The following is a 72089-nucleotide window of genomic DNA, read 5'->3' on the forward strand; positions in this document are numbered from 1 at the left end:
ATATGATAGTATTTGTGTTTTTACAAAGAAATTATATGTTTAAAAATCATGTAAAATGCACTTATCAATGTTTTCATAAAGGACGAGGTAACCAAATTCCTTAAAATATGATCTATTCGGGAGGCAAAGTACACCGAGTGGCTAGCCAACGTAGTTGTAGTTCCTAAAAAAGGGAACAAACTTAGAATTTGTGTAGATTATAAGGACTTGAACAAAGCATGTCCAAAGATTCTTTCCCACTACCCAACATCGATCGTATGATCGATGCCACGGCTGGCCACGAGAGCCTAACTTTTCTCGACGCCTACTCCGGGTACAATCAGATTCAGATGAACCCAGGGGGACCATGAAAAGACTTCGTTCATTAATAAATTTGGGACTTATTATTATAATGTAATGCCCTTCGGTCTAAAAAATGTAGGAGCTACATACCAATGAGTAGTTAACAAAATATTTGAATAACAAATAGGTAAAACAATGGAAGTTTACATTGATGATATGTTGGTTAAGTACCTGTGCGCAGAGGACCATTTGATTCATTTGTAGGAAACATTCAAAATCTTGAGAAAATACAACATGAAGCTCAACCCGGAGAAATGTGCCTTCGGGGTCGGCTCGGGCAAGTTCCTTGGATTCATGGTGTCAAATAGGGGCATTGAAATTAACCCCGATAAGATCAAGGCCATCGAGAACATCACGATCGTGGATAGTGTGAAGGTCTTGCAAAGGTTAACAGGTCGAATAGTTGCTCTGAGTCGATTCATTTCAAGGTCATCAGATCGGAGTCACCGGTTCTTTTCCTTGCTCAAAAAGAAATAGTATTTCACATGGACCCCGGAATGTCAGCAAGCCTTAGAAGAATTAAAGCGATATCTGTCGAGCCCACCTCTGCTTCACACCCCGAAGGTAGATGAAAAACTTTATTTATACTTGGCAGTGTCCAAAATAGCAGTAAGTGGGGTACTAGTTCGAGAAGATCAAGATATGCAATTTCCTGTTTATTACGTAAGTCAAACTCTAGGAGATGCTGAAACTAGGTACCTTCACATAGAAAAATTAGCACTTGCATTGATAAGCGCATCTCGAAAGCTAAAACCATATTTTCAATGCCATCCTATATGTGTACTAACCACCTACCCCCTTCGAAATGTTTTGCATAAGCCCGAGCTATCGGGCCGATTGGCCAAATGGGCCGTCGAACTTAGCTAGTACGATATCGAATATCAACCCCGAACGACCATCAAGTCTCAAATCCTAGCTGACTTCATGGTAGATTTTACGCCGACCCTCATACTTGAAGTGGAGAAAGAACTCCTGCTAAGCTCGGGTACAACATCGGGGGTATGGACCCTTTTCACGGAAGGCGCCTCGAATGTGAAGGGGTCCCAGCTCGGCATTGTTTTAAAGCCACCCACGGGTGATACCATTAGGCAATCTATCAAAACTCCTAGATTAACTAACAATGAGACCGAGTGTGAGGACATGATTGTAGGTCTCGAGCTAGCCAAAAGCTTGGGAGCAGAAGTCATCGAGGCTGTCACGACCCGGATTACCCACCCTCGGGAGTAGTGATGGCACCTACTAAAGAAAGCTAGGCAAGCCGACTTTTTGAACAAATTACCTTTTTCCATTTTTAATTCTTTAACAATTATGAAGCAATAACTTATAGATAGCAAAATTTGTAACAAGCGGACGAAAAACAATAAAATTATTTGAGTATATCCAATACAACTATTTGAACAATGACTACCCAGAACTGGTGTCACAGCTACACACACGGTCTAAGATTACTATAAACAAATTCTGAAAGATAAGATACAATCTGTCTCTGAAGTAAATGAAAACAGGATATAAAGATAGAAGAGAACGCCGGGGCCTACGGACGCTTGCAGGACTACCTCGGGATCTCTGACTGGACTGAAGGCAGCCACCCAAAGCTATGGTCCAAAAGCTGCTACTCCGGGATCTGCACATAGTGCAGAGTGTAGTATCAGCACAACCGACCCTATGTGCTGGTAAGTGCCTAGCCTAACCTCGGCGAAGTAGTGACGAGGCTAGAACCAGACTACCAAATAAACCTGTGCAGTTAAATCACATACAATGGAAATAGAAGCAGATAATTACAACAAAAGCTGGGCAGGGGAAACATGCTGCGGGGAGTAGCAGGTAACACCAGAATAATAGTAGAGAAATGTAAGGATGCCACAAATCAAATACCAGCAGAAGATAAGGAGATAGGAAACAAGTACACATGTAATACTGTTGTAGGCGTGCAACCCGATCCCATTTCATATGATACTGTTGCAGGCGTGAAACCTGCTCCCATTTCATATAATACTGTTGCAGGCATGCAACCCGCTCCCATTTCATATATTACCGTTGCAAGCGTGCAACTCGCTCCCATTTCATATATTACCGTTGCAGGCGTGCAACCCGCTCCCATTTCATTTATCAACACCAATCATAAAATAATCTCGGCAAGGGAACAATAGCAATGTAACAATATCCCGGCAAGGGAACAATAATATTTCAACAACCTCCCGGCAAGGGAACAATAATATCACAACAAACATCCCGGCAAGGGAACAATAATATCACAACAAACATCCCGGCAAGGGAACAATAATATGACAATAACATTTGGCAAGGGAACAATATGATAATCCTCATATGAAGCACAATAAACGACAATGGAGTCATGACAATTACAATACAAGACTCACGGGCATGCTTGACACCGACATATAGATACTCGTCACCATGACTATACGTCGTACTCCACAGTTAACACATAGCAAATATGACACGACTCCTAATCCCTCAAGCTAAGGTTAGACCAAACACTTACCTCGATGCCACGAACATAAGTCAAGTCTCAACTATCGCTTACATCTTGATTCCACCACCAATTCGCTCGTATCTAGCCACAAATTACTTAATTACATTAATAAATGCTAAATGAATCAATTCTAATGCATGAAAATAAGTTTTCCAAAGTTTTACCCAAAAAGTCAAATATTGCCCCCAGGCCCACATGGTCAAAACCCGAGGTTCCAACCAAAACCCGATTACCCATTCCATCACGAACCCAAATATATAATTTGTTTTGAAATAGGACCTCAAATCGAGGTCCAAATTTCCAAAATTTGAAAACCTAGGTTCTACCCAAAATACCCAATTTTCCCCATGAAAACCATTGATTTTGAGTTGAAATCATGTGAAAAAATGTTAAGGATTGAAGAAAACTAGTTAGAAATGACTTACAATTTATTTGGAGAAGAAATTTTCTTTGGAAAATCGCCCAAGAGAGTTTATTTTGAAAAATGGTTGAAAATACATTTAAGTGTGAATTATAGGTTGCAGGTATCGCAATTGCGAACCCAGACTCTGCAAAGCTCGCATTTGCGAAGTGACCTTCGCATTTGGGAAGTCGCTTTTGCGAACATCCTGTCGCATTTGCGACGACTGGACAAGATGGGGAATATCGCATTTGCGATGGATAGCTCGCATTTGTGAGGAAGGGCTAGCTAGGGCTATTTCGTATTTGCGACTCCGCTGCGAAGCCTGCAGGCCTGCAACACCCCAGGTCAAATCTGCAACACTCTAAGTCCAAATTTCACTCTGTGGCTTATCCAAAATTCACCCGAGCCCTTGGGGCTCCAAACCAAACATGCACACCAACCTAAAAACATCATAAGGACTTGTCTGTGCATTCAAATCACCAAAATAACAGCAACAACTATGAATTTAGCATCAAAATCAGGAAATTACTTAAGAACTTCAAATTTTCAAATTTTCTCAAATAAGGTTCGTTTCACGTCATTTCAAGTTCGTTTCTTACCAAATTTCATAGACTCAACTTAAATCATATATAAGACCTGTACCGGGCTCCGGAACTAAAATACAGTCCCGATACCATCAAATTTTAAACACATTTCATTTTCAAAAACTCATAAATATTTCAGAAAATAATTTTCTTTAAAAATTCATTTCTCGGGCTTGGGACCTCGAAATTTGATTCCAGGAATACGCCCAAGTCCCATATTTTCCTATGGACCCTCCGGGACCATCAAATCATGTGTTCGGGTACGTTTACCCATAATATTGACCGAAGTCAACTTAAATTTATTTTAAAGTCAAAATTCATCATGTTTCACAGATTTTCACATATTGGCTTTCCGGCTACACGCCCGGACTGCGTACGCAAATTGAGGTGAGACAGAAAGAGATTTTTAAGGCCTCGGAACGCAGAATTTATTTTTAAAACAGGTGATGACCTAAAGTCATCACATTCTCCACCTCTAAAACAACCGTTCGTTCTCGAACGGATAGAAGAAGGAAGTACCTGAGTCGGTGAAAAGATGGGGATAACGGCTCCGCATATCGGATTCGAACTCCCAGGTCGATGCCTCAGTAGGCTAACCTCTCCACTGAACACGAACAGAAGGAAAACTCTTCTATATCAACTGACGAACCTGCCGGTCTAGAATAGGTACCGGCTCCTCCTCATAAGACAAGTCCTTGTCCAACTGGACAGTGCTGAAATCTAACACATGGGATGGATCGCCGTGATACTTCCGAAGCATGGATACATGAAACACTGGATGCACGGCTGATAAACTTGGTGGAAACACAAGTCTGTAAGCCACCTCCCCCACTCGATCAAGAATCTCAAATGGGCAAATGAACCTAGGGCTAAGCTTTCCCTTCTTCCCAAATCTCTTCACGCCCTTCATAGGCGACACTCGAAGCAATACCCGCTCACCGACCATGAATACCAAATCACGAACCTTACGGTCGGCATAACTCTTTTGCCTGGACTGAGCTGTACGAAGCCTATCCTGAATGATCCTGACCTTGTCCAAGGCATCATATACCAGATTCGTACCCAACAACCGAGCCTCTCTCGGCTCAAACCATCCAACCGGCGACCGACACTGCCTACCATACAAAGCCTCATAAGGAGCTATCTGGATACTCGACCAGTAGTTGTTGTTGTAGGCAAACTCTACTAAAGGTAAAAACTGATTCCACGAGCCTCCAAAGTCAATGACACAAGCTCGGAGCATATCTTCCAAAATCTGAATGGTTCGCTCGGACTGCCCATCCATCTAAGGATGAAATGATGTGCTAATCTCAACCTGTGTGCCTAACTCTCGCTGAACTGCTCTCCAGAAATGTGAGGTAAACTGCGTACCTCGATCCGAAATGATAGACACCGGAACACCATGAAGACGAACAATCTCCTGGATATATATCTCAGCTAACCTCTTGGAATAATAGGAGACTATCACAGGAATGAAATGTGCTGACTTGGTCAGCCTATCAATAATAACCCACACTGCATCGAACTTCCTCTGAGTCCGTAGGAGTCCAACAACGAAGTCCATAGTGATCCGCTCCCACTTCCACTGGGGAAGCTCAATCCTTTGAAACAAACCACCAGGCCTCTGATGCTCGTACTTAACCTTCTGACAATTCAAACACCGAGCCACATACGCAACGATATCCTTCTTCATTCTTCTCCACCAATAATGCTGCCACAAATCCTGATACATCTTAGCGGCGCCCGGATGAATTGAGTTTCGAAAACTATGGGCCTCCTCTAAAATCAACTCTCGAAGTCCATCTACATTAGGCACACAAACTCGACCCTGCGATCTCAAAACTCCGTCATATCCTAAGGTAACCTGCTTGGCACCTCCATGCTGCACCATGTCTCTAAGGACACACAAATGAGGATCATCATACTGCCGATCTCGGATATGCTCCAATAAAGAATAACAAGCAACTGTGCAAACTAACACACAGCTGGGCTCCGAAACATCCAACCTCACGAACTGATTGGCTAATGCCTGAACATCCAAGGCAAGCGGCCTCTCACCGACCGGAATATAAGCAAGATTGCCCATACTGGCTGACTTCCTACTCAAAACATCGGCCACGACATTGGCCTTTCCCGGATGATATAAGATGATGATATCATAGTCCTTTAATAGCTCCAACCACCTTCTCTACCTCAAATTTAGCTCCTTCTGCTTGAATAAATACTGCATACTCTTGTGATCCGTGAACACCTCACATGCCACGCCATATAGATAATGCCTCCAAATCTTCAACGCATGAACAATGGCTGCTAACTCCAAATGATGAACCGGATAGCTCTTCTCATGAATCTTTAACTGGCGTGAAGCATAGGCAATGACCTTTCTATCCTACATCAACACAGCACCAAGTCTAATACGGGATGCATCACAATAAACTGTATATGGCCCTGAACCTGTGGGCAAAACCAACATTGGCGCCATAGTCAAAGCTATCTTGAGCTTCTAAAAGCTCGTCTCACACTCGTCTGACCACCTGAATTGGGCACCCTTCTAGGTAAACCTGGTCATCGAGGCTGCAATAGACGAAAACCCATCCACAAACCGATGATAATAGCATGCCAAACCTAAGAAAATTTGGATCTCTGTAGCTTATGCGGGTCTAGGCCAGTTCTTGACTGCCTCAATCTTCTTCGGATCAACCTGGATACCCTCTGCTGATACAACATGACCCAAGAATGCAACTGAACTCAACCAGAACTCACACTTCGAAAACTTGGCATACAACTGAATTTCCCTCAATGTCTGAAGAACCACTCTAAGATGTTGCTCGTGCTCCTCCCGGCTACGGGAATAGATCAAAATATCATCAATGAAGACTATCACGAACGAATCCAAGTAAGGTCTGAACACTCGGTTCATCAAATCCATAAAAGATATTGGGGCATTTGCAACCCGAATGACATCACCAAGAACTCATAATGCCCGTTCTGAGTGTAGAAAGTTGTCTTAGGGACATCGGATGCCCTAATCCTCAACTGATGGTATACAGATCTCAAGTAAATCTTCGAAAATAACTTGGCATCCTGAAGCTGATCAAACAAATCATCAATCCTCGGCAATGGATACTTATTCTTGATTGTAACCTTGTTCAATTGTTGGTAATCAATACACATTCTCATCGATCCGTCCTTCTTCTTAACAAACAACACCGGCGCACCCCAAGGCGAGACACTAAGTCTAATGAAGCCTTTTTCAAGCAAGTCTAGCAACTACTCCTTCAACTCTTTCAACTCAGGCGGGGCCATATGATACGGCGGGATAGAAATGGGCTGAGTTCCCGGAGCCAAATCAATGCAAAAGTCAATATCCCTGTCGGGTGGCATACCCTGCATGAATGAAAGAAATACCTCAGGAAACTCATGAACAACGGGCATAGAATCAATAGAAGGAACCTTAGCACTAGAATCACGAACATATGCCAAACACCCCTTCTCGACCATGCGCCGAGCCTTCATATAAGAGATAACATTATGGGTAGAATGACCAGGAGTCCCTCTCCACTCTAAACGAGGTAAACCCAGCAATGTTAAGGTCACAGTCTTGGCATGACAGTCCAAGATAGCATGGTAAGGTGATAAACAGTCCATCCCCAATATGACATCGAAATCAACCATGTCCAGAAGAAGCAAATTTACACGAGTCTCAAGTCCCCCAATCACAACTATACACGAACGATGGACTCAATCTACCACAATAGAATCACCCACCGGTGTAGACACATATACAGGAGCATTCAAAGAATCACTAGGCATGACCAGATACGGCGCAAAATAAGATGATACATAGGAGTATGTAGATCCTGGATCAAATAAAACTGAAGCATCTCTACTACAAACCAGAACAATACATGTGATAACTGCATCGGAAGCCTCAGCCTCGGGCCTGGCTAGAAGAGCATAACATAGGGGTTGGGCCTCACAGCCCTTAACTACATCCCTGGGATGGCCTGCTGTTGGCTGGCCTCTACCTCTAGCTGCCTGAGCTCCACCTCTAATACCTCTACCTCCACATCTAGTACCTTTACCTCCACCTCTAGCTGACTGGGTGGGCTGTGGAACACTTGGTGCCTAAACCATAGCACGGGAACCCTGATATTGAGAGTTGCTCGATGCTCGAGGCAATATCTAGCAATGTGCCTCGTATCACCACGAGTAAAACAAGCCCTCGGCTGCTGGGGCTGACGACCCTGAAAACTCTGAAGCGACGGTGCACTAATAGGAGCTGGTGGTGCACTGTAGGACTACTGATCAAAATACTGCATATAGGAACCACGACCACCTGAAGCACCGTGAGAAACCTGAAGTGCTGACTGAAAAGTCTTAGGAGGATGGCCTCTACCATATGAATCCCTGCCTCCAGACGAGGTACCACTAAATCGGCCTAAATGATGAGGCCTCTTGTCAGACCCCTGACCACCTCCCTGCGATAGAACCATCTCAACTCTACTGTCCACATTGGCCGCCTCCTGAAAAGAAATCTTACTCCTCGTCTCCTTGGCCATCTGAAGTCGAATAGGCTGGATAAGTCCCTCAATGAACCTCCTCACCCTCTCTCTCTCTCGGTAGGAAGTATGATAAGAGCATGACGGGCCAAGTTGATGAATCTGGTCTCGTATTGAGTAACAGTCATAGAACCCTATTGGAGACGCTCAAACTGCCTCCGATAGATCTTTCTCTGAGTGATGGGGAGAAACTTCTCCAGAAATAGCTGAGTAAACTGCTCCCAAGTCAAAGCTGGTGATCTGGCTGGTCTAGCTAAACAATAATCTCTCCACCAAGTCTTGGCGGATCTAGACAAGTGAAAAGTAGCAAAATCGACCCCATTGGTCTCCACAATCCCCATGTTCCTGAGAATCTCATGACAGTTGTCTAGATAATCCTGGGGATCCTCAGAAGATGCACTGCTAAAAGTAGTAGTGAAGATCTTGGTGAACCGGTCCAATATCCACAAAGCATCGGCATATATAGCTGCTCCATCACCGGTCTGATCTATCACACCCGGCTGAACTACTACAATTAGCAGAACTGGTGGAGTCTAAAACTGGGGAGCCACCTACTACGGAGTGCGAGTACCAGGAGTCTGGGCTCATCCTCCAGCCTGAGAGACGGCTGGTGCTACAGGAAGCAAGCTTGCCTGGGTGACGCTCTCCATGAGGCCCACTAGATGGACCAGAGTATCCTGAAGTACTGGGTAGCAATGAACCCCTCTGGGACCTGAGTTGGGCCCACTGGAGTTGTTTGGGCCGGAGCCTCCTCGTCAAACTCAACCTGAGGCTCCGCCACTGGTGCCGCTACTTCGGGCTGAGCTCTGCCCCTACATCGGCCTCTAGCACGGCCTCGTCCTCTCCCTCTGCCCCTCGTGGGAGCTGTTGTTGGAGGCTCGGGCTACTGATTAGCGGATAAAGAAGCATGTGTTCTCGGCATCTACGAAAGAACATAGTAGAAATTCAATTAGCATTGAGAAATGAACCTGTACGATAGGAAAGAATAGATGTGAAGTTTTTCCTAACTCTATAGCCTCTGGGAGATAAATACAGACGTCTCCGTACCGATCCCTCAGACTCTACTAAGCTTGTCTGTGAACTGTGAGACCCATGTAACCTAGAGCTCTTATACCAACTTGTCGCGACTCGGATTTCCCACCCTCGGGAGTCATGATGGAACCTACTAATGAAAGCTAGGCAAGCCGACTTTTTGAACAAATTACCTTTTTCCCATTTTTAATCCTTTAACAATTATGAAGTAATAACTTATAGACAGCGGAATTTATAACAAGCGGATGAAAAACAATAAAACTATTTGAGTATATCCAAATACAATTGTTTGAACAAAGACTACCCAGAACTGGTGTCATAGCTACACACACGGTCTAAGATTACTATAAACGAAGTCTGAAAGATAAGATACAATCTATCTCTGAAGTAAATGAAAACAGGATATAAAGATAGAAGAGAATGTCGGGGCTTGTGGACGCCTGCAGGACTACCTCGGGATCTCTAACTGGACTAAAGGCAGCCACCCAAAGCTATGGTCCAAAAGCTGTCGCTCCAAGATCTACACATAGTGCAGAGTGTAGTATCAGCACAACCGACCCCATGTGCTGGTAAGTGCCTAGTCTAACATTGGCGAAGTAGTGACGAGGATAGGACCAGACTACCAAATAAACCTGTGCAGTTAAATCACATACAGCGAAAATAAAAGTAGATAATTACAACTAAAGTTGGGCAGGGGAAACATGTTGTGGGGAGTACCAAGTAACAACAGAATAATAGTAGAGAAATGTAAGGACGCCACAAATCAAATACCAGCAGAAGATAAGGAGATAAGAAACAAGTACACATATAATACCGTTGCAAGCGTGCAACCCGATCCCATTTCATTTGATACTGTTGCAGGCATGCAACCCGCTCCCATTTTATATATTGTCGTTGCAGGCGTGCAACCCGCTCCCATTTCATATATTACCGTTGTAGGCGTGTAACCCGCTCCTATTTCATAAATTACCATTGCAGGCGTGCAACCCATTCCCATTTCATATATTACCGTTGCAGGTGTGCAACCCACTCCCATTTTATATATTACTGTTGCAGGCATGCAACCCGCTCCTATTTCATATATTACCGTTGCAGGCGTGCAACCCGCTCCCATTTTATTTATCAACACCAATCATAAAAGAATCACGGCAAGGGAACAATAGCAATGTAACAACATCCCGACAAGGGAACATTAATATCACAACAAACATCCCAGCAAGGGAAAAAATAATATGACAATAACATCCCGGTAAGGGAACAATAATACCACAACAACATCTCGGCAAGGAAACAATAATGATAATCCTCATATGAAGCACAATAAACCACAACGGAGTCATGACAATTACAATACAAGACTCACAGGCATGCTTGACACCGACGTATAGATACTCGTCACCATGCCTATACGTTGTACTCCACAATTAACATATAAAAATATGACACGACTCTTAATCCCTCAAACTAAAGTTAGACCAAACACTTCCCTCGATGCCACGAACACAAGTCAAGTCTCAACTATCGCTTTACCCCTTGATTCAACCATCAATTCACTTATATCTAGCCACAAATTATTTAATTACATTAATAAATGCTAAATGAATCAATTCTAATGCATGAAAATCAGTTTTCCAAAGTTTTACCCAAAAAGTCAAAAATCACCCCCGGGCCTACATGGTCAAAACCCGAGGTTCGAACCAAAACCCGATTACACATTCCCTCACGAACCCAAATATATAATTTGTTTTGAAATCGGACCTCAAATCGAGGTCCAAATCCCCAAAATTTGAAAAACGTAGGTTCTACCCAAAACACCCAATTTCCTCCATGAAAACCATTGATTTTGAGTTGAAATCATGTGAAACGATGCTAAGGATTGAAGAAAACTAGTTAGAAATGACTTACAATTGATTTGGAGAAGAAATATTCTTTGGAAAATCGCCCAAGAGAGTTTATATTTTGAGAAGATATGAAAAATGGTTGAAAATGTGTCTAAGTGTGAATTTATAGGTTGCAGGTATCGCAATTGCGACCAGGGTTCGCAATTACGAACTAGACTCTGCTAAGCTCGCATTTGCGAAGTCTCTTTTGCGAACATCCTATCGCATTTGCGACTACAGTCCAAGATAGGTAATATCGCATTTGCGATGAAGGGCTAGCCTGGGCTATTTCGCATTTGCGACTCAGCCCTCGCATTTGCGAACTCGCATTTGTGAGCCAGGCTTCGCAAATGAGAAGCCTGCAGGCCTACAACACCCCAATTCAAATCTGCAATACTCTAAGTCCAAATTCCACTCTGTGGCCTATCCAAAACTCACCCGAGCCCTGGGGGCTCCTAACCAAACATGCACACCATTATACGTACTTGCACGTGCATTCAAATCACCAAAATAACATCAACAACTATGAATTTAGCATCAAAATCATGAAATTATTTAAGAACTTCAAATTTTCCAATTTTCTTAGATAAGGTCTATTACACGTCATTTCAAGTCCGTTTCTTACCAAATTTCACAGAATCGACTTAAATCATACTCCCTTCGTTCCAATTTATGTGAACCTGTTTGACTGGGCATGGAGTTTAAGAAAAAAATAAAGATTTTTGGAATTTGTGGTCCTAAACAAGTCCAAATGGGACCTAGAGTATTTGTGTGGTTATAAAAGCTTCTCATTAAGGGTAGAGTTGTAACTTTAAGCTAAATTGTTACAAAATTTAGAAAGGGTTAATTTTTTTGGAACAGACCAAAAAGGAAATAGGTTCACTTAAACTGGAACAGAGGGAGTATATAAGATCTGTATCGGGGCTCCGGAACCAAAATATGGGCCCGATACCATTAAATTTTAAACACATTTCATTTTCAAAAACTCATAAATATTCCAGAAAATAATTTTCTTTAAAAATTCATTTCTCGGGCTCGGGACCTCAGAATTCAATTCCGGACATACGCCCAAGTCTCATATTTTCCTACAGACCCTCCGGGACCGTCAAATCACGGGTCCGGGTCCGTTTACCCAAAATGTTGACCGAAGTTAACTTAAATTCATTTTAAAGTCAAAATTCATCATTTTTCATATATTTTCACATATTGGCTTTTCGGGTACGTGCCCAGACTATGCACGCAAATCGAGGTGAGACAAAAAGAGGTTTTTAAGGCCTCGGAACGCAAAATTTATTTTTAAAATAGGTGATGACCCAAACAGAGGCCAAGTGTGATTCTCTATTAGTGGTAAATCAGGTAAACAATAGTTTCGAGGTTCGAGAGGATAGAATGCAACAGTACTTGGATAAGTTACAGGTAACTTTGCACCGCTTCAAGGACTGGGCTCTAGATACGTACCTCGAGAACAAAATAGCGAGGCTGATGTACTTGCTAATTTGGGATCTTCGGTCGAAGAAGATGACATCATCTCGGGGACTATCATCCAACTATCAAAGTCTGTGGTTGAAGAGGGTCATGTAGAGATAAATTCAACAAGTTTAACGTGGGACTGGAGAAATAAGTATATCAACTATTTGAAGAATGGAAAACTCCCATCGGGCCACAAAGAATCGAGGGCCATACAAGCCAAGGATGCTAGGTTTGCATTAGATGAAGATGGAACATTTTACCGAAGAACATTCGATGGACCATTGGCGGTATGCTTCGGGACAGGGGATACCGATTATGTTTTACGAGAAATCCATGAAGGCACTTATGGGAACCATTTCGGTGCTGAGTCTTTGGTCCGCAAAATTATCAAAGCAAGTTACTACTGGGATAGAATGGAAAACGATACTAAGGAATTTGTTAGAAAATGTGATAAGTGTCACCGATTTGCACCGATGATCCATCAACCCAGAGAACAACTCCATTCAGTCTTATCCCCATGGACTTTCATGAAATGGGGAATGGACATAGTTGGACCCTTACCAATGGCCCCAGGTAAAGCTAAGTTCATTTTATTTATGACTAATTATTTTTCTAAGTGGGTGGAAGCACAGGCCTTCGAGAAGGTTTGATAAAAGGAAGTTATTGACTTTATCTGGGACCACATCATATGTCGATTCGAGATACATGCCGAGATTGTATGTGACAATGGAAAGCAATTCATTGGCAACAAGGTAACAGAGTTCTTCGAAGCACATAAGATAAAGAGGATTTTATCAACACCGTACCATCCGACTGGAAACGAACAAGCCAAGTAAACAAACAAAACTATCATTCAAAACCTAAAAAAAGGTTAGACGATGCAAAGGGAAAATGGAGAGAAGTTTTACCCGAGGTCCTTTAGGCATATCGGACAACATCAAAGTCTATAACGAGTCTCACCCTGTTTTCTCTAGTATATGGTTCTGAGGCCCTAATGCCCGTCGAGGTCGGGGAACCCAGCGCCAGATTTCGGCATGCATCGGAGGAGTCAAACCACAAGGCCATGAATTCTAGCCTCGAGTTATTAGATGAAAAGAGAGAAGCACGCTTGTTTGGATGGCCTCGCAAAAGCAAAGGATCGAAAGATACTACAATAGAAGAACCAACCTTCGACATTTGGAATCGGGGACTTAGTTCTACGAAAGTTCACCCTCAACACTCGAGACCCAAATGAAGGGAAACTAGGGCTGAATTGGGAAGGACCGTACCGAGTCCTCGGAGTCGTCGGTAAAGGGTCTTAGAAACTTAGCACGATGGAAGGTGAACAACTGCCAAACAATTGGAACATATCATTGCTCAAACGATACTACTGCTAAGGTATGACATTATTTTTTTGTACATTTGAGTTTAAAACTAACTTGTTACAAATTTTTGGTTGAAGCTATCGAAGGCACGCGATCTCGAAGACACCCTTTTTATACGAAGGCCTTAGGTTTTAAAGCATGCGTTGCACTTTTTTTCCCTTAGATCGGATTTTGTCCCTAATGGGTTTTATCGTCAAGGTTTTTAACGAGGCAACAACTATGTGCTACCTAAGGAGAACTCAATAGTATCCAAGGCTTCTTTTTAATCAACCTCGAATACTGGAGGCATCACCCTCGGAGGTTATATTTTCAAGGAAAATATTTCACGCCTAAGAGGGCCTCGATAGGAAAACTTTGTAATGGTCCATACGGTCAGATGAACTGTGTCCGTATAGAACAGTCGAGCCCCGACGGCAAAGCATGTACGCATGTATCAATCATTTGAAGAAGCATTCTATTAATACCAAAAACACTTTGTGTCTCAAAGAAGTCTACTATTATACGAGCTCTACACTTATAATCCTACGGGATATGGCTCAAGAGCCAAAGCATAAAAGCACCCCTGAACACTTGGGAACTGTCATCGACAGTCAGTATATCCGAGTCATCGAAAACTCGGACTCATTAGACCTCAAAGAGGCACCCCTTAAAACAAAGGCCAAGGCCAATATACTCGGGGACTAACTTTTCAAACAAGTTCAAAAAGTTATCGGGAAATAAGTCCAAGTGAGAAATCTGAAGTCTACGACCATACTAAAGACTACGGTCATATAAAGGCTACGACCAAATTAATGTGGCTCGGAGACGTCCGACCTCCGCTATAAATTAAAGGCCTTCAAACATTGAAAACCCGGTTAAATCAGGATGCCCTCGGCAAAAGCAAAATATAAAGGGCTTCGATAAATTCAGCCCCCCCCCCTAAAAAAAATCTAAGGGCTTCGATAAATCAGCCTTCGAATAAACCAAGGGCTTCGATAACATCAGCCTTCGGAAAAGCCTTAAAAAGTATTTGATTATGTTTACACAAACAAATTACTAATAAGGTTCTGATACGTCAAACCTTCGAAAAACCTAACGGGTACAAAAAACACATACTAAGGCATAACTAAATTTTCGCTAAGTCTTTTAGACGAAATGAGGGAAAAATATATAGCCATTATAGAGGCCAAAACGGCCAAACTTAAAGAGCCTAAGGGCCAATTTTAAAGAGCCTAAGGGCCAGCTTAAAAGAGCTTAAGGGCCAAAAGCATATAAGAGTCTGAGACTCTATTCTCACTCAACTCGGACCCAAGAGTCCCATTGTACCGAGCTCGCATAAAATTGATTTAAGCTTAGCTCGAGGATTATCTAAAACCTTAAGGGGTATTATATTGAGCAATAAAAACCTAAGGGTTTATTACATTCTGAGTTCGAATCGATACTCGAGCTGATTATTGGAATTATCGAAATCTTCCACAAATGAGAACAAAACAAAATTCAACACAAGACGAGGATAGAATAAAAAGATACTTTATATTCATAAGGGAAGTTTTACAAAAAATATTTACAACGCCCGCAAGGGGCCCTTGCACAGAAAAGAAAAAGATAACCTAATATATTTTCGGTGTCATATCCCCGGGAGCGCCATCCTCAGGAGCTGCATCTTCGGCAGCTCTATCTTAGGGAGCCTCCCCTCCCTCGGGAACATCTTCTTCACTTTCCCCGTCCCCAGAGCCACTCACTACATCCTCATAATTGGAAGAGACAAGAAACCTGACATCGGTTTCTCATGCCTTTGCCTCGGCTATCTCCTCGGCAAGGTCAAACCCTCAGGCATGGATTTCTTCGAGAGTCTCCCTCCGGACCTAGCACTTGGCCAAATCATTACTTCGTTTTTCCCAGTCGGAGGCCTCCCTCAACTCAGCTTGAACGGTTGTGGCATCCCTTAAGTATATGACAATGGATTTATCAGCCGCAGCCTTCGTCTTTTCAGCTTCAGCCTTAGCCTGTACAGCTTCGATATGGGCTCTAGATAGCTCTACCTCCAACTCCTCGATTTTCTTGGCCTGGGCCAGACCCTTTGCTTAATTGCCCAAGAGTTGAGTCTCAGCCGAAGCCAGTTGGGTTGTGACGACTTTGTATGTGGCGAAATCAGAGGGCCTAATTTCTTGCTATCAAGTCACTTCGGAAGAATATCTCGAGATCTCGAGGACGTGGAGTTGCAACTGAGTCCCCTACCTCGGCTCGTCAAGGCCCGACTCAAATAAGACAAAGATCGAGGCTAGAGCAAAAAAGGGAATTCTCAAGGCACGCGGCTAAGTCTGACATAGTCAGCCTACCCAGAGCCTATATCGAGGCGTCACATCCAGCCGTCCCATCTCCATGCTTTTATGATTAATATATGTTGTACTATAACCAGATCTCCCTCATATATAAAGGGAATCCACGCCACTTTGTAAGGGGTCATTGTGACTCCAACCATTCTACACAAGATCAATAATATATATCTCTCTCTCTCTCTTTTCTCTCTAACTCACTTGCTCGAGGCTACTCTTTCCATTTATTGCTTTCATACTTGTTCTTCATTTATTGCTTGGTATTGGCCATAAAGAGCCTTTTTTAATTACATCTTAACTGTTATACCCTTCCCGGTTACCCCCGATAGCTCGAGCTTGAGCCAGATATCGGCCCCGAGGCTTTTCATCGACCAGTCCGAAGCCCGGGTAGCAAGCCCTTCAGTTTGATTACTGCCCCGTTTTAGCTTGTATCTCATCGTTATACTTCATATGCCTAGCATCAACTGCTCTAACAACTAGCATAAAAATAGATCACGTATTTTTAGAGTCCCATTTACAAATTTAATTGTTGTTACCATTTTCACGGTAAATAGTTTGACGCCTTCCGTGGGGATAAAAATAATAGTGATTATTTTCTTGCTAGTTCCATTACACAAATGCAAGTTATCTTTCACACCTTTTCTTGTCCAAGATCCTTTGATTACAGGTCAAAATGTCTGGCTTGGTAAACAGAGTTGAGAACGATAACCTCGAAAATCATGGGGAAAACGGTGTGGTTGTTACGACTGTTGGTGCGCCACCACAGAATCCCGATAACGCACCTGGACCGATTTTAGCGGACGCGGATTCACAGGACGCACAACAGGTCAACGAAGCCTTACACACCGACAAGAGCATACGGCATAACGACCAGCAGGAAGCCCAAAAAACCCCAGCCCGGGAAGAATAGGAAGTTAGTCTTCATGTTATTTTTGAAATGTTGCAGGCACAACAGTTGGCCATCTCTCAGTTACAAATCCATCCAGAGACTCCCAGCACAGCAGCGCCGGAAACAGCTCCCCCAGCCAAACAGGTACCCGAGAGATTGAGCAATAACGGATCGGTAGCCGACCTTACCATAGTAAAAATTCTTGAGGATCTCACCAAAAGGATCGAATCAGGCGAGATAATGATAGCAGTCAACAATAAGAAGGTCGAGACCTACAACTCTAGGGTCGACTAGATCCCATGTGTGCCCCCGGTCCTCAAGGGGGTGGATTCAAAGAAGTTCATACAAAGGCTGTTCCTCGAGGAAGCGGCCCCGAAACCCATTCCAAAGAAGTTCGGAATGCCGGAACTCCCTAAGTAAAACGGGACCACCGACCCTAATGAACACATTACTGCCTACACCTGTGCGGTAAAAGGCAACAATATAAAGAATGACGAGATCGAGTCTGTATTGCTGAAAAAAATTCGGGGAAACACTCTCGAAATGGGCCATGATGTGGTATCACAACTTGGCTCCTAATTCCATAGATTCATTCGCCATGCTAGCAGACTCCTTCATAAAGGCACATGCCGGCGCCATCAAAGTAGCGACGAGGAAGTCTGACGTTTTCAAAATCAAGCAAAGAGAGAATGAGATACTGCGAGAATTCGTGTCTTTCTTTAAGATGGAACGAATGGAGCCACCGCCAGTCTCTGACGACTGGGCAGTGCAGGCCTTCACCCAAGGTCTGAATGAACAAAGCTCGGTGGCTTCAAAATAGCTAAAATAGAACCTGATTGAGTATCCAACTATGACCTGGTCAGACGTCCACAACCGGTACCAGTCGAAGATCAGGGCTGAGGATGACCAGTTGGGAGCCCCTTCGGGCTCAGTATACCCAAGCAGGCTCCTGGCAAAAGAGCCAAAACCAAACAAATAAAGGTATCAACCATACATCGAAGATTGAAGGAACGCCCCAATACACAACCTACCTCGTAATGATTGGAGAGTGGATCGAGGATAGGACCCTCAAGGGCTCATCAACAGAGCCAGGTTAGATCGAAACGTGGTGCCAATGGGTGCGCCCTATTTGTTAGAATACAACTTCAGCGTCGATGTGTCAGACGTCATTTTTGCCATCAATAAAGTCAGAGACGCCAAGTGGCCCAAACCTATACAGTCAGATCCTTCGCAAAGGAATTACAACTTAGTATGCGAGTTTCACAATACGCACGGCCACAAGACTGAGGATTGTCATCAGCTACAAGAAGAGGTAGCTCGGCTGCTTAACAAAGGACATTTCCGAGAATTCCTTAGCGATCAAGCCAAAAATTAGTTCCTAGAAAGGGAGGCAACCAAGAAGAACGAGGCAAACGAGCCGCAACATATCATCCACATGATCATGAGGGGCGCCGATGCCCCGCAGGAACTCGTAATAAGAAAAACAAAAATATCCATCACCAGAGAAAAGCGGACTTGGGGATATATCCCCGAGGACACCCTCACGTTCAGCGAAGAGGACACCGAGACCCTGTCTCAACGCCACAATGATCCACTGGTAATCTCTTTCCTTGTAAAATATTTTCAAATAAGACGTGTACTCGTGGATCCAGGTAGCTCGGCTAATATTGTCAGGTAGAGGGTGATAGAGTAGCTCGAATTGCTCAACCAAATCGTGCCCGCCACTTGGGTCCTCAACAGATTAAACATGGCAAGCGAAACAACGAAAGGAGAAATCATCCTTCCGGTTACCATGGCCGGCACGACCCAAGACAACAAATTCCATGTCATCGAAGAACACATGAGGTATAACACCTTATTCGGGCGGCCGTGGATACACTGCATGAGAGCAGTATCGTCCACCCTTCATCAGATGATAAAATTTCCAACAAAGGACATAATCAAAACCGTCTACGGGGAACAACATGCGGCGAGGGAAATGTTCGCAATACATGATGTGGTACCAACATTCGTACTTCTACCCCCAAATAAACCAAAGCGCGAATCAGGCCTCACCCTCGATCAAATTTGGCAAAACAAAGTAAAGAAACATACCGCATCTTCACCTCGGGCAATTGAAACAAAAATTAGCCCTCACGAGTGTAGCGAATCAATCTCGAGGCATCGCCAGCATGTCTCACTCCAAGGTACGACCATCTCCCTTTTTTGTTTCGAATTTAGTGTTAAACCTTATGCAGGCACTCGATCGGAGCGGTCAGAATGCTAATCCTGCCCGAAGACCTTAAGGTTCTAAAATGCACTCGTTGCACTCTTTTCCTTCGACCGAGTTTTTGTCCCAAAATAAGGGTTTTTACCGGCAAGGTTTTTAACGAGGCAACGTCCGCGAGCTGCCTAAGGGAAGCTCAGCAAATGCTCAACTTCTTTTGCAATTAACCCCGAACGATAGAGGGAACCCCCCTTGGAGGCGCCGTCTGCTCGGAAGGGTTGGGGAACGAAGGACTAATTTCCAATAAGAAATCATGTACCGGGCCAAACGGTCAAAAGAGTTGTGCCCGTGCAGGCTGAGCTCACGACAACGAAACAACATGTATTTACGCCAAACAATCAAAGAATATCTTTCAGCGTCTCGTAGTCCAAAAAAGAAAAATTCGGCATGCTCACAGCAAGGATCCCCCCCAATCAAGTACGTCCCGAAATACTCGGAGACTTAGCATTAACAATTTGGCACCCGCACGACCTCAGGGTTGGAACTCCATGCTCATAAAGCCCCAACGAGGCAATTTTGAGGTCATGAGTAACGGCCTTCGAGCCTAAGCAAACTCAATGACTCGGAGACTGTCGTCAATCACCATTCACTGAAAAACTCGAGGCCGTAAGACCCCGAGTGGGCAGACTCGGTCTAGCCAGTTCTATTTTACGCAGCAACAAAAAATGTAAGACCTCAACTGCATCAAAAAACTGTAAGACCTCAACAGGCCTAAAAAAACTGTAAGACCTCAACAGGTATGAAAATTTGTAAAACCTTACTACAGGAATAAAACTCAATCCCGAAGTTTGGGCTACATGTCGCATTTGTAAGACTCCCGAAAGGGCATACTCTTGATGTAGACGCCTAAACTATCACTCGGGATAAAAAATGGCTCCGGCCAAACGCATACGACTACGGTCAAAACGGCTGCACCAGCCAAATTAATGCCACTCGGGGATGCCCGACCATCGCTAACAAAATCACATGCCATTACTTCGAAAAGAATCGATTAAAACAGGCTACCCTCAACAGAAAAACGATCTTCGACCATGTCAGTTCCAAATCATAAGGCTTTGAGCTGCTCAGCCTACAAGCTAAACCTTTCGAGGTGCTCGAACATTGCCGCTAACGACTTGAAATCGAGGTTCTTCCCAAACCGACGACGGGTCAGCCAAAATCATTTCAAAAGCCCTCAACGAGAGGAAAACAAAGCCTATACGTGCCTAAGGGAACAACGTAAGAGCCATTGTCGCCAGCCAAACGAGACTCAGGGCCACACACTAAAAGGTCTCAACGACCAAAAGCGTAAGAGCCACTATTGCCAGCTTAAAAAATTGAAAACTTGAGGATTAAAATGAGCTCTAGTCGTAACCCGATTCAGAAACCAGATCCAAAATAGTTAACTATACATGCCTAAGGGCACAGTGTAAGAGCCATCGTCTCCAGCTCCACGAGCCCCAGGGCCATATACTTGAAAGGTCGCTTCGACCCGAGGCGTAAGCACCATCATCATCCACCCATGCAGGCACAAAAAACTTGAGGGTCAATTAAGGTCGAGTCGCAACCCAACTCGGAGACTGAACCAAAATGGTTAAAATATAAATGACAAAAGGGCAAGGCGTAAGAGCCATTGTCTTCCGCCCGTGAAAGCACAAAAGATTGAAGGTCATGTAATCTCGAGTCAAAACCTGACTCGGAGACTAAACCCAAAACAACTAGGCAAATCATAAGAGCTCTAACACCAATTTGCGTTAAATACCGCACTTAACCGAGCATGAAAGAGCCTCCGGATCTGCCTGATGAGTTCTGGAGCCGTACTATGAATATAAGGGTTCCCGCCAAACTCCGAAACCAGCCCGCCTAGTCAAAAGAAATGCAGAAAGGGATACAAAAGAGATAAAGCTTCAAAGTTGCTTTTATTTACACACGCAAAAGGTGCGTTCTCCATCTACAAACATGTTCTGCGAATATCAAATACAAAATGGCAAAATCTACGCTCCATTCTAGAAGGCTACGGCCTAGCCACCCTATCTTCACTCTCCACAGCATCGGCAAGAAGTGACCGAGCATCACGCTCGTCCGCCCTCGATCGAGCCAACTCTTCCAGGAGAACAAAACCCCTGGCACCGATCTTTTCAAGCACCTCTCTTCGAGATCTACAACGAACATATTCCTCAATCCTCTTTTCACGATCGAGGGTCGTCAACTCGGCTTGGGAACCAGTAGCGTCCTTCAAATGAATCGACATCTCCTGATCAGCCTTAGTCCGACTCAATGCTGCTTCAGCTCGAGCATCGATTATTTCAGCCCTGACATTTGAGAGATTGGACTCGAGCTTCGCGATCATATCCACTTGAACTGAAGCGTTGTCACGAGCCAAGCGGAGTTGGGCCTCGAAGGCGGGAACTTTAGCCAAAGCACCCTTTTCCTCTGAAGCTTGAGCCTGCACCTGAGCCTTCAGTTCACCGCAAGCATTCCTAACTCGATCGGCTTCGTCCCTAAGGTAATCCAGAGCCTCCATCTTTTTTCGCAACTAAGATAGGAAAAAAGATTAACCTTAAGGGTTAAAAAGGAGAAACACGTACTACGAGAGGGTACCTGCTCCATCAAATAGCTCTCATAATTCGAGCTCTGATATGCCTCATATCGCCAGTGTATCAACTCAACTTCTTTCTCCTCAATGAGGAGCCTAAGTGACTTACCCTTATCCACAGTTTTTCGAAGCCTAGCCCCATGACGGAGCAACTCAGACCTGAGCCTATCAAAGGTCTGTAGAAGAAAAACGCGATAAGGATGGGAAGACGCGAAATGTAGAAGGACTATGCCGAAACTCACCGCGAAGTGAAGCCGGCGGACTTCCTCGAAGGCCGAACACACTCCTGTTGGTCCAGCCCCCTCGGCCCTGGAAGAGCCAACCTCGGTCGAGGCATAATTACTCGGAGGAACCACCGCTCCTGAACCAAAGACTTCAGGAATAGCAAGCTCGGGCGATGTTTTCTCCTCGAAGACACGGGCCCGTTTAGCCCTGCTAAAAGATCCATGGCATTGTGAGTGCAAATCCCTTTTATCGCCATCTTCCCTTGGCTCGGAGGCTCCTTCTCTCCGGAGGAACAGAACCTCGCCCCAAGGGACCGCCCGATACCTACGACGGCAAAGCCAATACAAAAGAAAGAGGAAAATGTCATCTCAAATATACGAAGACCAAGGTAAAAGCAGCGTACACGCATACCTTGGTGTTTCACTTCCCATATGCCCCGGGACACAGCTCGCCACCTACGTTCGTCACAAGTCGAATGGGTCACCAACCTCCGAACCCAGCGGGGCAAATTGGGAACTTCACCCGGCATCCATGAAGTTGCTGCAGAAAAGGAGGAAACACAATTACTAAACTGGTTTTCGCTATAAGCGAGTCTAAGAAAGCACGAGATGCTCTACTCACACGCGTAATTCCATCCCTCGGGAAATGGTATGAGCTCCACGGGGATAATGTCAGCCGTCTGAACCCGGACGAATCAACAGACCTACTATTGATCGCCATCTTCCTCATCATCAACAACAAAGGGTGTAGGCGAACGGCACCACAGGGTTAGCAGGCCTCGATGGTGAAAGGGTTGGTATAGCCTAACGAGGTGACTAAGTGTGAATTCAAGCCCGACCTTCTCCGCGAAGAATCTGATCATCAGCATTATTCGCCAAAACGACAGATGTATCTGTGCCAAAGTAACCTGATACTTCAGGCAGAAGTCAAGCACGACCCTATCAAGGGGGCCTAGTGCGAAAGGGTATAAGTATACATTCAGGAATCCATCAGGAGGGTTCGCAATACTCTCACCCGGGGAAAGCGCCTGCAACGCTACCCCCTTGCCCCATTTGCAATATCTCATCACCGTCTCCAAATGTTCCTCTCTTATCGACGACATACTCTTCAGAGTAAACTCCTACAGATCCTGAGTACTGGGAGTGGAACTCTCCCTCCCTGCCAGGCAGGACCTGATGTAGCAGTCATAACTATGGAAAAATTGGAAAGCTGAAGTAGGGACCTACGCTAACACTTTTTGTGCTTTAGGTAACGAAGGACTTGATGCCAAGGCGGAAGGATGACTATCTAAAATAACAAGATCTTTCAAAGAGGCAAAAGCTGCCCCATGTATATGTAGGATGCAGCAACAATTCGCCTACCCAGGATAAGCCTGGGGGGAGAGGGGCAGCAATCCCGGAGCGGATCCCGAGGTGGTGCCCGACCTTGGAGATCTCTATCAAAAAGAAGTTAGGCCACAGAGGGCCAGCAACCCCAAAGCATATCCCGAGGTGGTGCCCAACCTCGGAGATCTCCGTTAAAAAGAAGTTAGGCCACAGAGGGTCAGCGACATCATCTCTAATTCCGAGGTGGTACCCGACCTCAAAGTCTTCCCTCGAAATAAAAAAATATAAGCACTTCGAGCCCCGATCGCAAGGGCTCGACCGCGGAAAATTGCCTAAGTAAGAATAGCCCCTTCCTCAGAAACCTGCCTACAACACCTTAAAAGGTTATCTACGCCAAGCTCAAAGTAAAGGCTCCAAGCGCCCGAAGTCGACTTTTGCTTCGGTGCTCTGTCTCCATGAGGCTCGAGGCACCTGATGATCCAAGTTTACCGAACCACTTCAAGCTTGATTTCGCGAACAACGATGAGCTCGAAAAAGAGCCATTTCTGTCGACCAAAGGCCGAAAAAAATATTGACGATCGTCGACAGAGGCATACATTCAAAATCTCCATGAGCGCACAAGAGTATACAAGAACATGACAAAAATCAAAAGTAGAAGTAAATGAAACATCTTCATATTTCATAAATATTGGCTACAACGGCCCTCGAAGGGTTCTTACATTCAATTACAAAAGCCCGCAAGGGGTCCTTACGCAAAAGGAAGAAACAAAAGGATGCACACACGTGGTAAAATCCTAGAGACTGGTCTACTCTCGAAGGTCCATCTCCTACAACAAGTACCTCTGAGCACACATCCTCTGAAGCCTTATCCCGGCCTTCCACACTGATATCTCCAAAGGATAGGACGAGAAGCAGGGAGGGATGAAAAAATGCCATAGCCCATCGAAGGTCGAGGACCCTCGCTGGCCAAGAGAACCTCGGAGAGACAACGGGCTGGGTGAGCCTCGGCCTCTCTTGCACGGCTACTTAGAATCCACTTCTTGGAACATTGAGTCATGCAAGCCACCAACTCGAGGAAGAGCGCCACATCGAGCCAGGGTATAAAGGTAAGCAACGGTGTATAATCCGAGCCCCCTTTTGAGCAGCGGTATATAATCCGAAGAGCTTTCTATGAGCGAGGAAAGTTGACCCCTGTATGTCATCATCTCGAGCAAACTAGGGCAGCGATTGCAGACGTAACAGCAACCACAGCAGTGACAAAATGGCATAATCATGCTCGACAAGGGGAAGCTCTGGCAAAAGGCCACAACACAGCCTATGGGAGCTCTGCCAAATGGCCTTGAGGCCGCAAACCCCAAATGTGATGATCAATGATAGAGGAAGATGATAAGAAGAAATAGGAGAATGAGCAGATGAAGGTACTTGGATAAGAAAAACAATGCCAGAGCACCCCCATTTATAGGAGGTAACGATCCCCATTTATAGGAGGCTTTTGGAAGACTGATTGGCGGATGCAATTACTGCACTATTGAAGAACAGAATCGACGGCAATACTTTCACGTTGGAGAATAGAAATCGACAGTGCATTGAATGATGTCAAAAACACAAGTCCGTGGGATGTCCCGGTTATCACAAAAACTCGCACCGCAGGTTGCATCATCGGTATGACGTCGTCGCGAGGAGCTCGAGGAGTCAGGTGTCAGAATCATTTCCCATCGTTTTGTTTTGGAAAACGTGGAGACTATCTATATGCGGCGAAATCAGATGGCCTAATTTCTTGCTATCAAGTCACTTCGGAAGAATATCTCGAGACCTCGAGGACGTGGAGTTACGACCGAGTCCCCTCCCTCAGGGCTCATCGAGGCCCGACTCAAAAAAGAAGAAGATCGAGGCTAGATCAAAAAGGGGAATTCTCAAGGCACGCGGCTAATCTGACAGAGCTGGCCTACCTAGAGCCTGTGTCGAGGCGTCACGTCCAGCCGTCACATCTCCATACTTTTATGATTAATGTACGTTATACTATAACCGGATTTCCCTCCTATATAAAGGGAATCCATGCCACTTTGTAAGGGGCCGCTGTGACTCCAACCATTCTACACAAGATCAATAATATCTCTTTCTCTCTCTATCTTTTCTCTCTAACTCACTTGCTCGAGGCTACTCTTTCCATTTATTACTTTCATACTTGTTCTTCATTTATTGCTTGGTATTGAACATAAAGAGCCTTCTTTAATTACATATTAATTGTTATCCCTTCCCGGTTACCCCCGATAGCTCGAGCTCGAGTCGGATATCGGCCCGAGGCCTTTCATCGACCAGTCCAAAGCCCGGGTAGCAAGCCCTTCGGTTTAATTATTGCCCTGTTTTATCTTGTATCTCATCGTTAAACTTCATACGCCTAGCATCAACTGCTCTAACAACTAGCATAAAAATAGATCACGTATTTTTAGAGTTCCATTTACAAATTTAATTGTTGTTACCATTTTCTCGGTAAACAGGCTTCCTTATTGGCAGCAAGCTGATCCATGCTCTGCTTTCATCGATGACAATCAGCTTTGACTTGATCAACCTCGCCTCAAAGCTGCCCAATCATCTCTAGATTTTGCTGCAACTGAGATATCAAAGTGTTAGCCTTCAAAGTAGAGCCAAGAAGGTCGTAGGCCGTACTCTGTTAAAATCACAGTGACCTGCTCATCTAACTCGGACTCATTTTTCCGAGTTTAGCCAATTCTGCCCGGAGATCCTTAAGCTCCTCCTCCTTTTTGCTACAGAGGAGCCTCAGGGCCTTCTCTTCGCCTAAAACTTTCCTAAGCTCGGCCTCACATTGGCTTAGTTTAGCTCTAAACTTGACGATGGCCTATACATGAAATGAAGATATATCAGTCAAAAGAAAGGGAGGAAAGAGAAAATTACAATAATAAAAGTAAGTATTTACCCATGAGAGGAGATGTTGAGCCTCTACGAAGATGGTGGACCCATCATTAAGGTCAATGGCATTCTCGAACACAGCAAAGCAACCCTGAAAGGGATCTTCCTTGAGGACCTTGCTCGGATCGGGCATACGCAGAGTGTTAGCTTCTTCGATTGCCCCCTCGGAATAAGTTGGAAAAGAAAAGGAATGACCCATTGTTGCAGCCCCGAGCTCTTCACTCGGGGCATTCTCATTGGCTTCGGGGGTCTCCGTATTTGCCCCCTCAGGTACATTTGTTGAAGGAGGAGCAGCGATCTCAACCTTCGGAGACACGGGGGCCTTGCCCACATCTTTCTTTGAGGTTCCCTCACCACGGAATGAGGTCTCCAGTTCGGAGGGCTTGGTGATATCGATTGGTTTCCTGGTTCGAGGCACCAATGTCGACTTTTCACCATCATTTTCTTCGTCATCCGTGGAATCATGGGCCGAACCTGCGCCCGCTTGAGCAAATCTTTTCCGCAACCTTCGAGCAGGAGTGTTCTTGTCTTGAGGGTCTTCAGGCTTCGAAACACTTTTTCTTTTGTTGTCTTTCTCAGACTTCGGGATTGAAGACTTGGTCCCTTCCCCGAGTAGGGTCGGACTCATCTCGGATATATCTCCGAGGCCTGCACAAGTAAACATGAATAAGTTGACATCACCAACATATGAAAAGTATTTGAAACCTAACAAAGCACTTACCATGATTCTTGGCCTCCCACTGGCCCATTGATAATTCGCGCCATTTGCGCTCATCATATGAGGAGGTCACGGCCAACTTTTGGACCTAGTCCTCGAGATCGGGGACGGCGAGAGGTGTCCAAGCAACAACTACAGAAAAGATAAAAATATTATTATGGGATGTGGAAGTTGAGTACATATAGATATTACGAAGAAGGACTCCACTTACGATTGTAATTCCATCTCTCTGGGAACGGAATTTTGTCCCGGGGAATGACATCCGAGGTCCTTACTCTAACGTATCGGCTCATCCAGCCCTGATCCTTGGCTTCGTCGCTGCTGGCAAAGAAGGCTTTCTTCGTACGACGTTGCAACTTGACAAGCCCTCAAAACAACTGAGGTCGGTACAATCGAATCAGGTGGTTAAGGGTGAATTCCAACCCCTCAGCCTTTTCGAAAAAATAGCACAACATGATCACGATACGCCAAAAAGAGGGGTGAATCTGGCTGAGGGTGATTTTGTACATTTTGCATAAATCAATCACCACTGGATCAAGGGGACCCAATATGAAGGGGTAAGTGTAAACACTTAAAAACCCCTCCACGTGGGTAGTAATGCTTTCCTTGGGGCTCGGGATCTGAATCACGACCTCATCTCCCCAGCCACAGTCCTTCTTCATGTCCTTCCTGAGATATTGAGATGCATGCTCGCATCGGCCTGGGACGTCGGGGGGATTTTCAATACTAAAGTCCTTCTTAATTATACAAGGACCGGGGTTGAATTCCTCAAGAGTTGGAGGCGCCACCGATTTGGCCGATCGGGAAGTAGAAGAAGATAATGCCTTTTCCTTTTGAGGGACTATTTTAGAAATTTTAGCCATGGTTTTGGGTTACAAAAGACGGCGAGGCCTAGTTGTTTCCGGTACTAAAAAGATGGCAGTAGCAGAAAATAAAAGGAACAGATTAAGAGAGAGAGGTATGGAGGAGGTACAGAGATGCTTGAAAATTGAAGTAAAGCTTTCTTAAAGGTAGGACCTTATATTTATAGATGGGTGGTGACGTTTCAACAACGCTAGTGGCCGACCAACACTGGCATGCTTTTAATGTTTTGGGGAAGCGAATCGACAGGACGTTTTAGTCACGAGAGTGACATCATCGTTATAGACTCCGGAGGATCGAGGTTCAAATCGTTTCATCTTATTCTAAGAAATGCGGGGACTATCTGTATACGCTCGAGATCGAATGTCTTCGATCCATGTATTCAAGAGATCGGCCGAAGTCCGAGTCCGGGCTAGCTAGAGCACCAAGAATGGGTTCAGCCGAACCCAGTAGCTTTGGTTTGAACATTATATTCATCTTAAAAAACTCATTCAATATCTTAATCTTAAAACAAAACTAACTGGACTAGGTCTCCATCATCTCTCACAACCCATGATATGGAACAATGATGAGTGGCTCATTTCTGCTTCCACCAAACCAAACCTTGTAAATAAGTCCCTCCAAACTTCGAGTTTCGCATGGCGAGCAGCTCTCTCTTCACCATGATATGCAACAATATTTCGAATAGACATAAACTCCTTCTAACTGTGTGAAACTATGTTGTTGCTCCATGAAGGTATCAAACATATCAATGATGTTACTATGGAAAAATTCAGTCGATTAACTTATTAACTTTGTGCTTATCTCAGCCTAGCTCACTGACCACCATTATACATGGGTTGAGACCTTTAATAGCATCCATCATAGCTTCCAAAATCACATGAACTTTTCTTGAAGTTGAGACTCGGTCTAAGATGGCTTGTATTCCAGTGAATTGAATGAGTTGGCAGTAGACAAAACTGGCCTTGTTGCAAATATAGCAGGTTCAAATGAGTTGGCTACCAGCATCAGAAGTAGACAGATTACACAAGCTCAGTAACTTTTTTGCACGATCAAATTTTCGAGTTCCAACCAATTCAACAGAAGCTTGAACTAGTATAACAAGGTCCAAATCCTCTGCTAGTCCAAGAGAAAGACCAGAATCTGCTGTAAGGGAATTAAACATGACCGAGTGGGCAGCCCAGTACACAAGACATCTCGCGTTCATGTATTATCCGGAGAAGGGCCGCACTTCGAGGGGTATGATGTAGACAACCTACCCTAATGCAAACATTAGTGGTTGCTTCCACGGCTCGAACCCGTGATCTATAGGCTACACGAAGACAACTTTACTGTTGCTTCAAGGCTCCCCTTCATTAAACATGATTAAGCAAGCATCAGATTTCTTTGACATATAATGAAGTAACTTTTCTTTTGCCATTCTCATTATGGTAGGAGCTGATAGCACCAGAGAGCCAAAAGTTTTGTGTGATATATGAGAATTGAAGTTGTTCATCTTTCGCTACTGGACAGCTTAGTAAAAATAGCAAAAGGAGCAACAAAATACCTCTTCTTTATATGTTTAGAAACAAGTAAGAAACAAAAAAGACAAAATGATACCAAAATGATACCGAACATCAATGTGCTTCGTCCTTGCATGATAAACTTGGTTCTTCGCTAATTGAATAGCACTTTGACTATCACAAAAAATTGTGATACTTTTTTGTCCAATACCAAGCTCCTTTAGCAACCACTGAAGCCAAATTGCTTCCTTCACAGCCTCTGTAATAGCCATGTACTCTGCCTCTGTTGTAGACAAACCAATTGTTGACTGCAAAGTAGACTTCCAACTAACTGGTGCTCTTGCAAAAGTAAACACATAACCAGTAGTTGATCTTCGTTTGTCTAGATCACCTGCAAAATCTGAGTCACAATATCCAACTACAGATTGATCGCCTTCCTGCTTAAAAACTAACCCAACATGTACAGTATTATGAATATACCGTAGAATCCACTTCACAGCTTGTCAATGCTCCTTTCTTGGATTATGCATATATCTGCTAATAACTCCAACAACTTGTGAAATGTCAGGTCTCATACAGACCATTGCATACATCAAGCTACCAACAACATTTGTGTATGGTACCTTTAACATATACTCTCGTTTAGCTTCATCTTTTGGCGACATAGTAGTACTTAACTTAAAATGGGGAGCAAGTGGAGTACAAACTGGCTTAGTCTTTTCATCTATGCCAAAACATTGTAGTACTCTTTTCAAATATTCTTTCTGAGATAAACAGAGTTTCTTTGAATGTCTATCTCTTATTATCTCCATGCCAAGAATTTTTTTTGCATCACCCAGATCCTTTATCTCGAACTCCTCCTTCAGTTGAATCTTCAACTTAACAATTTCTTCCGAATTCTTGGAAGCTATCAACATATCATCAACATATAGAAGAACATATATAAAGGAACCATCTTTAAACTTGCGCAAATACACACAATGATCATACTTGCTTATCTTGTACCCTTGCTGCAACATAAACTTGTCAAATCGTTTGTACCATTGTCTACAAGATTGTTATAATATTAATAACAAAACAAGTATTGTTTTTTGATTTCCTTTATCTTCACCAATTCTTACGAGCGTCCAAACTTCTTCAGTCTTTCAATTTTTGCTATGCTCAATTCATAGTAGCAGCTACTTCGGCTTAAATTGCTTGTCTACTTCTCTCTACAGTTAAACCAATTGTTACAATATTTTTTTTTAATATCTCACGGCTTCTCAGAGTAAAATCTTGGACCTTCGTCAAAAGTATTGTGTATGTGACTCTCATTAGTCTCTGAAGCTTTTTGACACAAAATAAATACTGGGTATTTTCTATTTTCAGCATTCTTTATCAGTTTCAGCTTAAAGTTACAATCGTTATGCACTTCAAGGCATTTTATTGTAAAAAAATAGTATTAATTTGAAGCTTTTGAACTATGTGTTTTATGGCTCTGAAGCTTTTTGACTGAAAAATAAAACCTGGGTATTCTCTATTTTCAGTTTCTTTATCAATTTTAGCTTAAAGTTACAATCTTTATGTACTTGAAGGCATTTTCTTGAGAAAAAAATAGTATTAATTTGAGGCCGTGTTTGATAATTTGCAGGCAAATTAGTGTGTTTCTATTTTCTGTTTTCTTTATCAATTTCAGCTTAATATTACAATCTTTATACACTTCAAGGCATTTACTTGCCAAAAAAAATTTGTATTAACTTGAAGCTTCTTAACAATGTTTTTATGTCACTGAAGCTTTTTGACAGAAAAATAAAACCTGGTTGTTCTCTATTTTCAGTTTTCTTTATTAATTTTAGCTTAAAGTTACAATCTTTATCTACTTAAAGGCATTTTCTTGAGAATTTTTAGTATTAGTTTGTAGATGCTAAACAATGTGTTTGATGATTTGCAGGCATAAATTGGTGTGCTTATTGGTAAGATGGCTTTGACATTCCTTAGAGGGATACAGCTTAACCCTTCTATGTTATACCCATCTTCATATTTTGCAAGAAAACATGGTGTTTTGTATTGTTGTATGAGAAGTGCACAAACACAAACTGCAACCCAAGAAAAAGAACAGCCCAAGTTGAAAGTTTCCACACAAAACCAATCAAAAACAGTTGATAAAATTCTGAAAGATTATGAGACAGTTATTGGCATAGAAACACATGTTTAACTTTCTACTCTTACTAAGGCCTTTTGTAGCTGCCCTTACAACTATGGTTCTCCACCAAATACCAGTGTTTGTCCTGTTTGTATGGGTTTGCCTGGCGCATTGCCAGTTTTGAACTCAAAGGTGATTGAGTGTGCAGTGAGAGTTGGCCTTGCACTTAATTGTAAACTGTCTTTGAGTTCCAAGTTTGATAGGAAACAGTATTTTTATCCTGACCTTCCAAAAGGGTATCAAATATCACAGTTTGATATCCCAATTGCGAGTGGTGGATATCTTGATGTGGATCTTCCAGTTGAGTTTGGTGGTGGCCATAGAAAGTTTGGTGTTACCAGAGTGCATATGGAAGAAGATGCAGGGAAGCTGCTTCATACCACCGGTGGGAGTTACTCGCAGGAAAGAACTCCTCCTTACTCATTTAAACATTCTTGTGCTCGTCATCTTCTTTTTCTATTTTCTGCCCCTTTCTTTCAGATAGCATATTCTTGCATTTATCAGATACATCACATTGTAATGTTTAAGTTCCTTTGATGATTGTATCAAATTGTGTAACTTACTTGTATATTTGTGTGAATGGAGTTAGATTATTTGATCTAATATACTTGTTACTTCTATTGATAAAGAATACCCTATGGTTTCAAGATTCACTATGATTCTTAGACGGTTGTTGATTTATTTGGCTCTCTGTTGCAGATTGACTTAAATAGGGCGGGAGTTCCATTGTTAGAAATTATCTCTGAGCCAGATATGAGAAATGGTATTGAAGCCGCAGAATTGCAAAGGTTGGTCAGGTATCTGGGAGTGAGTAATGGGAATATGCAAGAAGGATCACTTCGCTGTGACGTCAATATCTCAATTCGTCCTATTGGGCAGTTAGAGTTTGGTACAAAGGTTTGCATGATGTGCCTGCCATCTCTTTTGCTGTCCCTTATGCATAGGAAATACGGATTTAAGATTGCTGGATGATTCAGCATAAGATTGGAAACTTTCTAGTTTGCTTTCCTTTGTGGATGTTTTTTCCGTCTTATCTTGTTCTACCATTCTTCTGTGTTTTAAGTGAAAAATTGGATCCAACTCATCTATGCACAACAAAGAATGGTCCTCTATGATAAGTTCAATGGACAACTTGATTTAGCCACACCTGCAAGTTCCGTTTCACTATTTATGAAATTCTTGTGTTAGCATTAAACTTAGTAAGGAACTATACTTGTCATTTTAATGTGAAACATGTTCTCTGGTTGGTCCCACAGGAGACTAGATTTGCATGCCAAGTTTAGCGAAAATGATCTTTTATATTCGAATGAACATCATTTAAGTTTCATTTGGTGTAAACCACCTTCTCTGGAGAAACTTGAAACCATAGAGATGTTTAGCAAATGAATTCTCATGTTCTCTTAATTCCTTAAAATACATATTACATGCCATTCAAGGCTTTAAGTGAATGGCTACTTTATCCTATGTAATTGTTGCTAGAGTGACCCCAATTTTCCCATTATTGCAACTTTCATGTCAATAACATGGATTCTTCTGCCTTATGGATCATGTTTCTGCTTCATCTGGCGTTAATTTTTTACTGTTGCTTTTCTATGTGCTGGAAATTCTCCCCTTCAAGTGTTTAGCTTAATTTGCAGATCGGTAAGTCAGCATTGTATGTGACGAACTGATATATTTCATCTTGCATCAGGTGGAAATTAAAAACTTGAACTCCTTCTCATCGGTGAGTAGGGCCATTGATTATGAAATTTCAAGACAGGTGCTTCTACATAGCCAAGGTCAGGTTGATCAAATTGTACAGGAAACTCGTCTATGGGAGGAAGGTGCTCAGGTATGCTAAATTTAGTTTTCATGCTACTGCAGTATGTCAGATTAATTTACTCAAGTCTTTCCATGGAAAGCTTATATGTTTAACTTTCTCATACTTCTAGAAAACGGTAACAATGCGGAAAAAGGAAGCACTTGCTGACTATCGTTATATCCCTGAACCTGATCTTCCTGTAGTTACTCTCACAGATGAGTATGTGGACAATATCCGTGAGTCATTGCCTGAAGTTCCAGAAGCTAAGCGTCGGAGGTATGAGAACATGGGCCTAAGCATGCAGGATGTCTTGTTTCTCGCCAATGACATGAATGTAAGTGCTGCTCATCTTCAGGTTCTGATTATATTGGCCTTATGACATGTTGATACTCCATTGCTATAATCTATCAAGCTGATGTTATTTAGCAAGGGCTTAATCTGTGCATGAAGTGCTTCCTTTAGTTTGCTGTTTTAAATCCTTAAGCAGCTACCGAGAAGAATTATTTGACTTTTATGTATACGTAAGGCCATTTAGCATTATGTCCTTGGACATGTCTACCTCTCTTCCCCTTCTCTTCCAATGGCCCAATGAGACCAACCCGCTGGGTAGGGGGTGGGGTGTGGGGGTGGTGGTGGAAACTTGAATACGTAAAAAAAGAGAGAAGTGAAGGGATAGATGTTGTTGTTCAAGAACACGTCCATCCTTTCCCGGACTTTAAAGTTTTACATGCATGGATTTCCCTATTAAGTTTTTTTTTTCAAGGATGTCCTGAAGCATGATATGCCTTCATCATCCTGTTTTTAAAATTCTTGGACTGTTAACTTTCAAAATCATGTTTCTTTTCCAGCTTTTTCAATCATGTATTTGTAGAAATGTCCAAAATCCACTAATAATTGGATGTTTCAGATTGCAGAATTTTTTGATGCAACAATTGCAGCGGGTGCCGATGTAAAGCTTGCTGCCAATTGGATTATGGGTGATATTGCTGCATATATGAAAAATGAAAAAGTAACTATCAATGAGATTAAACTTACCCCTCAAGAACTTGGGGAGCTCATAGCTTCCATTAAAGATGGGACTATCAGTGGAAAGATTGGGAAGGAGGTAATTACATTTTTCATGCTGATATGTCAACTTTTTTATGGGTCAAAAATCATTTCTAATGCTTACTATATACATTGTTAATTAGAAGTTTAGTTCCATTGATCTTTCTCACCATATATAATATTTTGGGTGCACTAGATTGGGGGTTTGTCCAGTCACAATTTAACGACCACTTTCCTGATTTCTTCTGCGAATCACAGGACTTTCATTTGATTCCAGTTTCCTAACTTTACCTTCTCCAAAAGAATAAAAGATTCCAGTTGCCTTTTGAGTAGCCAGGAATTGATGTGCTGTTTATGTCAATGCTTCTAATTACGACATATTAGAAACAGGGTAGTTAAAGATGGAACATATATCAGGAATTAAGCATACACCTTTTTTGGACAGTAATGAGTGACGAGATTTGCTATAGAGGCCAATTAAAGGAGTCTCTATGATGGAAGCAATATAACCTTTACATTCAGTTTTAACTATTGTTTCTTTATTTTTATTTTTTTTAAAAGAGAATCATTAGCTATTGTTTGAGCGGCGGTATAACTAATGTCATGAAAGTTATTTCGAAAATACATGTTAATGTGTGCGTAGAAAGGGGGGAGAAGAATATCACTTGTGCATTATTAGTAGCATTCTCTATAAATGCATAAATATATGCCAATGGATCGCTTTCTTCAGTGGCTTTACTTGGATCCGCTCTTTTCAATTAGCATGTTTCTGTTTGATCAGTTGTCATTGAATTTTGCAGATTTTATTTGAGCTAATGGCCAAGGGTGGAACTGTCAAGGGACTGATAAAAGAAAAGGATTTGGTTCAGGTAAGTTGGCTTGCATTATCGCAAGGACTCTAGTTTATTTCTATTGTTTCAAATCAATATACAGACTGTTGAGTTGTCCCACATCGGTGGGATTTGAGGTCCTTGGTCTCCTTATATGGTCTTGGGCAATCCTCACCTCATAAGCTAGCTTTTGGGGTTGGGTTAGGCCCAATGTCCATTTATCATGGTAGCAGAGCCAGGCATAGGCCTATCCCAATTATTGTTACTGATGTTGGGGCCCCATTTATGTTGTCCACGCTCCAGTTTATATGGTCTTGGGCAACCCACACCTCATAAACTAGCTTTTGGGATTGAGGTAGGCCCAAGGTCCATTTATCATGGTATCAGAGCCAGACCCATCCTAATTATTGTTACCGATGTTGGTCCCCCATTTATGTTGTTCACACTCCAATTTGCAGGTCTGGGCGTGTGGGGGTGGGTGGGTGTTGAGTCGTCCCACATCGGTGGGACTTGAGGTCCTTAGTCTCCTTATATGTGTTGCGGAAGCCAAATGTATATAGTGTGAATGAGTCACAACTACTATACCAAAATTATGGCAGCCACTAAATAATAAATAAGACAATAAAGCAACAATAAAAGAAACACCAGAATTTACGAGGTTCGGCTAATTTTGCCTACTCCTCGGACACAACCAATATTTTATTCCACTCCAAAAATACAAGTGAAATAATACTAAAGAGAGAAGATACAAATGTCTTAAGAAGATAAGAAGGCAAATGAGAGGTGTGTTTAAATCTTAAACATTAGGCCTTCTTTTATAGGGTGAAGTACCAACCCAATTTACTTCCCAACCGATGTGGGATATTGACATATTCAATAAATCTCCACCTTGGCAAAATTTCACATCTTCAATTCTCTCTCAATAACAAATTTTGGTTGCGTTTTCATCTTCAATCTTCAGTGTTCAACAATGTTGATCAAATCCAAACAATGTTGAAACTTGACCGCAGTCACCACTTTTGTCAGCATATCAGCAAGATTCTCCTTAGTATGAATTTTCTTCACCGTGACTCCACCTTCTTCTATGATTTCTCGTACGAAATGATACCGAACATCAATGTGCTTCGTCCTTGCATGACAAGCTTGGTTCTTCGCTAATTGAATAGCACTTTGACTATCACAAAAAATTGTGATACTTTTTTGTCCAATACCAAGCTCCTTTAGCAACCCCTGAAGCCAAATTGCCTCCTTCACAGCCTCTGTAATAGCCATGTACTCTGCCTTTGTTGTAGACAAACCAATTGTTGACTGTAAAGTAGACTTCCAATTAGCTGGTGCTCTTGCAAAAGTAAACACATAACCAGTAGTTGATCTTCGTTTATCTAGATCACCTGCAAAATCTGAGTCACAATATCCAACTACAGATTGATCGCCTTCCTGCTTAAAAACTAACCCAACATGTACAGTATTATGAATATACCGTAGAATCCACTTCACAGCTTGTCAATGCTCCTTTCCTGAATTATGCATATATCTGCTAATAACTCCAACAGCTTGTGAAATGTCAGGTCTCGTACAGACCATTGCATACATCAAGCTACCAATAGCATTTGCGTATGGTACCTTTAACATATACTCTCGTTCAGCTTCATCTTTTGGCGACATAGTAGTACTTAACTTAAAATGGGGAGCAAGTGGAGTACTAACTGGCTTAGTCTTTTCATCTATACCAAAACGTTGTAGTACTCTTTTCAAATATTCTTTCTGAGATAAACAGAGTTTCTTTGAACGTCTATCTGTTATTATCTCCATGCCAAGAATTTTCTTTGCCTCACCCAGATCCTTCATCTCGAACTCCTCCTTCAGTTGAATCTTCAACTTAACAATTTCTTCCGAATTCTTGAAAGTTATCAACATATCATCAACATATAGGAGAAGATATATAAAGGAACCACCTTTAAGTTTGCGCAAATACACACAATGATCGTACTTGCTTCTCTTGTACCCTTACTGCAACATAAACTTGTCAAATCATTTGTACCATTGTCTAGAAGATTGTTTCAATCCGTACAACGATTTTTCAAGTTTGCACACCATATTTTCCTTTCCAACAACTTTGAATCCTTCTGGCTGAGTCATGTAGATTTCCTCCTCCAAGTTTCCATGTAAAAATGCAGTTTTTACATCCATCTGAACTAGTTCCAAATCCAATTGTGCTACCAAAGCCAACATAATTCTAATGGAGGAATGTTTTACAACTGGAGAAAATACTTCATTGTAATCAATTCCCTCCTTTTGAGCATATCCTTTGGCCACCAATCTTGCTTTGTAGCGAACATCTTCTTGGTTAGGAAATCCTTCTTTCTTTGCAAATACCCATTTGCACCCAATTGCTTTCTTTCCCTTCGGGAGATTGGCCAATCTCCATGTATGATTCTGATGAAGGGACTGTATTTCATCATTCATGGCAATCCTCCACTTATCTTCTTCTGAACTTTGGACAGCGTCTTTATAAGTAGTAGGAACATCATCAGCTACAATTGAGGTTGCACAAGCAACCGTCTCTATGAGACGAACAGGTTTCGTTATTGTTCTTTTTGGCCTGCTGGTTGCTATTGATTCAAGTTGTTGTTGAGATTCCTGAGTTGGAATCTCCTCTACTGGCTCTCCTTCCAGAGGGTAATCTTCATTTGTTTCCTCCTCTGCTTCTTGTGTAGGAAAAATAAATTTTCCCTCAAACTCCACCTGCTTAGAAGCACCTTCATTTTGTTTGGTATCTTCTGTTACCTTATTTACCATAGCAAATTCATCAAAGGTAACATCTCTGCTGAATATTACTTTCTTTGTCATAGGACACCATAAGCGATATCCTTTGACTCCAGAAGTAATTCCCATAAAAATAGCCTTCTTTGCCCTTGGATCCAATTTTGACTCCGTCACATGATAATATGCAGTTGAGCCAAACACGTGCAAAGAGTTATAATCTACAGCAGGTTTTCCGTACCATTTTTCAAATGGTGTTTTGCCATCAATAGCAGCAGATGGTAGACGATTAATGAGGTGGCATGCATATGTAATTGCCTCAGCCCAAAATTCTTTGCCCAAGCCAGCATTGGACAACATACACCGTACCTTCTCCAGCAAGGTCCGGTTCATACGTTCTGCCACTCCATTCTGTTGTGGTGTATGTCTAACAGTGAAGTGTCGGACGATGCCATCATTTTCACAGACCTTATTGAAATGATCATTTTTGTATTCACCTCCATTGTCTGTGCGAATACACTTGATCCTCCTGCCTGTTTGATTCTCCACCATCGTCTTCCATTTGAGAAAAATTCCCAGCACTTCATCTTTGTTTTTCATTGTATACACCCACACTCTTCGAGAAAAATCATCAACAAAGGTTACAAAATAGTGCTTCCCACCCAATGAAGGTGTTTTGGAAGGACCCCAAACATCAGAGTGTACATAATCCAAAATGCCTTTAGTATTATGGATCGCTGTACCAAATTTAACCCTTGTCTGTTTCCCTTTGACACAATGCTCACAAAACTCCAAGTTGCAAGCCTTTACTCCTTTTAACAATCCTTGATCTGATAGAGTTTTCAAGGATTTTCCTCCAGCATGTCCCAAGCGCATGTGCCATAGCTTGGTTGCTTCTGCCTCTTTGTCGTCACTGGATGTTACTGTCGCTGTCCCAATAACTGTACTGCCACGATAGCGGTACATATTATTATTCTTCCGATTAGCCTTCATTACCACTAGTGCACCGGAGCATACTCTCATCACTCCATTTTCTGCAATGATTTTGAACCCTTTTGATTCTAGGGCTCCCACAGAGATGAGATTCTTCTTCAAATCCGGTACATATCGAACATCTATCAATGTTCTGATCATTCCATCATGGTTCCTTAATCGTATTGAACCAATGCCATATGAGGTAAGAGGGCTGTTATCCGCTGTGTGGATGACTCCATATTCTCCTTCTTGAAATTCCACGAACCAGTCCCTGTTGGGACACATATGATAGCTACAAGCCGAGTCCATCAACCATATGTCTGATGATGTTGATGACTCTGTTGTAACTAATGAGAAGTCTGAATCATCACAATCAGCTACATTTGAATCCATAATGGCCTTTCCATTGTTATGTTTGGCCTTATTCTTCAACTTCGGACAGTCTTTCTTCCAGTGCCCTTTTTCTCGACAAAAGGCACATTCATCTTTGCTGGGTCTGGATCTTGACTTGGATCTTCCCTTCTTTGTCCTCGTTTGATTTTGAGGACGACCCCTCACAAACAGTGCTTCTCCTTCTCCGCCCTTCTGTTTTTCTCGCTTTCTTTGTTCATAGCTGTACAAAGCTGAACAAACTTCTCTGAGAGAAATTTCGTCATTTCCATGGAGTAGAGTAGTTTCAAGGTGCTCGTACTCATCAGGAAGTGACGCCAACAACATTAAGGCCAAGTCACCATCATCATAAGTTGTATCCATATTTTGCAAATCTGTGACCAACTTATTGAAACTGGTGATATGTTCATTCATCGTGGTACCAGGAACATAGGTGAAGTGAAACAGTCTCTTCTTCATGTACAATTTATTTTGACTGTTTTTCTTCAAAAATTTATCCTCCAGTGCTTTCCATAATTTACTTGCAGAAGTTTCCTTTGTGTATGGATATTTCTGCTCTCTAGCAAGGTAGGATCGAATGGTACCGCAAGCAACACGGTTGATAATTCTCCAATCTTTTTCTCCAATAACATCTGGTCTCTTTTCTTTAATAGCGAGATCTAACCCTTGTTCAAAAAGGACATCTAGAACCTTTTCTTGCCATATCCCAAAATGTCCTGACCCGTCAAAAATTTCTACCGCAAATTTCGCATTTGACACAATTCTTGACATAAGCGAAGATGCCAATGATGACGTATTGTTGACACTTGATGTAGATTATTCTTGTTTATTGTCTCCCATCTTTGACATAAATATTATTTAATAGCTGATGACACAAATCAAGATTATTTCTTTTCTGGTGTGGAAGATCAGACTAAGCTGCAACCACATAGCATACTCAGACAGAACCTTGACTCAGTTACCAAGATAAATCTTTTTCTGATGTGGAAGATCAGACTATGTTGTAACCACAGAGCATACTTAGACAATATCTTGGCTCTGATATCAATTGTTGCGTAAGCCAAATGTATATATGTGAATAAGTCACAACTACTATACCAAAATTATGGCAGCCACTAAATAATAAATAAGACAATAAAGCAACAATAAAAGAAATACCAGAATTTACGAGGTTCGGCCAATTTTGCCTACTTCCTCGGACACAACCAATATTTTATTTCACTCCAAAAATACAAGTGAAATAATACTAAAGAGAGAAGATACAAATGTCTTAAGAAGATAAGAAGGCAAATGAGAGGTATGTTTAAATCCTAAACATTAGGCCTTCTTTTATAGGGTGAAGTACCAACCCAATTTACTTCCCAACCGATGTGGTATATTGACATATTCAACAATATGGTCTTGGGCAACCCTCACCTTATAAACTAGCTTTTGTGGTTGAGTTAGGCCCAATGTCCATTTATCACATACAAATGTTTTTGTTGTTTCATTGAAGAGCTGTTAAATTATCTATAAAAATGGATTCTTTTAAATTTCTAAACCATATAATTATCACATTTCATCATTTATTACGTCTAGTTATCCTCATTCTGATAGGTAGAGTTAAAGTCATAGGCCATATTACCTGACTTGTAGTCGTTTAGAGATCCTTTGATTAAAATGAGAAAGCTGATCACGAAACAACTACGACTAAAGATACTTGAGGAGGAATATACACCTCAAATAGACATCCAGCCAACTCCAGATTGCTAGAAGATTATGTTAACTAGGTTGATGCTTAATGTTACTTCCAAGGCTTCACGATTTGCATAACAAAACCCTATTTATAACAAGTTGAGATGAAAATTTAGGTATTATTATGGTATAAGCTTTAAAAACCTAATGACTAAATTATTATTATCCCAGCTTTGTAAAAGCCTCAGTACAACTCTGCTAGCTTGAGTGTAAGAACTTTGCGGAAAATCTACTTTAAATAGCATAGATAATTGCCGAAATTATCTTCTGAAGTGTGTCAAGCTGTGTGTGCATGTTTTTCGATTACACTACCTAGAATAGGGATTTCTACCATGAGCTGTCTTGTCTGGAAATAAATCTTGACTGAAGTGAACTATCTATAATTCAGACTGACTGTCCTTGTGATATGTTTTTGAAGTCATTTGATCTAAAGAAGTGTTTGTTCTTGTCGATTTACATGACTGGCAATTGGAAACCAGTTAAGTAACTGAAGAATGTACGTTGAAAGGAATCTAATGTAAGGACCCGTTTGGCCATAGATTTTCCCAAAATAAATTTGGGTTTTATTTGGCAAACGCATGTTTGGCTATAAATTTTGCCTATATTTTGGCAAAATTCCAAATCCCAAAACCAGCTCAATAGCTGGTTTTGGACCAAAATCACAAAACATGTATAATAATATACATGTTTTTCCAAAATAAATTTGGGAAATATGTTATTGAAAACGTATGTCCAAAACATATTTTCATCTTCAAACCAAACTTCACCCAAATCGGATTTTTCAAAACAAATTTGGGAATCTATGGCCAAATATATGGAGAAACAAAATTGGGATATGTCACTTTTAGCTCGCACCAGAAACTATTTATATTCGGTAGTCAAAAAAGTGTATTAATTTATATATGGAGAACGTAGAAGGTCAAAAGTTTGTTACCCTTTCAACACGAGAGGTCGACATTCATTTGGTCTTTCTAATGGCTTTTGCAAACAGTAAGAATGGCATTAAGTTTAGGAATCACAATTTTTTTTTTGTATAGGAAACTACCCTTTTAACAGATATACATGGGTATCATATATATAGGAGAAGCCTAAAAAGATGACAGCCTCATATTATTGTTTTCTTCCTTGTCTACCGTTCTACCATTCCCACAAGCCCTGGTTTTATCATTAGGAGAGAACCAACGTTGGTGTTGGGGGTGGTGGTGGAGGGGGGCGGTTCGCGGTTGTGGTGGTAAGTAACTAATGGCCAGAGACCATATTATGGCAGATGGGAAGAACTCAACATGAAAAGTAATGGTGGTACCCGATCCAACTCGTGAATCAGCAGCCGTTCTTCAATATGCGCTCTCCCATGCTGTCGCGGAAAATGACACGTTGATTCTTTTGCATGTTGGTAACCCTAATGCATGGAGTAATCTCCTTGGTTCTTTTATCAAGAAGCCATTACAAAACTCAGCTACGTCCTCGTCCACGACCTCTTTATCCTCTCAATCCGAAGAAGGAAGAGGCATACACAATAATTCGTTAGGTGCTTTCTTTAAGAAATCTCTAGCATCCTCTGCATCACCGCCGTCGTCCACGCCCTCCAACGTGGCGGAAGACGGTGGTGTCAGAGGATGTGGAGGAAAGAGATACATGAATTTTCTTGGGACAATGAAACAGGCATGAGGTTGCACAACCTAAGATAAAGGTTTCTACGGAGACGGTGGAAATGGACGGCAATGCCAAGGAAAAGGCTTCTATCATTCTTGCTAAAGGTGCATCTCTTGGTATTGATGTTCTTGTTATAGGTCAAAGAAGAAGTCTTTCTAACGTAATACTTCGGTGAGTTTGTATTCCTTTCACATTATCTAATTCAAAATGAGAATTAAAAGAACTATAAAAATATGGTAATTCTTAAGTAATAAAGTAATGGCTTACCCCGAGCTATGGTCAAGTGGTAAGAGCGTAGCGCATGATGTGTGGTTAGGCGCATATTACGAGTTCTAACCATGACACGTGCGCTATTTAAGTGGAGAATGGGTAGAGAATGGGTAGAGGAGCAAGCTCATTACTCACCGAGTTTCAAACCCTGCACCAATTGTCCTTGGGAATTCGTGCATCTAACAACTCCCCCCACCCCACCCCACCCCCCACCCCCCAAAACACCCAACATCTTTTAATTCACTTTTCCTTGTTGAGTAAGTGTAAATCATCTTGTATTTGTGTGGCCAGGCCTAGACGAAGTGTGTCGCTAAGAGGGCTGGGTCTGGATATGGCAGAATATTTGATTGAGACCAGGAAATGCACCTGTGTTGCAGTTCAAAGCATAATCTTAACACCAAAACTCATAGAAATTTCTGGCTCTTAGCATAATCTTAATTATACATGCATAAAATAGTTTCTTCATTTTCCTTTTTCCACTTGTAAATGGCTCGAACTCTACATCCTTCTCAATTTTATTTGGTTATCTACAAAGAGTATTGCTAAGTCAATTTTGTGGTTGAAATAGGAAATAGATGTATTTCATTCTGCTTTAGTCATTGGGAAGGCTTATGCTATTAGGGGCGGATTTAGGGGGGCGGAAGGGGGTTCAACAGAATCTCCTTCGCCGGAAAATTACAATGTGCATATAAGGCAAAGTCCGTTTTGTGTTTCTATATATTATATGTTCATATGTTGAATCCCCCTAACACAACCTAAAAGCGTAGCTCAATGGTCAAGGGGCTTCAAAACCTTCGTGAGGTTGCTCCTCTTTTTCAATTTTTTTCTTTTCTCAGTCCCTTTAGCAGAAATCCTGCCTCCGCCACTATATGATATGCCCAAGTGCAAGAACACAACAAGATTGTACATGCATTCTCTGAAAGATTACTGGGCATATACTGTTTATCTGTGTCTACAATACCAATATCAAAAACATATAGCCAATGGAGTAAAGACCAAAGATGAAGGGACCAAGGCAAGCTGTGAATAATAGAAAAACAAAAGAACACAAAACTATGTTATTGTAATGCTGTACCAAGATATGGAGCTCCATAGGTGAAACTTGCATGTACCACAGAAAATGTACACAACTAAAGGGAATTCAAAGTTCATCATGCATTGCTTGTTCTAAGGGTACATTTAACTCGGGTACAGGATTCATCTGAACCTGGGCAACATTTGCACCTTCTCTACCGACTCTGGGTACTATCTCCACCTGTCCAGCTGTACCAGCCTTCACAGCTTCAATTAGCTTACGCTGCAACTTGAGCAGGCCAATACGCTTTGACACCACATAAAAAACGGCCAAGGAGAAAATAGTAAATCCTACAACCAGTATCACCCTGCTCACAGATTTGTGTTAAGGTTGCAATAAAGGTCAAATACACTTTTAAACAACATACTAACAAGCAGGAAGAAAGTACGATACAACAGAATTGACAGTAGAATTGCAAAGAAAGGTTTATGTTATTTTAGAAAAGTCATTGTCACATGATACCTGTCCAGAACGTCCTGCCGTTGCATTGTGGACAGAAGGTTCCGCGTTCGTGTTAGCAAGGAGCAGTGGCCTTTGTATTCACTCTCAGCTTTCGTTAATACCCCTGTTGATTCATCTGCAGTATCCAGACTGTGTACATTGTCATCTAGTCTCAACTTACATTCCACATTCAGGATATGAAGAATACGGTCCAAAAGTCATAGAGCCAGTCACCAGACTCATCACATTAGATAGTAAATGCAGATATTATAAAAGTAACCATGTTGTTGTCATCATCTTTCAAGAGGTGTATCTCTTGAACACGCCTCATCAAAGAAACCAAACCGATTCATGTACAGCATACCACATTGGATGAGTCAGATCCATTGAGCCATGTAGTGAATAACATCAATGTATTTTCTGGTCAAGTTCTTGTTACCTTTTTCCTTACACCCATTAAGCTTTTACGCCGCAGATGGTGTTTATTTATAAGGCTACTTTTACAGTGAGGTAAACATATTTAAGTGCAGTTAACCTAGTACATAACCTGGGTGATCAGTCAAATAATAAAACAAGACCTAGCTCTAAGTTGAGCTTGATTAACCAACAAAAATGGCATATATCTGAAATTGAGGTTTATGACGTTTATTTTCCACATTACTTCAGAAGCATAATCAAAAGTAACAGAAGTAGAATCTATTCATATGTTACCTTTTCAACAAAAAAAAAAAAAAAAAAAAAAAAAGTAGAATCTATTCAGAAGCAAGCAGGATACTTGTCAAACCCAATTTGTTTTCGCTGCAATTACAAACTTATTCATCCTATAGAATGTTTGCCACACTTCCTAATATTATGTGCAGAAAGAGGCCCCGTTATTTTTGTTGCATGGCAAGCAAAACTGCAGTTCTTTGATGCTTCTGTCGATATATCACCATCCTTAAAGAAATACTATCTTATATCCCCTTCAAAAGAAAAAAAGGAAAAAGGGAAGGAGAAAAAACCTTTCATCTCAATATGAACTTTTTCTTAAACATTCATCGTGCAATCAAAATCTTTTTATGAATAACGACTCAATAAATAACAAAAGAACTAGGGAAGAATAGAACAACGCCATCTGAATGAAGCAACATAAAGTAAACTGATAATAAAGATTAAAGACATATCATGCCAAGAGTGAATGTCATTCATAAACATGGAAAGTTACTTACCAACTGTCATTAGAGTGCTTGCACTTCTTTCAACCTCCTGTAAACATAGTACAAAATGACAAGAGACAAGCAGTGTTATGCAACATATAAAGGTCAAAATATAATTACATGAGTAATAAGAAAATAGGGCGTAAAACCAAGCAGATGAAAATAGAAGAAAGATGACAATAACCTGAACCATAAGTTGGCGAGTGCGGCGTAGGCTCTCCGTAATACTTTCAGCTGCAGATGTCATTCCAGCTTTTGTCCTAGAAAATACATTAATAGTTTAGATATATAGAACCTCAGTTCAATAGAAAGAAATGTTTTGATACTTCTGCCCCACAAAACCACAGCCGCATGAACTTTTATAGAAGATATAACCACGGAAGTATAACGACTTAAAAAGTACCACATACTGTAGATTTCGCCTGCGAACTGTAGATTATTCTCCACCTCCCAATAGAAGCTCCCTCTGACATCATATGAAGGCAGATGTCAGCATGACATCTTTTGTAAGTATCAGGGCCAAAAGAGGAGAAATTGCAAGTAATAAATTTCCATGTGTTTTGACATCGTACCAACAAAGATGAAAGAACCATATCTTTTGTGAGGATCAGTCAAAAAGAAGGATAAATTGCAGGATGTTTCGGAAGTTAATAATTCTGGCATGCTAAACAGAATCTCTACACAAATATACAAAGTACCTCTTCTTGGGCAGCTTTCCTCATGTTTGCCTTTGCTTGTAAATTAGCATTTCTTAAACTCAACCTCAAGCTGAAACAGACATTTAAAAGATCATGAAGGAAGAGGAAAGCACATGGTAGTAACTAATTTCATACATGCAAAAGTGAGAATAGTATCACGTCGTCCTCCCACCATGATCATGGTTAGTGAGTAAAAAGTTTAAACATCCAGTGGAACAAACTCATGAAGATCCCAAACCTTACACAGAACATGATATCCAACGAAACCTATGAATAATGGACCAAACAACTTTTCCAAAAAAGCATATATTATTGATTCCTCATCTCCTGGAATGGAGCTTTTTCAAGAGAACAACAAACAACTATGCCTCGATCGCAAACTAGTTGGGGTTGGTTATATGAATCCTCTATATCAATTTCGCTTCGAACCCATTTCATTCCAATATTTATCCATATTCAGACTTAATGTCAGTGTAACGAACAATAGCTAAGACCTAATTGCCAACTAGTTTTCTTAGTATCACACATATGGATCCTTTACTCCGATTTTTTCAGTTGTTAGATAAATCTTCATTGGTTCTAAGAGATTCTAGGTCTTTCCACGCACCTTGCCTCCATATGATTTTGGATCTACCTATCCTTTTTTAAAAACATCAATCACCATAGTGTCACACTTACGGACTGTAAATTCGGAGACCTACATAAGAATTAACAAAACATTTGCACAACCTCTCAATTTCATCCTATATGTGTGCTACTTGCATACTTTATTTGATGTGATAATTTGTTATCTTATCGAATCTTGTATTAGTGCACATCTATCTTAATGTTCACATCTTTATGTACGTCTTATGGATATGTTGGCTCTTAGACTACATTCACACCCATATTAAGACAAGGCATCTTCCTTCTCCAAGATTAACTATCCAAACAGATGAGTATAACGTACAAAACGTACAGATAGCATATGATTCTTATAAGGCAGCCCTTGGCAAGTAGTATACTGGGTTTTGTAACCTAGCAGCCAAAATAAGTTCCCTCTTCAATTACCTCAAGAATCTAGCAACTAGTAACTCTAAAGAAAAGGGTAAATAAATTTCCTCCTGACCTTCTCTTTTGGGTCATTCACCAAATCATATTCACAGTTGAAAATACGGACTTCGGACAATGCTATCTTTCTCGATACCAATTCTTCCGTTATAATGTAACTACTAAGTTAATTCCAAAGACCCAATTCGGTTAAATCAGTCTTCCAAACAAGAACACCCATAATTTGTCAAGTTCCACATTGTATTACCAAGTAATGATCAACCGACTCATTATCTAAAAACCAAAAAACGAGATAAATCAAAATCTTTCCTATTCTGAACCAACATCTCACACCCAAAATCTCTGACTTCCTTACATTACTCCTCTGCACAGTATTGGAATGAAATAAATCCAAATAGTGCGGAATAAATAAAGAGAAATACATATAGCCACACCCAACTACTCCCTTCTTTGTTTTTAATGATGGTGGTGTCGGGCGACTATTCCACCGGATATCTGCTACCTCCCACCAGCGCAACTACCGAATAACTCTGCAGACCCAACTATTTTTCTACACAGTATCATAGCATCTACCAGGAATAAATGTATGAAACGTTTAATTTATAGCAACATTAAGATTTGAGTTTCCAAAATTGTGCCAAAGACTGAAACTTTTCTACTTGATCATATGAAAACAAGTAAATTTAACAATTCCCATTTCCTAATCAACCTTTGAAACCAAACCAACGTGCAAGTTTCCCTGCATGTGGCTCGTTCGTGATAACTTCTTCGGATTTGCATGAACTAGCGAGCCAATAAAAGTCGAATTTTTCAATCTCAGTTTTTCCCGAGTTTTTCGTTTTTTTCGGGGTTTTCGGTTTTTTTTTTCCGACAAAATCTTCATAGCACATATTTCTTAGGTCTTAGCAGGATAAAACTATATAAGATGTTACCCAATAAAATAATATAAAATGATGTGAGATGAGTCATGATTATACTAAAAGACTCAACAATAACATAAAATAAATATTGCTAATTAATAAGCCATAATAAAAATAAACATCATCTAAAAGTACTAAGTCATCCTAAAATAAGTACGACGAATAAGTACTAAGTATTAATTACATGACTAAATAATATTAAAAGTAAGTTATGCATTTTCACTATCTAAACTAATGCAGATCTAAAAAAGTAAATATCTAATACTATTGCCATTCCTAGTATTGATTGAATTTTTTTTGTTAGCATTAGTATTGATTTGATTTTGCTTTGGGCTTTATTTGAGTTACTAACTTTTATGAGCTATAAAACATATTTAATCATTCAAAAGTATTAAGTCTAAGCTTGAAATAATACATTAAAAGAGAAAAGTATGAAAAAGTATAAAAAATATTATAAATTACATTACTTATTATTTTTATGTAAAAAATAATAGTAAAACTTGTATACATGTAATGTCGGGTTGGGTTGGTTTCGGTTTAACTTTTTTTAGTTAAAATCAAACCAAACCATTTATGATCGGGGGTTTTTTGACACCAAATCATAGTCGGTTTTTTTTTTTTATTTGACTCGAATTATCAGTTTGGTGCGGTTTGTCGGTTTCCTTTGTATAACCCTAATAACAATTATAACTTGAATAGTATGTTTCTCCAGTAAACACCAACAATCCCACAATCCACTTGTTTGTAGTCTTAGCACAATTAGCCAATTGTATTTCGGCATAATCCAGAGAATACAAAAACAAAGGAACTGAGGTATCAACTTTAATTTTGACTCCATTATGTAGCTCCTTCAATTGATTCAGCCAGTCGAACGTTATCCGTGCAGTACAACTTAGTATTCGTAATTGTGAGCAAACACCCAATATCGAGAGGAAACTAGACTCATCAAGCTTCATATAGCTAACATCAAACATAGTAAATGTATTACCTCCTGGATCAAAAGCGACAATAGTTTCATCATTTTTCTCTTCAGGGCCATATGATAGTAAGTTACTAACCTGTAGAAACAAACATGAAACATGTGTTGCATCTGATTCGAGCAATTCATCAAATAGCTTGGGTGCATCATTTGAGTCATGACTCCTAATAATTAGTTTACCAGTGATTATGCACTCAAAGTTCTTCGCGCATTGTCCCGCCTTATTGGGCTGTAATGTACTCAAGAAGTAAAGATAGAATTAGCAAGAATGTAATAGAAAAAGTGAGAATTTTTATTAATTCAACACTTCCAACTCGAATTAAAATTGCGAAATAGAAAAGGATATTGTTAAGCTACAAATCCATAACCAAACGATTGAGGAGAAGACAAGCAAAGAAGGAAGAAGAGAGCAGAGGAAGGAGAAGAGATGAGACGAGAAGGGAGTGAAGAGAGAGAGAGAGAGAGAGAGAGAGAGAAGTGAGAAGCAGAAGCTTCGAAAATGGAATATAATTCTGAATATCCCCCATTCAACATTTGCTTGTATCTATATATGGGGAAGTTCCCACCTCGGTGAAATAAGATTTGATTGACACACGTGAGAACAAGCCCATCACGTGACCTCCTTGATAAAAAATGCCAGATCATAACAATCCTTCCCGCTTGAAATTGACCTTGTCCTCAAGGTCTTTATTGAACCATGTTGGCAGAAGTTGCTAGTGATCATAAACTGAAGAGATTTCCTTAAGACTTTGCTCTCATTTGGAGTACTTTGCATATCATTATTGCTAGGTCTGAAATGGTAGTGAACTACTGGAGTTAAGCCATGATAAAGATAATCGATTGCAGCAACCGAATTAATACCATGGAAATGTTTCCTTCCAAAATAACTCCTCTTAATGGGCAAGAACAACAGTAACACTGAATAGCCTTGTAAACTGCTAGTACCCCAACCTTCACAACTGGTAGTTCCACTTGTGATAACCAGACCTGCTAAGTAGCTGGCACTTGAACTTCCAACAACTACAGTAAGTGTTATTGTCAGTGCATGCAATACAACTTCAGCATTTATGAAAAAAAAAGTTGAATCCCTTTCTTGAATTCTTCAACAGAGGAAACATCTCTCCACAACCTTTAACAATTGCTGGTTGGTTTGCACTTTCAATACCTTCGGGCAGTCCAGGTGGTTTCAAGGCCCTAAGTATGTGCTGAAACTCATTACCAAGAATGTTCAAGGCACCAAGTATATAATGAAATTTATCATTGCGTAGTAAATTGTCAACAACAGTTATCTCTCTTGGCTCGTAATTCATTGCCCAAGTGTTCAGGTATGTAATTAGCAGTAGATTATCCAACCAAGTGATGACTCTGAGCATTGTGCAACTAAGAATGGAAATAAACTGTAGTGAATGAAGTTGTTTCAGCACAATCCATTTCTCCCAATGCAAGTTAGTTTTATTGTTGGATTTAAGAACATCTGGCCAGTATGTCGCAACCACTCTCTTGTCCACAAGAACCACCTCAATAAATCCAAAAACAACACATAGAACATTGGCTCTAACACCCTGATAAAGTGAGTTAGAGTTTTCCCTATCAATTATTATGGTAAATGAACTCAATGAATTCTTATACTTCATTGCTACTCTTGAATAGATGCCTAGACTTTTATGCACTATATTATTTGAGTAAGAGTTCAAACCAACACCAACAGTGATACTCCATCCTGGCAAAAAGTTGGCTAAGAAATTAGCTCGTAAATTACCAACCTCAGATATGATGTTTCTCCAGTAAACACCAACAATCCCATTAAGTCGCCTCACAATCCACTTGTTTGTAGTCTTAGCACAATTAGCCAATTGTATTTCGGCATAATCCAGAGAATACATAAACAAAGGAACTGAGGTATCAACTTTAATTTTGACTCCATTATGTAGCTCCTTCAATTGATTCAGCCAGTCGAACTTTATCCGTGCAGTACAACTTAGTATTCGTAATTGTGAGCAAACACCCAATATCGAGAGGAAACTAGACTCATCAAGCTTCATATAGCTAACATCAAACATAGTAAATGTATTACCTCCTGGATCAAAAGCGACAATAGTTTCATCATTTTTCTCTTCAGGGCCATATGATAGTAAGTTACTAACCTGTAGAAACAAACATGAAACATGTGTTGCATCTGATTCGAGCAATTCATCAAATAGCTTGGGTGCATCATTTGAGTCATGACTCCTAATAATTAGATTACCAGTGATTATGCACTTAAAGTTCTTCGCACATTGTCCCACCTTATTGGGCTTACCAAAAAGAGATTCCAGATCAATGCTAATAGAAATTTGCTGGCTTACCACAATTTCGACATATTCGTTCCGCCCATTAAACTTCCCAGTGATTTCAAGTGGAGAAGATTTTCTGAATAACAAATTTTTTTTTCCAATAAGACGATAAATAAAGTACAGTGTAACAGCTATAACTTTTTTTTTTTTACAATAATATTATAATGTAACAATAATAACAGGCTAAATTACTGTAAAAAACAAGCAGTAGCAAAACATCAGCTTGAAAAAGTCCAAAATCAACAAAAAAAATTACACAAAGCCCAATATTGTTTAATAAAGTCAGAGACAGCAAATTCAACAAAGTTTTCCTCTTTATAGATCCACCTGAGCCATCTCAGTGTATCAATCGTTACTCAGTAAAAGCTTCACAATTTTTTCCCCAGCGAAAATGGGGTAATCATCAATTCACGAAACTGAGCTCAATTATCCTCCTGGGAACCAGGTCGTACAGAGTGCTCAAATTCTGAATCCATTATCACCCCATCCATAACATGTACAACTATCTTCCCTCTTCTCAGATCCACCATTTCAGAAGCAATTCGATTCACTATCAATGACCCATCTGAATCTTTCGATATATAGAGTATATATCCCGATATAGAATCATAATCAATCTCCTTCCCCAACTGTACATCATCCGAGTTAATCGCCCTCGGCACAGCTGAAAACCCCATTACTCGAGTTAGTATTGCATATGTATCGTTCCCATTCTCGCCCACCAAATCATTGGGGCCCAAACCCAGGTCCCGCTCGAATGCTTTTTCAGATGGCAAAAATAAAGTGAACCCCAAATCTTGAGGCAGCATTCCGATCACCACTTCGCCCAACTTCCCAATTCCTCCTGCTGCTGTTGGATTGACTTTCAGTTTCTTAACTCCTGATAAATTAATTGCATTACTAGTTCCTACTGGTATTTCGTCAAGTTTAAGTACTGAAAGACACAGAGCGAAAGCAAAAACAGAAGACACTAGAACGCATACAAATTTGATTGGATCACCTCGTCGTTTCATTTTCAGTTACACTGTTGTCAGACTAAATAGTAAATTCTGTGACTCCTTTTTCATCAAATAGTTAATATGCAATTAAGTATAGCGTCCCATCAGGAAAAGGAAAAAGAAATCAAAGAGGAGCTTTTTCAATTATCTCTCCTAATTTTTTCAAGAAGAAGGGGAAGCTTGGAACCGTTGGACAATTTTCGCATTTCACTGACGCTGGAAATGGAAAATATCTCTCTCTAACAAATTTGGAGTACTGCTGTAGTGCTCATGTCAGCGAGTTAATTAACCCAGCTGTTTTTTTTTTCCTTCTATTTTTCGCCTTTCCTTCGTTACAGCGAAACGACGTAGTTTTAAGATATTTACTTCTGTCTTTTTTCGGGAAAGCTCCTTGCTTTTTAAAAAGAACTAGTTACGATTAGCCCGAACAGCCCGGGCCCAACAACCATAGTCAAAGGTAAAAATTTCACCTGTTGAAATTTATTATATTATGGATGTTCATTTAGTACTCTGTTGTAAACATCCAAAGGGGAGTGTTATAAATATATTATATTATGGATGTTCATTTAGTACTCTGTTGTAAATAAGCTTCCTGAAGAAGCTTATCCATATGGGACTCCACCGTAAATATATTTATCTATTTAGTATTATATTGGAAATAAGCTTCCTGAAGAAACTTATCACTTCGGTACCCGGTTATGGATAAACATTGCCCCCAGTAGAAGTTTGTCCATACCGGGTATAATAAGCTTATCTTTTCAGTACCCGGTTATGGATAAACATTACCCCCGGTAGAAGATTATCCATACCGGATATAATAAGTTTATCCATTCAGTACTCCGTTATGGATAAATATTGCTCTCAGTAGAAGATTATCCATATCTGGTACAGCAGCAGCTTGTAGCAGCTTACACAGCAGCTTGTAGTAGTAGCTTACACAACAGCTTATAGTAGCTTACACTGCAGCTTGTAGTAGCAGCTTACACAGCAGCTTGTAGTAGCAGCTTACAGAGCAGCTTCCTTTCTTCAATAAATAGAAGAGATTTCAGTTCATTATGTACATCAGTTTGAATTCGAATAATATATCAGTTTCTCTCTATACTTGCCTTTACTTTATAGTCTTTATTTCATAACACGTTATCAGCACGAAGCTCTACCATCTCGAGCAAATATTTTGAAAGTATCTGAGGTAAGAACTTTCTTTTCCTAAATAATATCAAATCTTTCTAAACTTGAATTTGTAGCCCTGGATATATCGGGCAAAAGCTACATGTCTTGGGTGCTTGATGCTGAAATTCATCTTGATGCGATGGGTCTGGCAGACACCATCAAGGATAAAAATCAGGCATCAAACCAAGACTGTGCCAAAGCAATGATATTCCTACGCCATCACCTTGATGAGGGCCTGAAAATGGAATATCTCACTATTAAAGATCCAGTCATACTGTGGAATAATTTGAAAGATAGATATGACCACCTGAAGATGGTCGTTCTTCCACAGGCACGTTATGATTGGACTCATCTAAGGCTACAAGATTTTAAATCTATCAGTGAGTATAATTCTGCTATGTTCAGAATTATTTCCCAATTAAAATTATGTGGTGATAATATTACTGATCATGATATGTTGGAGAAAACTTTCACCACTTTTCATGCCTCGAATATGCTCCTGCAGCAGCAATATCGAGAGATGGGATTTAAAAAGTATTCTGAACTTATCTCACATCTTCTTATAGCAGAACAACATAATGGGCTATTAATGAAAAATCATGAAAGTCGACCTATTGGTTCTTGTCCATTCCCTGAAGTGAATGAGACGAACTTCCACCAAGATAAACGTGGAAGAGGTCGTGGCCCCAGTCGTGGTCATGGCTGTGGTCGGGGAAGAAACCCCAATCATGGTAATAATAATAATGCACCAAAGAAGCCTCATCACCACCAGCAGTGGAAAAGGAAGGAACAAAAGCATGAAGCGGTGCAAGCGCCAAATGCAGAAAATGCATGTTATTGATGTGGAGGAAAAGGGCACTGGTCACGTACTTGTCGTACGCCAAAGCACCTGGTTGAGCTTTATCAAGCCTCCCTGAAGAAGACAGAGAAAAATGCTGAAGCAAATTTTATTTCTGAAGATAATTTAGACTTCATGCATTTGGATGTAGCTGATTACTTTGCACTCCCAGAAGGAGAAATAAGTCATGTAATCGGTAGTGAATCTGTAGAAATGTAAATATTTTAATTTGTGTTGTTTGTAATAAATAGTATGGTTATGTAATTATTGTACATAAATAAAAGTTATGTTTTGATAATGATATTTACTATAATATATTTTATTTATGTTATTTTGAAGAATATGGATAACCCTCAAATTATGTTTGGATCAAAGACAAATCATGAAGATATGTGTGTTATTGATAGTGGAACAACACATGCCATATTCAACGATCAGAAATACTTTTCTTATTTGCATAAGGAAAAAGCAAATGTTTCAACAATTTCTGGTAATATAAGTTTGATTGAAGGCTCCGGAAGAGCCATAATATTTCTGTCTAAGGGAACAAAACTTATTATAGACAATGCATTGTTCTCCTCCAAGTCCCGAAGAAACTTGTTGAGTTTTATAGATATCCGCCGAAATGGGTATCATGTAGAGACAATAGATGAAATGAACAGGGAATATCTTTGTATTACAAAGAATATTTCTGGCCAGAAATGCATTGTAGAAAAGTTACCAACTTTATCTTCTGGCTTATACTTATTCAAAAATTAGTACAATTGAAGCACACTCTATCGTAAACCAGAAGTTTACGGATTCAAATACTTTTGTGCTTTGGCATGGCCGTTTGGGCCATCCCGGATCAATAATGATGAGACGAATTACTGAAAATTCGAGTGGGCATCCATTAAAGAACCTGAAGATTCTTACAAATGACGAATTTTCTTGTGATGCTTGTTATCAAGGAAAAATGATCACTAGACCATCACCAATGAAGGTTGATATTGAATCCCCTGCCTTTTTAGAGCGTATACATGGGGATATATGTGGACCTATTCACCCACCAAGTGGGTTGTTTAGATATTTTATGGTCCTAATAGATGCATCTTCAAGATGGTCTCATGTGTGTCTACTATCATCTCGCAACCTGGCGTTTGCAAAGCTATTAGCCCAAATAATTCGATTAAGGGCACAATTCCCAGATTATCCTATAAAGGCTATTCGCCTTGATAATGCTGGAGAATTCTCATCTCAAGCTTTTGATGATTATTGTCTATCCGTTGGGATAAAAGTTGAACATCCTGTAGCTTATGTTCATACTCAAAATTGCCTTGCAGAGTCATTTATTAAACGCTTGCAATTGATAGCAAGACCACTACTTATGAAAACAAAATTGCCCACTACTGTTTGGGGCCATGCTATCCTGCATGCAGCATCACTTATCCGTCTTAGACCGACACATTATAATAAATATTCTCCGTCACAATTAGTTTTTGGTCATGAACCAAATATTGTCCATCTACGAATTTTCGGATGTGCTGTATATGTGCCAGTAGCACCACCACAACGTAGTAAGATGGGACCACAGAGAAGGATAAGAATATATGTTGGGTTTGAATCACCCTCTATTATTCGCTATCTTGAACCATTGACAGGAGATTTATTTACTGCTCGATTTGCAGATTGTCGGTTTGATGAAACAAATTTCCCACAATTAGGGGGAGAGAAAAAGGAAATCAAAAGAGAAATTGTGTGGAAAGTTTCATCATTATCTCACTTTGATCCCCGTACCCCTATATGTAATCAGGAGGTCCAGAAGATCATCCATTTACAGAATATAGCAAATCAAATGCCAGACGCATTTACTGATTTGAAAAGGATAACTAAGTCACATATCCCAGCAGAGAATGTGCCTATCCGAATTGATGTCCCAGTAGGACCATCTACTAGCATGAGAGCTAGTGAACCTAAAGCACGCCTGAAGCGTGGTAGGCCTTTGGGTTCTAAGGATCGAAATCCTCGAAAAAGAAAATCGACAAATGATCAAAACGATACTATGAAGGGATCCCCTGAAGAGACCCAAAATCTGATTAGTTCTGAGATTCCTGAAGAAATCAATGAACCTGAAGCTCATGTGAGTGAGGAACTTTTAATAAGTTCGAACGGTGATGGGATTAATTTAAATCGATTTGAAATAGTGGTGGATAATATTTTTGCATATAATGTTGCACTTAATATTATGCAAGATAGTGAGGATCTTGAACCTCGATCTGTCGAAGAATGTCGACAAAGATCTGATTGGCCAAAATGGCAAGAGGCAATTCAATCGGAATTGAAGTCACTTGCTAAAAGAGAGGTCTTTGGACCAGTAGTCCAAACACCTGCTGGTATAAAACCAGTTGGTCATAAATGGGTTTTTGTGCGAAAAAGGAATGATAAAAATGAAGTTGAAAGATACAAAGCTCGCCTTGTTGCACAAGGATTCTCACAACGACCTGGAGTCGATTTTGATGAAACATATTCACCTGTTATGGATGCCATAACATTTCGATATCTCATCAGTTTAGCACTACATGAAAAGCTTGAAATACATCTAATGGATGTAGTTACAGCTTATCTGTACGGTTCACTTGATAATGAAATTTATATGAAAATTCCTGAAGGATTTAAAATGCCTGAAGCAAAATCTCAGGAAATGTATTCAATCAGATTACAAAGATCTTTGTACGGTTTAAAGCAATCTGGGCGCATGTGGTATAATCGCCTTAGTGAATATTTGCTGAAAGAAGGTTACATAAATGATGTTATTTGTCCATGTATTTTTATAAAGAAAATGACATCAGAATTTGTTATACTTGCTGTTTATGTTGATGACATAAATCTTGTTGGAACTCCAGAAGAGCTCCAAAAGGCAATTGAATATCTTAAGAAAGAATTTGAGATGAAAGATCTTGGAAAGACAAAACTTTGTCTTGGTCTGCAAATTGAACATTTAGCAGACGGGATCTTTATCCATCAATCTGCCTATACAGAAAGGGTCTTAAAACGCTTTTACATGGACAAAGCGCACCCATTGAGTACACCAATGGTTGTTCGATCACTTGAAGTGAATAAGGATTTGTTCCGACCTCCAGAAGAGGACGAGGAACTCCTTGGTCCCGAAGTACCCTATCTCAGTGCAATTGGTGCACTAATGTATCTTGCTAATGCTACAAGGCCTGACATAGCATTTTCTGTTAATTTACTAGCAAGATATAGTTCTTCTCCTACACGGAGACATTGGAACGGGATTAAGCATATATTGCGATATTTAAAGGGAACTCTTGATATGAGTTTGTTTTATGCTAACAAAGATAGTGCAGACCTTGTTGGTTATGCAGATGCAGGTTATTTATCTGATCCCCATAAAGCTCGATCTCAAACCGGCTACGTATTTACATATGGAGGTACTATCATATCATGGCGCTCCACAAAGCAATCTATTGTTGCTACTTCTTCAAATCACGCTGAGATAATAGCTATTCATGAAGCAAGTAGGGAGTGCGTATGGTTGAGATCAATAATTCATTTTATTCGAGAAAAATGTGGTTTGGAATGTGAGAAAAGACCCACAATTTTATACGAAGACAATGCTGCATGCATAGCCCAATTGAAGGGAGGATTTATAAAAGGAGATAGAACGAAGCACATTTCACCAAAATTATTCTACACACACGATCTTCAGAAAAATGGTGACATTGATGTGCAACAAATCCGTTCAAGTGATAATCCAGCAGATTTATTCACTAAATCTTTGTCAACTTCAACTTTTGAGAAGATGGTATACAAGATTGGAATGCGGAGACTCAAATATTTGAAACAAGGTTTTCATCAGGGGAGTAAAATACGCGATGCACTCTTTTTCCCTTACTAAGGTTTTTTCCCATGGGGTTTTCCTTATAAGGTTTTTAATGAGGCACCTAACAATGCGTATTACTAAATATGTGTACTCTTTTTCCTTCACTAGATTTTTTTCCCACGTGGTTTTTCCTAGTGAGGTTTTAATGAGACACATTATCTTTTAATGAACATCCAAAGGGGAGTGTTATAAATATATTATATTATGGATGTTCATTTAGTACTCTGTTGTAAATAAGCTTCCTGAAGAAGCTTATCCATATGGGACTCCACCGTAAATATATTTATCTATTTAGTACTATATTGGAAATAAGCTTCCTGAAGAAGCTTATCACTTCGGTACCCGGTTATGGATAAACATTACCCCCAGTAGAAGTTTATCTATACCGGGTATAATAAGCTTATCTTTTCAGTACCCGGTTATGGATGAACATTACCCCCGGTAGAAGATTATTCATACCGGATATAATAAACTTATCCATTCAGTACTCCGTTATGGATAAATATTGCTCTCAGTAGAAGATTATCCATATCTGGTACAGCAGCAGCTTGTAGCAGCTTACACAGCAGTTTGTAGTAGTAGTTTACACAGCAGCTTATAGTAGCTTACACTGCAGCTTGTAGTAGCAGCTTACACAGCAGCTTGTAGTAGCAGCTTACAGAGCAGCTTCCTTTCTTGTATAAATAGAAGAGATTTCAGTTCATCATGTACATCAGTTTGAATTCGAATAATATATCAGTTTCTCTCTATACTTGCCTTTACTTTATAGTCTTTATTTCATAACAATATTCAATTTTTAGATAAGTTCATATGCACACACTTTTCTCTTCTTATTTACTGCTATTTTCTTCTTCTTTGTGCTTAGAGTTTCTTCTTCTTCTTCTTCTTAGTTGCAAAATGAGTTTTTTTTAAATTTGTTGTTTCATACGTGAGGTCTATAACAATTCCGATGTACATAGTTCGAGTTGGTTCGGCTTTTCCAGTTACCAAACCAATTGTCTCGAATTTTTAAATCTATAAACCAAACCAACGTGCAAGTTTCCCTGCATGTGGCTCGTTCGTGATAACTTCTTCGGATTTGCATGAACTAGCGAGCCAATAAAATTCGAGTTTTTCAATCTCAGTTTTTCCTGAGTTTTTCATTTTTCTCGGGGTTTTCAATTTTTTTTTTCCGACAAAATCTTCATAGCACATATTTCTTAGATCCTAGCAGGATAAAACTATATAAGATGTTACCCAATAAAATAATATAAAATAATGTGAGATGAGTCATGGTTATACTAGAATACTCAACAATAACATAAAATAAATATTGCTAATTAATAAGCCATAATAAAAATAAACATCATCTAAAAGTACTAAGTCATCCTAAAATAAGTACGACGAATAAGTACTAAGTATTAATTACATGACTAAATAATATTAAAAGTAAGTCATGCATTTTCACTATCTAAACCAATACAGATCTAAAAAAATAAATATCTAATACTATTGTCATTCCTAGTATTGATTGAATTTTTTTTGTTAGCATTAGTATTGATTTGATTTTGCTTTGGGCTTTATTTGAGTTACTAACTTTTATGAGCTATAAAACATATTTAATCATTCAAAAGTATTAAGTCTAAGCTTGAAATAATACATTAAAAGAGAGAAGTATGAAAAAGTATAAAAAATATTATAAATTACATTACTTATTATTTTTATGTAAAAAATAATAGTAAAACTTGTATACATATAATGTCGGGTTGGTTTGGTTTCGATTTGACTTTTTTTAGTTAAAATCAAACCAAACCAATTATAATCGGATTTTTTTTTACACCAAATCATAGTCATTTTTTTTTTGATTTGACCCGAATTATCAGTTTGGTACGGTTTGTCGATTTCCTTTGTATAACCCTAATAACAATTATATAACTTGAATAGTGGCCGATAATGGTGGGCGGACTTTCGTAGAGTTATAACAATTTTTTTTTTCCTATAAGACGATAAATAAAGTACAGTGTAACAGCTATAACTTTTTTTTTTTTTTACAATAATATTATAATGTAACAATAATAATAGGCGAAATTACTGTAACAAACAAGCAGTAGCAAAACATCAGCTTGAAAAAGTCCAAAATCAACAAAAAAAATTACACAAAGCCCAATATTGTTTAATAAAGTCAGAGACAGCAAATTCAACAAAGTTTTCCTCTTTATAGATCCACCTGAGCCATCTCAGTGTATCAATCGTTACTCAGTAAAAGCTTCACAATTTTTTCCCCAGCGAAAATGGGGTAATCATCAATTCACGAAACTGAGCTCAATTATCCTCCTCGGAACCAGGTCGTACAGATTGCTCAAATTCTGAATCCATTATCACCGCATCCATAACATGTACAACTATCTTCCCTCTTCTCAGATCCACCATTTCAGAAGCAATTCGATTCACTATCAATGACCCATCTGAATCTTTCGATATATAGAGTATATATCCCGATATAGAATCATAATCAATCTCCTTCCCCAACTGTACATCATCCGAGCTAATCGCTCTCGGCACAGCTGAAAACCCCATTACTCGAGTTAGTATTGCGTATGTATCGTTCCCATTCTCGCCCACCAAATCATTGGGGCCCAAACCCAGGTCCTGAGTGAGGCCGAGAGTCTGGTTGTGAGTATATGAATATCATAGCGCATGAGTTGTCCGCGTAGCACGTGAGTTGACTATGCGGGTCCAGGTATTGATACCATAGCGCGTGAGTTGTCCGTATAGCACGTGAATTGACCGTGCGTATCCAGGTATTGATATGATGGCACGTGAGTTGTCCCTGCTTAGCGCTTGGGCTTTGGGAGCCCTTCCGGAGTCTGTACACACCCCCAGTGAGCGCAGAGTGTTAAGTGTATTGAGTGTTGAGTATGGAGTGCAAGTGTTAGTGATGGAGTGAGACATTGCTACGAGGTTGCATTTACTTTTGATATTGCTGCATTTATCTGTTAAATTTCTTTGTGGCATTTACTAAGTTATGAAATTTACCTGTTTATTTTAAAATTGTGAAAATAAATAATTGGACTGTTTTACTTAGCTCGTCACTACTACTCAGTTACTTAGTTATTTCTGTTACTACTGAGTCGGTTGTACTCTTACTATACCCTGCACTTTATGTGCAGATCCAGGTGAGTTAGAGCGTGACAATCGTTGAGTTCAGGCCGGCTATCTGTGGAGATTGCAAGGTAGCTGCTGGTGTTTGCAGGACCTTGTTACTCCTTTTGTCATTTCTTCTTTTAGACAGTTATATATCTTAGTTCATAGTTTTAGACGCTCATGACTTAGTGACACCCCGATGTTTGGGGCTAGCTTCCGTATTTTTATATTAATTATATTTAGAGTTGATTTGGTTTATGAGAAATTTAAATGTTGGTATTGTTTTATTAAATATTTAAAATTAATTAGTAGTAATATTTTGGGAATTAGGTTTGCCTTGTAACGCGATAGGCGCCATCACGATCGTGATTAGATTTTGGATCGTGACACAAACATGGCTGCTGCATACATTTTTTATGTAATACTCTAGAATGTCATGTTATTTAAGGATACTGTGAAAAATATGCTCTTAATATGTTGCTTTATGCTCAACTCTTATGTTAGTATTTTTATGATTAATATGTATTAGAAGGTTTTACTTCACACTTGAAAAGCGATGTGTTTGATTGCGCACGAAATTTGAGAATTTTTTTTCTTTTGAAATTTGTGATTTGCAAACCATTATCATTAGTGTAGCTATAAATCATTAAAAGTAAAATATAAGGTTTAAAATTAAATTATTTTAAATGTAAAAAATAATATTTTTTTTAAACAAGCTAAAAGAAAAGAGTGTTATTTAAATGTGGGATATATGAGTAACCAAAAGTAATAGTACTTTCTTGGACGAAATACAAAATTGACCGTCTAGGTGAAACTAATTATACGGGCCAAAAAGTGTATAAAATATATACTATATACATTTCTCTACTTCTTTTCTTTCCTGTATAAGATTTTTTTTTTAACAGGATTCATATAGAATCAAGAAATTTGTGTAAATACCCTCAAAATACCTCCATTCTATGATAAGAACAAGAAAGAGAAGAAATTCCCCATTGAATTTTATCACCTAGGTTGTGTTTGCTACGAAGGAAAATATTTTCATGGAAAATAAGTGATCACTCATTTTTTCTTGTTTGGTTGGTGAGTGAAAAAAAAATTCTGAAAAATATTTTCTAGCGTTTGGTTAGAGAGTAGAAAATATTTTTTTAGAAAAGTATTTTTCTATGCTACTCTCTTCATCCTCCCCCCCCCCCAATTCTCCATGTTTCCTTGCTCATCCTCCCTCCTCCCCTCAAATACCCAATATTTTTAGGATTCTATTTCTTCAAGAATTTAATTATTCTTCTAAAAATTCATACAAAGAGTTGTAGAAAGCGGAAAAAATTTACATAGAATATGTAAAAAAAATGTGAAATATACATAGCTTGTATAATTTGAAAAAAGGCACCATATCCAGTGTTGAAATGAGGTAATTTTTTTTTTATATATTACTTTTTTTATTTGAACCGGTTATCTTAGACATGTCATTATAATTTAAAACATTGCTAGTAATGATAAGATATAATATTTATTTTAAATAAATTTCAAATTTAGAAAGGTAAAATTTGTTAATGGGACCGATTTGTAAAAAAATCATGCCATCTAAAATAAAATGGAGGATTAATAAATGTCCTCTTTCTAAAAATAAATATATAAATGCGTCCTTTTACATATTTACGTCATCAACCGAACAATAATAACAAAGTCCTCAGAATTCTAATTTATAACTACTTATTTTAAATTAAAAATTGTACAAAAATTCCATAGTCGAACTCGATGTATGTATCAAAGCAGCAGATAAATTAACGTCTCTTAGTATAATATCTATCAAGAGAGACGGATTTACGTGGAGAGGGGTGGGGTACATGCACCCATGCTTCTTTCCCTAGGCTATGTATATTTTATAAAATACTAATTTTTTAATTATGTGATTAAATATGTTTGTGGTCACCCATGCTCAAGTGATTGGTTTGGTGCATTGGTGACTAAACGTCCCTCTTATCTTCTTTTTGACCTCAAGGTGAGGGGTTCGATCCCCATACAATTCTTTTTGATTAATTCCTTTTATTATTAATTACAGTAAATAAATTTCCAATTTCCCACGCCCTTTTCAGTTAACAACATAATCCTATGCTCTTTCTTTCTTTTCAATTAACGGACAAATACATTTTTTTTTACTTCTTTAAAAAGAAAATTCCTTTTTGCCTATGTCTTTTTTATTTTCTACTCTTAATCATTCTTTTGAGTACAAAACTTTGAAATCCCTAAAAACAAAGTACTCATGACTCGTCTCTCTCGACTTTGAGGCTCTCAGTGGATTCAAAGCAGGAAAACCCCGCCTCAATATTAAGCGCCGCTTTTAAAATCTTTTTTGAATGATTGTTTAGTTTGCTGTATAGGGTGTGAGATATTTAAAACTGTAAGTAATGATGTTATAATTGACCATTTTCAATAAAAACTCGTCGAGGACAATTGTAAAGTGAATGATATTTTTTGCGAATATAGTATTAATATAGTTTGCTCGTCAATTTGCTGCTATCATAAAATTTTATATAATAAAACCAAATATCTATCTTAAAGATAATAATGCACCCATAATATTAAAATCCTGAATACGCCTCTGTTTATCAGTTAATTAAATTAATCAATGAAACCTTTCTAAAATTTGAAGTACTTAACTATTAAAAAATTTAATATTTTTTAATACACTGCTATGGATATCCTATTATTTGAGTTGTTGTTCCCATACTCTTTCCATTTTTGGGTCGACGGTAGGGGTGGGGGTAGGGAGTGGGGCGAGGGTGGGGGTGGGGTTTATGGTAGGGTAGGGTGGGTAAGTGATGGGTGTGAGGTGGATTTGGTGGGGTTGGAGGGGATGGGAATAGGGTATGGAAAGTTCAAAAAGAGTTTTGGAAAATATTTTCTATTCTCTTGGGAAAATATAATTGGAGGAAAATGAGTTCTAGTAAAATATTTGGTCCAACTAGGGGTGTTCATGGTTCGGTTTGGATCGGTTTTCCTTAAAAGAAACCAAACTAAATAAGTCGGTTTTTCAAATATTAGAACCAATCCAAACCAATTAAGTCGGTTTTTTCTCGATTCGGTTTATATCGGTTTTTTCGGTTATTTGTCGGTTTTTTCTTAAATATAAGACATACACTACCAAACACACATTTCGGCGACCGCATTTCCAACATAACACTATCAAATCAATTGCCCTTTGAGAAATCTATTATTTACCAAGATATATTGATGATAATTGAATCAAATAGTGATGAATAATATAAGGACTCAATTAAAAATATATTATTTTTAACATGAAATAGATTCTTACACTTAACAAAAGAAAACTACTAATTAAACTAGAATGTAAAGGTAAAGAATTGTACTAAAAGTGCAAACGATTAATATTTACTATAAAATTTTTTAAAACTTTGTATAAAAGTATATATATATGTGTGTGTGTGTAATAATAAATTTAAAATAGTTACTCTTATATTCGGTTTGACCAAATTTGATCGGTTTTTAAATTTCAAAACCAAATCAAATAAAAAAGTATCGGTTTTTTGGTCGGTTTGATTTGGTTTTCGATTTGGTTCGGGTTTTCGGTTTTTATGAACACCCAAAGATGGAAAATTGGAAAACACTTCGTACCAAACACACCCCTAATGAGTGGGACCCGATCCGGGAGTTGTGTAGACTTAACGGCCATAGCCGCCATTACACAGCCTCCAAAACTGCGCCCATTTTTTCTTTAATAAAGAGCTTTATATCACTGCCCAAAAAGAAACTGAAGCTAATTCATACTATCAACAATGGCGTCTTCAGCTGTAGCTTCAAGCTCCACACTTCATGTCATCAACAAGGTTTGTGTATCCACAAGAAATAGACTTTTCAGCCTATCTCTACTATATTAAAAGTATGAATGCCCTTATCGAAATGTCGTTCGCCTTTTTTACCTTTTAAAAAATAGAGTTCACACTAGATAAAATAGTCATTTAATTATTTTTCCTAATATTTAGGACCTGAAATTCATTAAAATTTTGTTATATCTTTTCTTATTTAAACTAGGTACCTAAAATTTAGGACTTTAAAATTGTACCTTAAATAAATGTGTAAAGAGTCTTTATTTGGACGATAGCATAAATTTATAGACGCATAAAGAGTCTTTATTTGGACGATAGCATAAATTTATAGACGCCTTTTGAAATACCTTTTACGTGGCAATTGAAAATTGACATCCTAATAGTACTCTAATTGTATTAATAATGAACAAAATAATTTTTTAACATCAATGAGTAATTTTGTTGAAGAATAATGTTAATTCACTTAGTATCAGCAATAAATTATATTAATTATTCTAATTATGTGATAAATAATGTGAGACTAAAATTAAAAACTACTAATATATAGGAAACTAATGTTTCTCTTTTCTTTTAATTTTATCTTCTTCAACTATTCTAGACTATTATAAAAGTATGAAACTTTAACGCAAAATCGACCGACCTTTTAATCATTTAAAAATAAATATCAAATTAAATAAAATTATCATTTAATTTTTTTTTTAATATTTAGAACATTAAAATTAACTAAAGTCTTGACTATTTTATCTTTTTTATTTTAACTATATAAGAACTCCTAATATTAGGAATGTAGTTACAGTGAAATTACTTATATAAGTCGGATAAATTATTTTTCACAAGAATTCATAATTTTAGAGATTGTTATTTCACCAATAATAATAATAATAATCCTGGTGATATTAGAAATATTCTACTTCAAAATACCAAGAGACGAAAATGTAAAGCAAATTGTACAAAAATCACATTCAAAAGCTCACGATTATTTTCAGATTGCTAAAATTTAAAGATTTAATATTGGTAATGTTATAAATATTAGCTATGTCAAGCTATTGTTTTATAAGAAAATGTTAATAACTACTTTTCAAAAGTGTTGTCATACAGTTTCGTGGTCGCTCATAGTGTTGGTAAATCTATTTACAGGATAGGTCTTATATGTAATTGTAAATAAATATCAAATTATTGATATGCGGCTAGCTGATATTACCCATCACTATTGAGCAAAATGAAGTACCAACATTTATTAGTATGTATAATCTCTTTATCATAATAATGATCAAATCTACCTAGAAAGGATGGCCTGAGAATCTAAATATATCCTAATGAAAGTCAAAAATAAGGTATTTGTAGAGCATTGATCTTCTTTTATTAAATTGGATAAATGTGATTAACGTTCATTATCTTTTTAAGGAATTTGAATTTTTAAAATTTTATATTAAATAATTCAGATACTTTTGTGAATAATATGTATGTAATTTTTATAATATATAATTCATTGACATAAACTTCAAGACTAGTAGTCTTAAAAAGTTTGAACTTTCTTGAATTTTGAGGGACCCAATTTTTTCTGTTTTTTCTGTCATTTGTTGTGCAGAGAGATGTGGGTCTATCAGCTTTCTCATTACAACCTTCATTTTGCAGGTGGTTTCCAAGAAAATATTTTTTGTCAGCAGACTGAACGCAAACCAGCTACCACTGGCTCAGTTGGGTATTTTGATTTGTTTGAAATTTCATTTATTTTGGGATTTTCTTGTGTGCATAATATTGGCATAAGATGAGTTTACACGGATTAATGGAGTACATGATTAGTGATGATTCATATAACCGACCCCAACTTGTTTGTGATTGGCGTGTATTAGTTGTTGTTGGAAAAAGATTTGATTTTGCATAATATTGGCATGAGATGAGTTTAAAAGGGTTAATGGAGTACATGATTAGTGATGATTCATATAGCCGACCCCAACTTGTTTGGGATTGGCGTGTAGTAGTTGTTGTTGGAAAAAAATTTGATTTTGCATAAAATTGGCATGAGATGAGTTTAAACGGATTAATGGAGTAACGTGGTCAACGAAGATTTATATAGTCGACCCCAATTTATTTGTGATTCAAGTGTCGTAGTAGTAGTTGTTGTTGGAAAAAGATTTCGTTTTCCCGAGAAAAACAGATCCAAGCTTGGGGCTTTTACCCTGTATTGTTGGAATTCAATTGGAAAGGGCTTAATTTCTTCAAATGAGGACTCTTTTTGTGTTTGTGAATTTCTGTTTTAGGTTTCTCAATGTCTCAGTTAGGGATCAAGAATAATTAGGAATAGTAAAGAAATGATGGAGTTATTTTTATCTGTTTGAAGAACAGGACAGGTGATTTATACATGATTTGTTCCATAGTTGGACTAAATATGCACCATTTGATTTTGTTGGGTTGGATTAAATCTGCACTAGAGGCGGATCCAGGAATTGAACGTTACGGGTTCGGGATGTAACTGAATTCACTAACCATTTGAGTTACTGGGTTCGAAATTTACGTTTATGTATAGATTTTTAATATATATATACAAGGTCTGAGCCAAAACTATTGGGTTGGGCTGAACCCCTAGCTTTTACTTTACATTCGCCCCCTGATTTGCACCACTTTTAATCTTGCTTGACTATTAGTGTTCCACCTTAGTGACCATTTTGAGTCAAATCCCGAACTTAGGTATTTTTGGGCTTTCTATTGATTTTTCCCATATGGATTTTTGATTTTAGTGAATCTTGATTGTGGATTTGTGATAACATTTGTTATGTTAAGACTGGGATGACTATGACCGAGAAGATATTAGCTAGGGCTTCTGACAAGCCTGAAGTTACTCCTGGTGATAATGTGTGGGTCAATGTTGATGTTCTGATGACACATGATATTGGTGGCCCGGCCTCTTTTGGAGTTTTCAAAGAACAATTTGGACAGAAAGCTAAGGTATTTATTGCTGCTATTAGAGTAACTTATGTATGCTAATATGATTGAGTGATGCGATTTATCTATTAGTACTTGGTAATTGATAAAACTACATTTGTTTGTACTTAGAAATGTAAATCAATTATATACACCAAAATGTCTCTACACATATGATTCTTGATTGTCTGACAATCATTGTTTGTGTAATATGAAAATACGTGAATCAAAGAGAGAAGTTTTTGAGCTTTATAAACCATCCTTTGCAATGAAATCTTTTTTATAACTGCCAAATTATTCGAGCTCGAGTCAGTTTAGACTTTGGCTTCTCTCATTAATTTGAAGCCTGATTAAAGAGTTGAATTGGAATTAGCTTTGAGGTTATAATGGCCTTCAATCATGTGCATGGTCAATTAATGTATTTGGTTTTGGCTGATAATTTAATTCCTCTGCCTTTTATGTCATATTCCAATATGATTTTCTGGTATGGATACCTCACACTTTAGGCTTCGCTTTGAGTAGCTTAACTTTTTCCTTATTGCAAAAGTAGGTCTCTCCGCTCTTGGTTGAAGCAAATAATCACAGCTCATCTGGAAACTTCTCCATTTCTTTTCCTTTTTCTTCATTGCTTTTAGTCCTTTAGATATTGGAAGTATAATTTTTTTTCAAATTTCATATACATGTTCTGAATAATCAGAGGCGGATCCAGGATTTAAACTTTATGGGTTCAGCTTTTAAGATTTTTAGCATTGACCCGTTATTTTTTAAGTTATGGGTTCATGTCTACTATTTATTACAGTCTCAGTGAAGTTTTACACATCAATTTAAGATCCGTGCCAAAAGTTATGGGTTCAGTTGAACTCGTACCTACTATGGTACATCCGCCCCTGGTTCTGATGATAAAATCAAAGCAACGAGTAACTAGTGGCAGTTTATGTCATTCTTTATGAAGTTCTCTAATGAACTGAAAACTGTTAAGGCCAGAGTTAACTATATTGAGTAGAGAAATGTTTCTCCAAATAAACATGATGTGGCTGCTGTCGATACCATAGGTTTGGAATCCTGAGAAGATTGTCATCATACCTGATCACTACATATTCACGGCTGATGAGCGAGCAAACCGTAATGTGGATGTGTTGAGGGACTACTGCAGTGAGCAAAATATTAAGTACTTCTATGACATTAAAAATCGTGGGAACTTCGGGGTACGGTTATGTTCTATATAAAGGTTCCAACTTGTTTTATGCTTTGCTGCTTCTGTTATCTGGTGTTAGACAAATGAAAAACTAACATGTGTTGTATTGTATAGGCTAATCCAGATTACAAGGGCGTCTGCCACGTTGCTCTTGCCCAAGAAGGTCACTGCAGACCTGGAGAGGTGACAATTGTTTGCCAATAATCGCAATATGAAAGTGTCTTTATATGTGCTGACATATGCTTTTAACTCTGTAAAATTCTTATATTATCAGGTTTTGTTGGGAACAGACTCTCATACATGTACTGCCGGAGCGTTTGGGCAGTTTGCTACCGGAACTGGCACTACAGGTGCAGGTTTTGTGTTGGGTACTGGAAAGCTTTTGCTCAAGGTCTGTTGACGCAGCCTCCGCAGAAACCATGGCTTAGAATCAATTCAGTGCTGTTTAATTTTTTCTGTGGAGTACTGAAACTTCTTAATTACTTTTAATTTAGAGGAGCACTATCTATGAGTATCAATTCTGTTGCCAAAAGTTATAAGTTCTGTTCTTTCGCCTTCAAAATGCATTTTTTATTCCTGTTTCAAAATTTAAAGCTGTGACATGCAAATTACGGTCATTGACATTTTCCTCTATAAAATTTGGACGTTCATTATTTGTGATTAACAAATGGTGCTGAAACAGTCTTTATTCTCTTTAGATTCTGTGCCTACTGCATTACTTTTGGATACTGAACTGAGCTTCTTCTCCTTGGCATGATGTTGGGAACCTTCTTTGCTTAAAAGCTCAAACTTTCTATCTGTACTTGTTCCATACCTGTAGTTGACACTTTCATATGATATATACCCATTATTTCTCTTAATTTGTACTAAATAAAAGGTTCTTCGGGCTAATGGACATAATATATGAAATTATATCTGTATGATGTAGGTGCCTCCAACTTTGAGATTTGTCATGGATGGCGAAATGCCAAGTTACTTGCTAGCTAAGGATTTGATTTTGCAAATAAGTACTGTTATATATACTCTGGCTCATTTCTGTCAGTTGGATGTCTCATGTACGAGCTGATTTGTGTCTGTATTTCTTCTTTCGCTAACTTTGTTAGACCGATAATATTCCAAAATTCACTTGTTGTCTGTTGGTACTTTCATGTTGCAGATTATTGGTGAAATATCTGTGGCTGGTGCTACATACAAAACAATGGAGTTTGTTGGCACCACAGTTGAATGTTTGAGCGTAAGCTTTCTTGATATTTTTGATGAAAATAAGCAGGCATCCTTTTTAAATGGTAACAGCTCTCATTGCTCTAATAGATGGAAGAAAGAATGACATTATGCAACATGGTTGTTGAAGCTGGTGGAAAGAATGGTGTCATCCCAGCCGATAAAACAGCTTAAGAATGGACCCAAGCCGTGGGTACAAGTTACTTCTTTAGATCCTTCCCGTCCCTCATAGGCTTAATATTATTCAGCACATGCTGTCCACAATCAATGATATCTTAATTGCTTGGTCTAGAGAAGGAAAGATCTGCTACTCGAAAGCTAATATATGTTAATTTAATGCTGTCACAGGACAAGACTTCTGTGCCTTATGAACCTGTTTATAGCGATAAAGGAGCCAGGTAATTAAACACTGTTTATCTTCTTTTCCTGAAGCCATAGCGGTTTCACATCATTCTAGTGTGTATGTCCTGTATCTTAGTCTTAATATATCCTAACAATCAACTTGATTCACGTGCCTGACTTTTAGTGCTTCAAATACCAGTACTTCCAAACTGTATTGCAAAAAACAGAAGGAAATGTTTATTCACCATGCTTCCTCACAATACATTAAGGTCGAGCTGCGGTACATTCTAGTGGTTCCCATTTGTCAAAATTGTGTTCAGTGTTATCTTTCCTCATTTGGAATTTCAAATTGATTGTGTTTTTCTTTCTGAGATCCTCCGTAGTATGCATTCTTGTCTCCGTTTCTTTCTCTGAAATGTAGCACAACAAAAGTTGGCTTGCTTTCTATGTATTACCTTAATGTTATGATCTTGGGAA

General features: G+C 39.3%; 5 protein-coding genes across 12 annotated transcripts in view; 2 read left to right on the forward strand and 3 right to left on the reverse strand.

Moving 5' to 3' along the window:
• Positions 1-29575: 29575 nt before the first annotated feature.
• Positions 29576-30757, reverse strand: LOC138878653 (secreted RxLR effector protein 161-like). The gene is made up of 3 exons (XM_070158341.1): positions 30574-30757; positions 29950-30186; positions 29576-29673 (listed from the first exon to the last, which is right to left on the reverse strand). The coding sequence occupies exons 1-3, from the start codon at positions 30755-30757 to the stop codon at positions 29576-29578; spliced, it is 519 nt and encodes a 172-aa protein (XP_070014442.1).
• Positions 30758-30818: 61 nt separating this feature from the next.
• Positions 30819-43768, forward strand: LOC104240307 (glutamyl-tRNA(Gln) amidotransferase subunit B, chloroplastic/mitochondrial-like). Of its 3 annotated transcripts, none has more exons than XM_070155719.1 (7): positions 30819-31089; positions 31669-32817; positions 33611-33751; positions 33852-34055; positions 34629-34826; positions 35569-35637; positions 43675-43768. In XM_070155719.1, exons 2-7 carry the CDS (start codon positions 32674-32676, stop codon positions 43678-43680), a joined length of 762 nt encoding a protein of 253 aa, XP_070011820.1. In that variant the 5' UTR covers positions 30819-31089; positions 31669-32673; the 3' UTR covers positions 43681-43768. The 3 variants fall into 3 exon arrangements, with proteins under 3 accessions (XP_070011820.1, XP_070011821.1, XP_070011822.1); XM_070155720.1 differs by having other exon boundaries at positions 30819-31037; XM_070155721.1 differs by lacking the exon at positions 30819-31089 and adding an exon at positions 31183-31247.
• A 642-nt stretch (positions 43769-44410) lies between these two features.
• On the reverse strand, positions 44411-53351 carry LOC104226603 (uncharacterized). Of its 6 annotated transcripts, none has more exons than XR_011402074.1 (7): positions 50309-53351; positions 49822-49971; positions 46794-46863; positions 46506-46561; positions 46280-46355; positions 46108-46144; positions 44411-45035 (listed from the first exon to the last, which is right to left on the reverse strand). XR_011402074.1 is itself a non-coding variant. In XM_070155718.1 (7 exons), exons 4-7 carry the CDS (start codon positions 46340-46342, stop codon positions 44525-44527), a joined length of 456 nt encoding a protein of 151 aa, XP_070011819.1. In that variant the 5' UTR covers positions 46343-46355; positions 46506-46561; positions 46794-46863; positions 49822-53350; the 3' UTR covers positions 44411-44524. The 6 variants fall into 6 exon arrangements, 1 of the variants encoding a protein (XP_070011819.1); XR_011402077.1 differs by adding an exon at positions 49752-49821 and having other exon boundaries at positions 49923-53351; XR_011402076.1 differs by having other exon boundaries at positions 44411-44765; positions 44921-45035; positions 49822-53351.
• On the reverse strand, positions 52498-53088 carry LOC104226604 (uncharacterized). Its single transcript, XM_009778635.2, has one exon. It carries the CDS (start codon positions 53086-53088, stop codon positions 52498-52500), a length of 591 nt encoding a protein of 196 aa, XP_009776937.1.
• A 12498-nt stretch (positions 53352-65849) lies between the features above and the next one.
• LOC104212690 (3-isopropylmalate dehydratase large subunit, chloroplastic-like) overlaps positions 65850-72089 on the forward strand; it is an 8380-nt gene continuing 2140 nt past the window's right edge. The window contains exons 1-9 of the mRNA XM_070156615.1: positions 65850-65932; positions 67568-67629; positions 68714-68878; positions 69907-70059; positions 70164-70232; positions 70324-70440; positions 71206-71283; positions 71361-71463; positions 71619-71668. Coding sequence (XP_070012716.1) covers positions 68720-68878; positions 69907-70059; positions 70164-70232; positions 70324-70440; positions 71206-71283; positions 71361-71444 — 660 coding nt within the window. The 5' untranslated portion in view covers positions 65850-65932; positions 67568-67629; positions 68714-68719 and the 3' untranslated portion in view covers positions 71445-71463; positions 71619-71668. The remainder of the gene's footprint in view (positions 65933-67567; positions 67630-68713; positions 68879-69906; positions 70060-70163; positions 70233-70323; positions 70441-71205; positions 71284-71360; positions 71464-71618; positions 71669-72089) is intronic.

Source organism: Nicotiana sylvestris, chromosome 9, assembly GCF_000393655.2.
Source record: "Nicotiana sylvestris chromosome 9, ASM39365v2, whole genome shotgun sequence".
NCBI lineage: Eukaryota > Viridiplantae > Streptophyta > Magnoliopsida > Solanales > Solanaceae > Nicotiana > Nicotiana sylvestris.

What these genes read in the sequence shown, in the direction of transcription:
- LOC104240307 (XM_070155719.1), top strand. Translation starts at nt 32,674, where the DNA reads ATGAGAAATGGTATTGAAGCCGCAGAATTGCAAAGGTTGGTCAGGTAT. An exon ending in AGTTAGAGTTTGGTACAAAG is followed by an intron (nt 32,818 to 33,610) that starts GTTTGCATGATG and finishes ATCTTGCATCAG; the next exon opens with GTGGAAATTAAAAACTTGAA. An exon ending in TTCTCGCCAATGACATGAAT is followed by an intron (nt 34,056 to 34,628) that starts GTAAGTGCTGCT and finishes TGGATGTTTCAG; the next exon opens with ATTGCAGAATTTTTTGATGC.
- LOC104226603 (XM_070155718.1), bottom strand. Translation starts at nt 46,342, where the DNA reads ATGACATCTGCAGCTGAAAGTATTACGGAGAGCCTACGCCGCACTCGC. An exon ending in CTCGCCAACTTATGGTTCAG is followed by an intron (nt 46,145 to 46,279) that starts GTTATTGTCATC and finishes CTATGTTTACAG; the next exon opens with GAGGTTGAAAGAAGTGCAAG. An exon ending in AAGCACTCTAATGACAGTTG is followed by an intron (nt 45,036 to 46,107) that starts GTAAGTAACTTT and finishes TGGATACTGCAG; the next exon opens with ATGAATCAACAGGGGTATTA.
- LOC138878653 (XM_070158341.1), bottom strand. Translation starts at nt 30,757, where the DNA reads ATGTTGCAGCAAGGGTACAAGATAAGCAAGTATGATCATTGTGTGTAT. An exon ending in GTTCGAGATAAAGGATCTGG is followed by an intron (nt 30,187 to 30,573) that starts GTGATGCAAAAA and finishes ATGTTGGGTTAG; the next exon opens with TTTTTAAGCAGGAAGGCGAT. An exon ending in GTGGTTGCTAAAGGAGCTTG is followed by an intron (nt 29,674 to 29,949) that starts GTATTGGACAAA and finishes TGGTGCTATCAG; the next exon opens with CTCCTACCATAATGAGAATG.
- LOC104226604 (XM_009778635.2), bottom strand. Translation starts at nt 53,088, where the DNA reads ATGAAACGACGAGGTGATCCAATCAAATTTGTATGCGTTCTAGTGTCT.